Source organism: Vidua macroura, chromosome 1 (genome assembly GCF_024509145.1).
Source record: "Vidua macroura isolate BioBank_ID:100142 chromosome 1, ASM2450914v1, whole genome shotgun sequence".
NCBI lineage: Eukaryota > Metazoa > Chordata > Aves > Passeriformes > Viduidae > Vidua > Vidua macroura.
In genome coordinates, this window is record NC_071571.1 from 25,249,779 (window position 1) to 25,315,623 (window position 65,845).

General features: G+C 47.0%; 2 protein-coding genes across 2 annotated transcripts; one reads left to right on the top strand and one right to left on the bottom strand.

The window, feature by feature from the left end:
* The first annotated feature begins 45,491 nt into the window (after positions 1–45,491).
* Positions 45,492–50,205, top strand: DLX6 (distal-less homeobox 6). Its single transcript, XM_053999504.1, has 3 exons — positions 45,492–46,172; positions 47,098–47,291; positions 49,073–50,205. Exons 1-3 carry the CDS (start codon positions 45,812–45,814, stop codon positions 49,322–49,324), a joined length of 807 nt encoding a protein of 268 aa, XP_053855479.1. The 5' UTR covers positions 45,492–45,811; the 3' UTR covers positions 49,325–50,205.
* A 7,721-nt stretch (positions 50,206–57,926) lies between these two features.
* DLX5 (distal-less homeobox 5) lies at positions 57,927–60,354 on the bottom strand. Its single transcript, XM_053983182.1, is given in 4 exon segments — positions 57,927–58,102; positions 58,104–58,348; positions 58,568–58,752; positions 59,915–60,354. Coding segments are annotated over 4 exon segments (873 nt in total). The 5' UTR covers positions 60,270–60,354; the 3' UTR covers positions 57,927–58,014.
* Positions 60,355–65,845: the final 5,491 nt, after the last annotated feature.

Below are 65,845 nucleotides of genomic sequence, written 5' to 3' on the forward strand. Positions count from 1 at the left end.
TTTCAGCTGGCAGTGTAAGCAAAGAGGTGAGGCGAGGAGAAACAGGTGCTTATGTTTTAACAGAGAGAACTGTTACTCTGTTTTAACAGAGTAAACTGTGTTTACTTCATAATCTAATGTTTTTACTTTATGGTTTTGAATTTCACATAAAGCTATTGCAAAGCCACTTAGTAAACAAGGGAGGGAGCAGCAGCTCTGAGGGAGGTGGCAGATGCTATCGCAACTGCAGCTTCTGACAGAGGCTACTGTGCCCGGATCCACGTTCCTGCAGCTGCAGGGCCCTGTCAGCTTCAGATCCACAGCCTAAGGAAACCACTGTTATCCTGATGAACTAATAAAAAGAAAAGGTTAAAAAATAAAAGCAATGTTTACATTCCCCACTCAGCACTTCATTGCAGTAAAAGCTGTCTGGTAGGGCCAGGGGTGTCTGAGCTTTGGTGATCCCGTGCATCCCAGGTTTCTCTCCAGGCTATGCCGGGCACCCCAAGAACAGCTGGAAGGACCTGACACCTTTTCATTACAAATTCTGCACCCTAGTACTTGGCAGTCTACAGTAGCTGTTGACCCACCATGGCCTTGAGAGCTGTGACCCCTCAGAAACATGGGTTTTGCAGGGGGGACCCAGTTTTCCAACAAGTGAAACCCCCAAATAAACATTGTCACAGAAGAATTGCAGGAGGATAGAGACCCTCCCATGGGTATGGTCTCAGCACTTTCTGTGTGTTCCCTCCTGATCCCAAAATGAATATAAAACTTCTGCCATGATCACAAGGATTTCTACATCCTGGGCCAATTATTGCACCTTTTCAGTCAGGGTTTAAGACAACAGAGTGACTCTAAGGTGCACTGTGCCTGTGAGAGGGGGTGGCCCCAGTCCCCTCCATGGGAAGGGCATGGGAGGCAGGACCAGCAAAAGCAGCACAAAACTGAGTCCTTCTGACTTTCTTCCAAAAAAAATACTTGCAGAGAAACCTGGAATTATATATAAGTAAAGTTGCCTTTTGATATTACCACGTAATTTCCACTTCTGGCAAAGAGATTTTTGCCCAGGCTAATTTGGAGACATTTCCCTTCACCACATTGGCACCGCCGTGTCATTTTTGATAGAAGCCTCATTCACGGGGAGAGCCAAGGCAACCCGTTCCCCTCTCGCTTCTGCAAACAGGGCTGCTTGTTGAGTCTCTTGAAAGGCTGTGCAAGCAGATAAACATGCTACACATGAACTACGTTAGGTGGAGGTGAAATACAGATGATTATATTTAAGGGCTTACAATAGTCGTTAAGAGCTTCTAACCACAGGCCCTGGCAGAGCTGGTCCTCAGCTTGCAGTGCATGTCTTGGCTACATCCTCAACTGACTTTCTGTTTGCACCCCTTGAAACTGGGCCAATCTTGTCAGTCTGGTGGCAATGGGAACAAAAATGAAAAAAAAAAAAAGAAGAAAAAAAAGGAAAAAAATCCAACTCTGTTAATAGGATTATAAGATTTGGGGAATATAATGTTGCTGCAGATCGTTTATTTTGAAAGCTGATTTCATTTTAGTGAAAACAAGCTCAGCCCTGCACACTGGGGGTTTGCAGCCATGATGCCAAACACAATCATTGCTGGTTTGAAAGATGTGATTGCTTTTTAATGTGGAAATTTCACAAGGTTACAAAAGAGGAAAAAATTAAACTCCCTTCTTATAACAAAGTCACCCTGGGATATGAGCTACAATGCCCTGACAATGTCCAGATACTCTGACTGCATTGCACATCAGAAAGGTGGATGAGTGTCATTTACACCATTTCGCAATTGGGATTTTTTTCACAGAGCTGAAAAAGCTGAAAAGTTTTGAGCAAAAATAAGAACAGCACTTTGTAAAATGCATTTGGAATTGCACAAACACAACCCAAGGGTCAAGGAAGTAGAGGGGGATGAGAAATGTGTCCAAAGGGATAAATGAGGGGATAATATGATCTCCCCTTCATTCCTGACAGCTCTGGACCCATAGTGGCAGCCCACTGGATGTATTGAAACCTAAGCTCCTCCTCAGGCTAGCAGACAACTTTTTTATTTTGTTAGACATCAGAATTTAAAAAAAAAAAAAAAGATAGTCAGCATCCTGGCCTTTTCAATAGCAACCTCCCAAAGGGCTTAAATATATTCTAGAAATAATGGCTAAGCCCCATTTTCCTGGGTGTTAGATGATGTTCTGTCACCATCTCAGAAGAACCATTGTTGTGACAAAAGCCTCATGGCACAGCCTGGACAGGGCTGAACAGGGAAACAGGCACTAGCAGGAATGTCCCAGTCAGAGGAATTCATCAGGAGGGACCAAAAGGAAAGAATTTTTCCAATATGCTCTTAAAAGAGTGATGAAGAGGGTAACAAAGCTGCCACTTTCTGAGCGGGGGGGTGGGGGGGGCAGTAGAGACTCGTGAGCTCTCTCTTTCTTTGTAGTGAAGATGCTGCTTTTGATCTACAGTGCGGGAGTGCTCTCCCCAAAGGCAGGGGTGAGGGAGGGGCGTAGATCTGGAGGGAGACACAAAGGATGGAGCTGAAGCACTGCCTCCGAGCTGGGGATTGAAATGACACGTGCGCTGCGGAACCTTTTTCTTTTCAAAGCAATTTGCTATCATTATATTGCCCGTGCATTTCCAATACATGTCAGCCTGTTCTCTTTTAACTTGGCGGGAGGGGAAGGTGCTTTCATTGCAGGGCTCCTTGCAGAAGCTCACCAGACATTGCTATTATTGCATCTGCTGGGCACAGCACAGAATGATGCACATTCATTAAAGGAATGGGGTTAGAGTAGAGCAAATTTATCAGTCCCTGTTAGAGAATGCTTGGGTGGGTTTAGACGTTTTCATATGCAGAAATATTCCACATTATCAAAGCAGGACAGTTTTTCCCTGTAACTTCAGTTCAGCCTCTATCTGGCATTATCAAAATAATTTAGCTTTGTTTGCCTGGATCCTGTCAGTGGTGAAAATCCAGAAAACTGCTAGAAGAGGATTTATTAAGGATTTCATAAAGTTGTAAATGACAAGATTCCCATTAACTCTTTCAGTTAGGATTCCTATTTAACTATTTCAGTTGGGATTTCTGTTCTGTTCTGACTCACATGCTTCTCTGAATATTGGGGTACGGTGCATGGTTATATATCTTCATGTGTGAAAGGAGAGGTGGGGCAAGATTTTAAACAAAATTACTCTTCTTCAACCAGATGCTTTCTCATTCACACGCCAAGGGATGGAGCCAAAAATCATTCCATATGGCATTATGCCTGGGCTGATACACTCAAATGAGGCTTAACATCCATAGGCAACACACAAAATTAACTTAGTCTCTGTTTCTGCATTTTCAATGATTAGTACAAGGAAAACTATGCAGAGCAGAACAATGTCATTTTGGTTCCCTCATCTATTTCACCCTGGGTCAACCTCAAACTGCCTGAGTGTGAGGCAAGCCCTTCCACCAAACTTTTTTTCTTCTGTTCTTGCATTGGAGGTTGGTAGCTGGGAAGGGCTTTTTTGGTGGGAGAGCAGCCAAACCCAGCCATGTCTAGCTGTTTAGCTTTGGAGTCAGGGTTCCTATGGCTACAGAGAGGTTCTGCAAATTCCTGGTTTCTTCTGCAGAATTTGGAAGATGACATCATCAGTTCCTCCAAACACACAGAGGAGAGCAGAAGTTCTGACCACTTAGACCCACGTCCAGCAACCATCACTTATTGATAACATAAATACCTGAAATCATCCTACAACACATGGTAAAGGAGTTTCAGGAAGAAGCATCAGCAGTAGTTTGTCACTGATTTATGCCTGCCCTTTCCTCTCTTGGAGCCATTGATGGGGCATTTGAAAAGGAAGGTGATGCTGCTGGGTGGTGGTGATGCCTGCAATGCCTCTCTCCATAATGACAGTGCAAGAAAGTGCTTTCAGAGGACTTGTGCAACCAGGCCAAGAGATGGGCTTGGGAGACAAGATGCCTAAAATTTGCCCTGTGGTTCTCCATGGTCTCCTAAAGGAGTGCTGAACTCTGGGGAGGCTCTCTCCTGCTGCCGCTCTTTTTTTGTACAGAAGCCTGAGTAACAAAATCAAAAGCACAGCTTGAAGCAAACCAACTGCACACAGGTTTCCTCGTGGCATGACAGGCTATCGCAGCCTAATGGTAGGCTGCTAGACTAGAAGCAGTCTTTCATTGAGTTTGTCTTACTGAGAGGAAAAACTGCTTTGTGTAATAACTTTATGGTAAATGTTGGCAAAAGATTTGCACTGCATACTGAAAGAGAGACATTTCTGACCACAGCTCATGAACCACATTTATTTACTCTGGCATTTGTCCATTATTTGTTCATAGGCTTTCTGTCTCTGCTAAATGTGTTCCAATTTTGGGAGCTAAATCATTGCCAGTAGTTTCCAGGACATTCCGCTAGGCTAAGCAAAATTGCCCTAAGCAGTTGTCAGAAACCACTGGGGTAGTATTTTAAATACAGAGAATTTGAAGAAAAGATACCAAGTGTCCTATCTGTCTGGATCCCAGATCCTGTGTGTTGTAAAAAGTTAGGGAGCAGAAGCAGAGGGCTTAAAATACTGCCTGACATTCCTGAAACATTTTCCAGAAGCAGCAGGCTTAAAGCACTGTCTTTCCTGAGCCATTTTCCATCATTTAATGAACCAGTCTGATTTTAAAATGAGGATAGTAATTAAAAATATGCATATGTATTTGTCAGCAGCTCATCAGAGAGAAATCATGCTCAAAATTCCATCTGGAAAACCCTATTTATTTACTTCTTTATAAAAATGAACTACAAAGTACAGGAGGAAAGCCATTGCTGTAAAAATTTATAATTGCTCTCAGATGGCCTGACAAAAATGCATATTTATAGTTTAGACAGGACAATAACATGAAAATTGTTTTTCTAGACCAACCTGATGCATCTGCTCACTATCCCCTATCTGATAGAGCTCAGAATAACATGATGTATTACCTGCCCCAACAACAGTCCAATGAAGATTGCAAAATAATCCCTAAAACAATGAGGGCTGGTTTCAACTACAGGTTCCTATATTTTCTCTAATGTTATTTTTCTTGGCATTAATTATTGTAACTGCAGATAGCATCATTGTCCAAAAAGAAGCTCAGCGTTTCTTCAGACTTTGTTGAAGACTTTGTTGAAGACTTCAGACTTTGTTCCTGTTGTTGAATTCCCTATCCTCTGGCAAAGCCAGAGTCCATGTGAGCCCTCAGGAAGCAGGAAACTTGCCTGCTAGTGGTCTGGACTTAGCTGCCTTTTGTTTTTATCAAGTGTCCACTTTTTGCTGTGTGTTACAGGGAACACTCTTTATTTTCTCTACTTTTATCATGTCCCTTTCTTTTTCTCTCCATTTCAAAGATAAACAAATCCCAGCTTTCCAATTTCTCTACCAATGAGTCAGAGTAATTTCTGAGTTCATTTCCAAATGCAATCTCTTTCTGCAGACAGAACAGCCAGTCCCACCTATGCAGTGCTGGAGGAACTGGTGGTAATGATTTATGTAATAGCATTCTGCTGCTCTGTTCCTTATCCATACCATTAAATCCCATGAAGGGTTTTAACCCACAGCTTCATATTAAAAGAGTATCTCAATGAACTGCTAACTAGGATTCCTCTCTAAATTAATACTTGAGAAGTCTTTAAAAATGGTGGGTGTTTCTTTCCTTTTTGGCTATATAAATATTTTATCAACACTGAATTTTAGCTGCCCTTTTACTGCTGTTTATTCAATTTGTTAAATCACTGATACATTTGCAATGACATGAACCTCTTCAAAATGCTCTTTTCACACAGAAAAAAAAAAAAACTAAGCTATTTCCTAATATTTTTCATCACACTGCCCAGCTGTATAGTAAACACAGTAGTAATGACAATATAGTAATAACAGTACAGTAAGTAATGACATTGATCCTAATAAATGGAGCATCTCAATGGTAAACCTCTTACTTAGGCAAAAGCTGGCCATTTAATCTTTATGTGAGTAATTTTTATTCACTAGCTATAAAGAGTACTTTACTTCCTATGTTCCAGATGGTTTTGATTGATAGAAATATTCAGCTTAACTTGCATGATGCTGTGGTTTTGTTTTTTTTTTTTTTCCTTAAAATAATGTGTGTATTTTTTAGAGGTTAATGGAAGTCTAGAGAAATAGATTTCTGGTTCACCTCTGTCCACCCTTCTGTGGACAATAGCAAAGATTCACATTAGGGAGACAAAGCGAGATTTGGCAAAATCTGCACCAAACTCACATATTCTTGCTCACTTACTCTTTGTTACTATTTTATTTTTACTTGCCATTTGATGAATTTAATGGGTGCAGATAAGATTCCCACTGGCTCACAAATCCCAAATTATCCCTGTATTTTTAAATATTGCTAGTCTAAGCACAATCTTAATGCTTTAAATATTATGTCTTCTATCTCCTAGAATTTTTCCTATTCCCACCAGTAATAAGGAAATGCAAATCTACTTGGCAGTTGTAGATTTATACTCTATGGTAGTCATTTGCTTTTAATTTATTGCCTTGCTTCAGTGACACCTTTGTTTCACATTCTGTACCATTACTACTGCTACAAAAGAGGACATGAAGAATGGATAACATTCGAAAACCTTATATAATAAAAATCTTTCTTAGCTCCCATTTCAATTTCTGTGAGCCCAAGCAATGCTATGATTCCCTTGAAGCCTCCAAGTTTGTGATATATTCAAATAAAGCATTCTTATTCTGTTTGAGATATGCAGCTACTTGGGACTGTAAAAAGCTATCTTGACTTCTTAATTTTCCTCTTGCTTGTTCTTTGCCAAAAGGCAGCACCGTTATCACTCACTCATGCATTAAAGTACATTTTTTAACAAAAAAAAAAAAAAAAAAAAAAAAAAAAAAAAAAAAAAAAAAAAAAAAATAGAAGGACTACAGTGGGAAAGCAGTGTCATCTGGAAAAATCAAACAATGTGAATTAATACATTCTTTGTGGGCTGGAGGAAGCAATGGAGTCGAGGAAGGCCTTTGGATGTTATGTTTTACAATACCTCTGGAGGCCCAAGCCCCACTACAGGCTGTTTTCTTCCTGCCTCTGGACAAGCTGAAATTAACTGGTAATAACACACAATTAAAAGCGCATGTGTGTGTCTGTGAAGGGGTGTGTTACTATGCTCTAATTCCACTCCTTCTGTGCATTTTAACTTTCAAACTTAGACAGCGGTGAAGAGGAGACAGACAGGTATACATAGCAGCCACATCAAAATCTTGGTGGGGCAGGGGGAACATTTGACACCTCCTTGTTTCAATGCCCCCTGTCTGTTTTTAATTTCACTAAATCGCTCCCGTCTGGGGATTGTATATTTTCAGTGGCCTCTCCCAGCAATGCAGAGGTGGAGCGTAAGTGTGCCAAACCCCAGCTATGCTCAGGCACAGGGCTGCACATTTACAGGAGGCAAGAAGGGAGTCAGCTCATGGGACCAACCATTCACCCAACTTAGGTCTGAAAGTGATGCCAAGAAATTTCACTTGCCCTTTTGCCTTTATAGTCACCTTATGAGGGAAGAGGTGGATAATTCGAGTAACAAACTGGCTAATAGTCTTTTGACACTGCAGCTTTGAAAGTATCATGAAAGGTTTGTGTGTGTGAAAAGTCCCCTGTTACGAGGGGATACTGTACTGCAGTTGCTGCTCCAGATAACAAGAATTGTGTTGGCTTGGTTAGAGGGTATTCTTGGTTTTTAAGAGGCAAGCAGGATCTGGTTCTGAGCACTTCCAGGGAAAAGAATGGCTTGTAAAGACAATTTGAGGAGGATTTCACTGGACAGTGGAATCACAATGGAGCCTGGACTCCAGGTCCATTGCCATGGAGGCAAGTGGAGGTTTTGCTGCTAGTTTTGTTGAGAGAAAAGTTCTGGCCCAACACAGAAAGCTTGTGCAATCTTGGAAGGATTTGCCTCATAGCAGCAACAAAGCAACACCGAATAGGGGGGAAAAAAAAAGAAGAGCTCCTTAATCAGCCACTCTAAGGCTGGATATCACTGTCATGGGGTATATGGGATACTACCCTACATCCCTCTTCCTGTGAGCATCTCACCAGAGCAATCCCTTCACAGACACCGAATAATGCACATTGCAAATGCTTCTGCCTGAGCAGAAGCCCTTCATGTAAGAATATGTCAGAATGTAAAGCAAAGACATTGCCTCTAGTATTAGTTTGCACACCTCCCACGCCTTCTTCTGCTTGTCTACAGATAGGGGCACGGAACAAGGTTAGTGTGAAGCTCTGGTCAGACTCCAGGCCAGTGTAGCTGCTGGAGGGCTGCAGAACTCTGCCTCTAAGGAGCCAGGGGACTAAAATAACCCTCAAGCCAGCCAAGGGACGCCATGAATTACTTTAGCCCACTGTATATTGTCCTGAAAGGAGCAGGATTTGGCTTCAATACATGAGGAAACCGAGGTGGTAATAGAGTGCTTTGAGAAAGCCCATTGAGTCATTGGTGGCCCTGAGGATAAAATGAATGAGTTACTCAATAAGCTGGTAAGAGCATGAAAAGACAAGATACCTGAGCCACTTCCACTAGAGCTTCATTACATTAAAGCACACTTCTTTGAGATCGGAAGGATTTTTTTTCCTCCCCTTCACTCGCTGAATTCTCTGAGAATTGAGCATTACAGTGGCTTTGACTGTAACCATTATAATAATTTTCCAGTGCTAATGTTGTGGTTTTAATGAAAGGAAACAGCAAATGGTGTATCGACTCATATACACAAATCTGCACTTCATTTGCACAAAATAGCTTCTGGATGGCTTTCCTCCATGTTTTTGGTCAAAGCCACTCTTTTTGAGAAATGATCAATGTCTACACTGTTTGCTCTTCCACAGATAAAGCAGATGCTATTCATTACTGCCTTTGCCATGCATATATTGCTACTTTCCCCAAAGCAGCCGCAGTGGGTCATGTGTTTATTTTTCTTTAAATCCTTTTGTTCTTAAATCACTCCGCTTTTGCTTTCAGGATATGATGAATGATTAATGCTGCAGTAGCAGCATTATTGAATTAGGAAAGTCACTGGCAGCTTCCAAAATCATTGAGACAACCAACAAATAAATACAAGCCACTTCTTTAGAGTTAGATGAAGTGAAGCAGTGTGATGGTGTCAAGATAAGAAGAGGCGAGGCTGTCATGAGTACTTTTAAAGCTGCAGGATACACCTATTGTTGCTTCTATGTAAATCATAGCAACTCTGATAACAGTGCGGATGTTTTGAAGAATTTGCATTGGAGTAATATAACCGCAATAAAGAAAAATGCTAAGGAACACTCAGAACTGGTGTGGGTACTTGGAGGGAATTCTGTTGTACAAGTTACATGATCATGAAGAAAGGAACTATTCATGGGTTTATGGTTTGGGTTTAGTCAAAGAATAGAGATTTGGAGTCAGATGCTGAAAGTAGGTGTTCAGCACCTCACAGGAATTACAGCCAACAGCACCAGCAACTACTCACCAGGAAAGGAGAGAGATTATAGATTTCTGGACTAACCTTTTGTAATCACCACTGGAATAGGCAAGCAGAGTTAGCCTACTGTTTGTAGTGATCCAAGACCATGTAGTATGGTAATATTCTAGTTAAATGGGAGATTGTGTGAAACAGGAGGACAGAATTAAATTCATTTTCTTACATTTATAAACAGATGGTTCTCTACTGGCTTCCTAACAAGGCCCATCATTTGATGTGACCCTGTCTCTCATGTATTTCATTACAGCACCACGGTGGACAGAACAGCCAGTGTGGTCAGGCAAAGGTTCTAAAGGCCACTGAGCATTTAGAACTCCTTTACGTAGAAGTGAAGGACTGAAGAGACTATGGAATGGTGAGAAATAAGCCCTAGCATCTCCAACTGCCTCAGTTTGCAATCTGAAAGGAAGAACCTCTGTGGGTATGGCAATGCATGTTGTTTGACAGCAGTTATTATCATGGCTTTCCTCCCCTGGGGCAGTCCCTGAGCACACTGCAGGCCTGCCTAATTCTTCTCCCTGCACCTCTGTTTAGGATTTCTGTAGATATCAAGAGACTCATGCTAGTTACTTCTGTGTAGTCCAGAAAATAAAAGGCCCCTTTATTGAGTGGTATAGTGCCATATACTTTCCTGGACTTAAAATCTTTTTTTATTTTTCATTGAACTGTCCCTGATTAGAGCTAGGTAGGAAAAATGGTTTCCCTGCAGAGTGAAAGATCTCACAATTTCAAGTGGTCTCATTGCTGTTCTACTTCAGGATTCTACTGAGTCCTTTCAAATAGGGCCTGCTCTGAACAGTCAATAGCCAGAAATTAAGACTCTCACTGGAGCCATTGAAGAACTGGGTAAAAAATATTTCTATAAAGAAAAAACAGAAAAAAATCTGCAGTAGTCCAGGATGAGCTCAGTGTGCTGGAAGAGGGCGGGATGCTTTTGCTCATTTCCATTATAGTTTCACTATACACAAGCAATGACATGTCAGCCCGAGAAGAGACCTGGACTTCCATCTGCTCTTCTCAGCATGGTAATGTAATTCCTGGACTGCCAACTCAGGCTTTTTCACTCTTGCCTAATGAAAGCCTTGGCAGCTATGCAAATTGGAGCATCTCCAACAGGAGAAGCTCTTATTTTGAAGCAGACTGCAGCCCAGAACCCACCCAGACTGTGGGGTGCTGACTTCCATGTCCCTGGGTCATCTTAAAGAGATTATAGTCCTACATGTGGTCTGCTGTTTTGAATCTGAATATCCAATCCAGAGAGTTCTGGCTGCCCTAAGACTGCAAATGAAAGTCTTTTACTTGGACCAGAAACTCATTGAACTTATAACCACCTTCTCTTTGAAAGTTCTGAGTTTGACGAATCAGTGTTTTCTGATTTGAGGATTGTATTTCAAAGACCTTCCAGCCATCTGTGTTCCCTATCACCTTTATCTTCAGCAGGTTCCTCTACCTGTGAGTCTTCATTTTTCTAAGAAATTTTTGTTAAGCTTATTCAAGGAAAATTATTTCTAGACTATTTCATCAGCCTTTCCATAGGATAAGCTCTGACTTCGTTTTCACCATGCTTTCGGTCAACTGGTATTTATGCTCGCCCAGGTGCAACCCTAGAGAGTTCTCTTGCTTCATCCCTCAACACTGGTAGGAAACAAATTGCTAAAATCCTTGACAGGAGTTATACATATCTTACATCTCACCAGCTGAGCAGTTGTACCTGAGGTGTTAAGAGAGAAACTGGAGGTCCCTTCCCATCTGATTAACTCCATGCAGAGAGTAGGGACTATCATGGGTAGGTGAACAATGGCTCTGCCCCCTTGAAAACCACAAAACCCATAAAAGAATCAATCAAAATTTTACCCTACAACATACCCATCCACCTTTCCTTTATTTCCTCCCCTCACGTGGCAAAACTGCTGTTTGAAAGTCTCCACTCTTCTTGTGCTTGTGTTGAAAAGAGAGAGGTCAGGAGCCCTGCTAGAGCTAGCAGAGCTCAACCCCATTCCCCTCCTTCCTGCCCAGGCTCACTGTTGTTTTGATGCTCCAGCTAAAAAAAATCTCTGCAGATTTTTTTTGTCCTCAGAATGAAGCTTCCCACTGCTAGCCTTGGGAGACATAGAACATCCCGGCTGGGCAAGAGCTCTTTATGGATATTTCTAGTGCTCTGAGGGAGAAGGGGAAAAAAAACAAACTACAGCAAGTTTATGGTAATTGCTTTAATGAGGCAAAGCCCTTTAGAATGCAAACATGTTCAACAATACACAAAGAAACAATCAAAAAAAAAGTGGTTTATACAGGCTGTTTTATAAGACGGTAATAAAAGCAATTGTATGGCATACTCAGTTGCATAAACAGGCTCACCATGGAAGGTGTTTGTGTGAGAGCATGACTATGAATACTTAATTGCTTTCTTATTCTTATTTTCAGTACAAAATACTGCAATCAAAACTTAATCTGTGGCTTGATTTTTAAATAAAAATGTTATATTCCAGTTTCCATTGTTGTAAATATAATGAAGCATGGTCTTTCTGTTAAACAGCATTTTATTTCTTACTCTTTACCTTGTAAAGAGGTATAACAGTGATTAATGTCTACATCCCTGGCAATATCAAAATGTTTTTCAAATGCAGGATCATTATTCCTCTTCATATGAAAGGCAGAAGACCAAAATATTTGAAAGGTCATTAATGACCTAACTGGAAGTCATGGAAACCTTTGGTGAGATCCTTCTATGGCTGCTAATCCTGTTTGAACCAAGCCCCAAAAGCAATGCAAATTTCAGATCTATTTTCATTCACACATGTCTTCTGACAAACACAGTCAGTACAAAAGAAAGACTGTAAGGAAATATGAATTTGGGGACCTCAATAAGTTGCAAAATACAAAACTGAAAAATTGTCACCCAATTTCCTTTAACTCTCAGGAGAGTAAATTACTCAGACAAAAGGCTTGTATGAATTGGAATACAATCTGGTGTGTCCGGAATATTGTATTTTGCATCTGGTGATTTCTTTTGAATATGTACTATGACATTTGTGCCTTAGTGACATCTAGACCAGAGTAATTTTCAAATACTTAGGCATAAGAATTCATTTTTATTTCCTCTTGACTTTCTGCTTTAGGAAGAAACACAGACCTGTCAAAGACCTGTTGTGCATATAAACTGAGTGATAGGTCTAAAAAATTTAGGGAATAAGACTGTCTTATACAAGAAAATAAATATCTGGATGAAAAAATATATTCATTAATGGTTTGTATTTTAGAGGCTGAGCACTTTGCTGAGGAATAAAATAACAGAGTAATACCAGAAAGGCCAGAGTCACTCTCAATGAAAATGGATGTCTCTGGGAAAGAAGTGACAATTTCTGGTTTCAAACTAATGGCAAAGAATGAGTTTGAATTTGATATCTTAATTTACTTTTTTTTTTAAAGAATCTCCTCCTATCATATACAGAAAGAAGTAGCACTTTTTTCAGTTCACTAGGAGTATAAGAATTTCTATCCTTGAAATCGATGGACTCCCTCTTAAGGCTACAGGGAATGCCAAATTGGAAATTTCATTTTTATTTTTACCTTTGTCATCATAATGCTGTCAGGAATCAAGCAGGTACCATTAAGTGTTCCTGCTCACAATTTCATCATCATACTTTAATATGTTACATCATTGACGCCCAAAAACTGTTCACATGAAGAAAATAAAAAAAAAATTAAATTAAAAAAAAATACAAGGCAGAAATTCTCAATATGTCCTATCCTAGGGAAAGTAATATTAATACTTTCCATCTCACTACAGTAGAACTACTGCCTAGGAGAACAAAGGAATCTTAACTAAATTGGTGAATACTTTAAACCACCTACGAACTGCAAGAATGTAGACTTTAGACCCAAACCCTGATGAACTTGCATGCTGTATGGCAAAATCAGCCTTTCCAGGCACTTGGCACTTGGCAGGGTGTCCAAGGGGCCAAGAACTCCCAAACACCGACTGTTGACCTTTCAGCAATGCATCTTACCCTCTTGTTAGATGTCAAAATCAAATTGTTTGCTGGTATCTATCCATCTTCGACAATTAAAGGCAAGCAGCTTAATGATGGTACTCAAGACCAAACCTTTGCTCAGAAAGTAAAGGGTATCTAGGTTTGGATTACATATTACACAGAAAGATCTAGCACACTAATCTGAAATTTTTGGAAGGAATACAGATCATGCTTTCCTTTTAGCATCTAATTCTTCAGGCATCAGAATGTAAGTCTACAACCAGAAATCTAAACAAACCAAGAGAATCTATAATGCACTAGAGAAGTGGAATTGAAAAGACAAGTCATTCAGCCTACCTACTGATGAGGTAGATGGGTGTCTAGAATCATGCTAAATGTTGTCAGCCTTCAAGATCAAGGAGTCAAGCAAGGGCAGACAGAAAGTTAGTCACAAGGTAATTATCTGCTTACAAGGACATGTGAAGAACAGCCAGGTATTAGCCATGAGGAACTTTCTAAAAAGATGTGTGGCATTAACCAGCCCTCAAAACTAATCAGAGAGGCTCAGTGAGATGCCATCATATTATAATCTGACTGATCCTAAATGTATTGGCTCTAGGATCTGAAAGTAAACTTTATCAATGTATGTTTTTTGTCATAGGGGAGTTGTCAAAATTTTTCTCCTTAATCCCTTGACAGAGATGTCTCATTACAGAAATCAGGCTACAGTGAAGGTAGTCATAGATAAACTATATACTGCTCTTTAGACACTCCCCTGCTTTGGTTTCCCATTTTCTAATAGGAAGCTCTCTGCACTGGGACCTCAGGTTGTTCATCCTCCATCAGGATATCCATCTAAGCCACTTAATAATGGTCCATGATTACCTTGGAGAGGCCTCCATCTCTTCACCACCCTCAAGGCAATGCCTCCCAGTGGTACCTCCCCCACCACAGCAGCCTTCCCATGTGCTGTGGAGACTGAGGACAGAGAGAAATGCAAATGACTGCCACGTGTGGGCACACTGAGCAGGGTACTGACTGCAGGCAGCAGCCCACTGTGGTGCTGCATGTTCATTAAGGGCCTTGAAATAGCAAGAATCAAAATAGAGATGCCAACAGATACAGCTTGGCTTGTCTTGCATTGCTGGTTCCATATGTTAGATAGTAGATGAGATATCACTCTCTGGGTGTGAAACTGCAGTCAAACCAGGTGGCCTGGTTTGGTTCTATGTGAAGTAACACATTAGGGACCATATCTCAGTCACATGTAAGATCTCTCAACCTTACTGACAGAGTCTGCACATTGATCAAACCCATAACAAGGGCTTTATAAAGCATTGTGATTCAAGTCTTTGGGAGGTGTAAATGGGTGCAGTAGCTATGGTCAAATCCCATTTCCAACAGCTCTTCTTCTTTACCTCTGTTTTTATCACACTTGCATTGGTAAAGTTGCTTACTGAAGAGAAAAAAAAAAAAAAAAAACAAAAAAAAAAAACCAAAAAAAAAAAAAAAAACACCAACTAATTTCCTTAGAAGAAATGTTGCCCAAGAGCAGTTTACATCATATGTTATCTGGAAGCTGTTCTGTGAAACATCGTAATAATTGCTTTTCCTGGACTGAGACACTTATTAGTAGCAGCTAAAGTTAACAGATTGGAAGATTGCCTGAAGATGATGGATGGTTTTTCTCAGATAGTAGATTTCTGGTCATTTTCCATGGCAGCTGTAAATTAAAAAATAATATAAAGTTAAGCAGTGTTAGGATAGAAGTCACAAATACTACACAGCTACTGACTTGATCATTAATCATCCTAAATTAATGTTAAAGTGTTACTATGATGAGCCAAACTTTGCCCTGGGCTGTATGCAGAAGTTACTCATTGATTGCAAATGGGAAATGGCACATGTATGTGAACACTGAATTCAGCCAACTGCTTGTTTGGTTTGCTGGGGTTTTTTAATTACTGCATGAGGGAGATGGAGATGTTTCTGTTTTAGGAATCCCCTTTCATAACTGTGATCTGGAAGAAAACTATCAAGAGTCATCGTCTGATGTGCAGTCAATACTCCAGGTTATTGCAACAATATCTCTGTGTATTTTTAAAGCTGAAGGCCATTAATTCCCTCTAGAATTCAGGAGTCATTTGATCTGTCTGATGGTCACTTTTAAGGTTGCTACAGTCAAAAAATAATTTATTTTTAGGCAGAATGAAGATTTTTGTCCACAACTGAAATTCCTTCTAAGCTAAACAACAATTTTCTGTAGACTTTGTCCTAATTTACCCTGGCATTTTTGATGAAGTCAAGTGTCTTCTTCAGATGATTCGCTAGAGAGGAGGTGCCAGAGACACACATGTTGAAAAAAACTCAAACCACAACAATCAAATCTGATGCAAATGAAGAAGTCTTGTGCTCAGAGAGACCTTACTTCTGCAGAATCTGGAGATCAGAAAACCTGTAATGTCCATGGCAAGGTCATGGAGATACACAGACCGTTGCCTTGTGAGCATCTAACTCCTCTCAGCTCCTTTTGCACTGTTATACTAATTCCTTAGTCATGTTTATGTTACACATGCTGTTAGTATTAATGTATATTAGCTATAGGACATTTCTTAGTCTCGTATTTAATGCCTTTCAGATCTTAGGTACAAATGCTCCACAGTAGTTGCATTGAAAACAATTTAACTTGAATGCCAACCACAGAATACTGTTAGCAGCAGGTTTTCTTAGGGCGATTTACTTCTGTTTATCCACAGGGTTTGGTAATAAATACATATATTTTGGGGCCTTAGGTACATTAAACATACTCAATAGTCAGAGCTTGTAGAAGCTAATTTCTCTGTCATTGCATTATAGCTAAATTGGTTGCGCACGTCTCATTCAATTATGCAACTTGAAGAATACCAACAACACAGATTCCTGATTTCAATAGTGCATACGCTTGTTTTAGCGCTTACAATGGATCAGCTTTTAGCAGGAGACACTAAAATCATCATGCTTTGAATTTCAGAGTCACAATTTCAAATGTAATACTGTCTTTGTGTGTGTGTCATTAATGGCTTTTCTCTTTCTGCTTTCTAGATATATGCTATAATATTCAGCACAAATCAAAGTGAAGACTGGAAGGTAACTCACAATGGATATTTGCAGTTAAGCTTTTACAGCATCAAATTCTTTACTGATATCAGCTTAGTTAAGTAGTTATTCAGCCAGTAAAAAAAGGTCCTTAAGAGCCAAATAAATTATTTCCTGTTAAATCCTGATGTAGAGAAAGTGCCAGGTCAAGCCTATTAAGTCTTTTCAATGGACTCCTTTACTGGTAGTTATTCTACATGGAAGGCACTCTGCTAGTATAGTAGTACAGAAGGAACAAAGAGAAAGGGGAAAGGAGGAAGGAGAAAGGAGAAAGGAGAAAGGAGAAGGGAGAAAGGAGAAAGGAGAAAGGAGAAAGGAGAAAGGAGAAAGGAGAAAGGAGAAAGGAGAAAGGAGAAAGGAGGGGTTAAATTCATATCCACAGGAATTTACATACTATTATGATTCTAGTACTTTATAATAGCAATAAAACATATCAAATGGATTAAAAACTGACAGATCTCAAAAAAAAATAGGCATCAGCTGGAATCTGTAGTTGAATGGATGTTCCCAATGTTCCTTTGAGTTCTGTACAAGGCTTCATGTTCTTTAATAACTTCACCAATGGCCTTGTAAACATATCCTTAAATACAATCTCTGAATGACATGAGTTTGGCAGATGATGAAAACTGGGCAGTCAACAGAAACCAGGAATGGTAAAGGAAAGAACCACAAAGTTATTCAAACAAGAATTCCTTGCAGTAAACAAAAATCAAACTAAAAAATAAAGAATTCCACATTGATTTTATCAGGAGGAAGATGGGAAGAGGTTAGCTGTCCACAGGAGACATTCACAGCAGGGAAATACCAAGTTAAAAAAGGAGTCTTCCATCTAGCAGGAGCACCAAGGGCTGGAAACTTAAGCCAGACAGACTGAAAGTAAGGTGCTTTTCTAAGAATAAAGGTGATTGTGAGTTGGAGAAAAAATTACCAGATATGTTTTATGAGCTCTTAAGGCCAAGAGGAATATATGCTTTTGCCAAAACTAGATTTTTTTTTATTATTATTTAACAGAAGAAGAGATAGTGGAGATATAAGCAATTTGATCATATTTTATGAGTATAAATATATGCAAATTTAACCAGACCAGAGCCAAGGTTTTCTCATCTGTCTGTAGTATGTCTCATTAAGAAATCTACCTTTTAAGAACTCTCTTCTAAAGAGATGGATTATCATTGTTTAATCTTAAGAGATATTATGAAATAAAAAGTTTATCAAACATTTTAGTACAGTTTAGAAAGTTTAGTACAGTGTAAAATACAACCTGTCTTGCAACATTGCAAGTTGCTGGAAAGAGCAGCCTTTACTTTTTAGATACAAATGTGAGGTAAAATACAGCGAAGAAATTGAATTCATCTCAGTTCCGCAAATCTTAATAAATTAATCAGGAAAATACTGCTACCATAAATGCTTTGAAATGCATCTGTGCCCCAGTGCTATTTTAAAAATAATTAGGATCATAATATATCTTCAGATACTTTCTGCTTCTATCAAATAACAATTAATAGCTGTTAGTATGCTTCCTTCTTCCATTTTGTAACATGTTACATCTTCCAGAAACTTGCTAGGCCATTGACATTAATGAAAACAGAGAGTAAATCCATTCAAAACAATGTGAGTAAAAGCAGAATCTGTCTGTTTGCTTTTGCATGGTTAGAACAAAAAGCTCCATTGCTGCTTTTACAGCTAAAGAGCATTTTATAATGAGCTCTGAAATTTTTGGGAAATTTGGATTACAATGTTGGTTTAACATCAGAGAGTCCATTGTTTAGATGTAGGATCACTGTGATGTCCGGTCTCTGAAAAATTTAGTTTTCCTTTTGATATTAAAAAGACCACTGAAATAATCCACAAAGAGCTTGGGCCTCAGGAAAGAAGTCTGAAAAACAAACACTGTTAAAGATCGGTAAGACCCGATTATGTGGCTGACAATTACATGTGATAACAATTAAAATTATCTGATTCCAACCACATGGCATCTTAATACAGCAGATCTCCAAGTAAATAACATGTCACATAATAGGTTTTGATTGATGTTGTCAGCAGCCTTTTGAATGTTACAGATACCTTTCCATCAATGCCTTAGAAACCAGTGGAGACTGCTGACCTCAACCTAACCCAAAATTATTTGCATGTACCTAAATACCCTAGTTCTAACTGCTTGGTAACCTAAAATTCTTCTTTTACTAGATAGATACTTGTACATGGTGTCCATCTCCTCCCTTCCAGCTTTAAATAACTTTGCTAATATATGCATTTGTGGTTTTAATGAAAACTCTAGATGCTTTCTGAGAGGCCTTTCAGTTACCTGCCAGTACAGATCTGGGAACATATGTCTGATTGCAAGCCAGCTGAAGCACTCCAAACAATTTCTGAAGTCCATGGCTTGGTTGGCATAGGGGACCTAACCAGGAAGAACAGGGAGCTGCCAAGGAGCTGCAACTGAGCAGCATGAGGTTACTTTGCTGCCAACTTTAATTTGCATTAAAAAAAATAGGGATGAGTTAATGATTGCTAAACCAACAAATCATCCTCCTATTGGAGGAGCCCCAGAGGACATCCTGTCTCCAGCGGTGATGTACCCAGTAAGAAAACACATTGTCACATTGCCTAGAATGGGCATACAAAAGGCAGAGGGGATCGGAGCAGGAATTTGGAGTATTTTCATGGTGCCAAGTCTCCACATAAATTCTTGGCTTAGCCTCATGCTCCTTATTTTCCTCTAGACCAGCCCAAGAGCTACTCTTCAGATCTGTGATGCAAGTTTTATTGTTTCCTTCTGTATACTGTTAAGTGGGAAGTGAAACAAAATGTCTTAAAAATGAATTGAGGAATAATACCATACATTTGTTAGAAGGACAGTTTTTGCTACCATTGTTGTTTTTAAAAAACAACTTTTTCTACTTTGGCATCTAAATCAGGATTTCAACATCACAGCTGGAAAAGCAGCTGTCTTTTCTAAGCAGGGCTGCCACAAACACAGCTCTCCCACTGTAGGATATAGAGTCAGCAGCTCGTTGAGAATGAAGCTTTAGTTGAGATATTGCAACTGTTTAGAAGGTGTTGCTGAAGGTGAGCAAAACCCTTTTGAGTTATTCACATCAGTTTCACTGGTCTGACAGAGCATGTTATCCAGCCACAATGCAAGGTCCTGCCTGTGATATAAATATATTGGGGTTTTAACCAATATGTTGCAATTTTCCCCATTCTTTATACCAGATCACACTAATGAGAAAGAAAAATATGAAGGAACAAAACTCATGAGCAGACAACGTAACTCAGCAGTCTTGACACCTCAGTCATAAATGTGTTTCTGTCCTGAGTAACAGTTCTACAGGTCAGGCACAGCTTTCCCTAAATGGCCTTCCCAGTAAAAAACAGTCATTTGACTGCACAATGGATGTCATGTTAATGTAAAGGAAATATATCTGGTTCCCAACAATAAAAAGAGCAGAATTGTCTACATGGTCCATGTTAAATTAGAATCACATATTTCTTCCCCGCAAGGAAAATTATATTTGCTGTAGCTATACACCAAAACTGTTAGCACCATGGGAGAGCAGGTTCCCAGAACAACTAAGGACCTGCTCATTGAAGTACACCAAACATATTTGTGAAAACTCTCCATATTCACACACCTCTAAACCTTCAACACTTATCAGACAATCACATTCCTTGTCCTGAACTCCAGAGGATGCTCCAAAAAATCAAGTCAAGTGATACTTAGATTTTACAGAGAAAAGATCTCAATGTTGCGCAAGAATGCATCAGACAAAATGACCAAATCATTAAAGAACCATTGATAGAGTGATGAATAGAGTATATAAACAAGCCAAACTATACAAAACCAGATGTAGCCGTGCATCTGTAAAGATGTAGCCATAGTCATTTTCTCTGAAGAACAGTATGACAGAGGTAGTTCATCTGGTATGTGTTTTCCACCCCTGATGTTCAAGACTATACACTCAGAAGCTACTTTACAAGTATAACATTTGTGCAGCTGAAGCATGAGCAGAGGTGATTAGCATGGGAGCAGGGCCTCTCATTTTCTTCATGCAGAGCATAATACAAAGAGACTTTGATCTTTAGAGGTATCTCTACCACAGTGCAAACTAATAATGATGTTAACACAACAGTAATAATAGGTACAGGTAGCAATGCTGAACCTTAAACATGTATCCATTATAAACACATAAATATTCAGTTGTCTACTGTAAAAGCACAGGTCATATACTCTTTAGCTTCATTTCCCTCCTACACATCCAAAAGTAGGCAGAAAAAATGTTGAAATTTATTTATTTATTGGTAAACAGTATTTTTCAAATTGGCATGGCAGAAATTTGGAGAATCAGGCTGCTAATAGGAATCTGAGAATGCATATAACATTAGAACCAAACAGAATATTTGAGCTGTAGAAGAATCTCCAGAAATAACCAAAACGGCAGACACTTTATTTTAAAGATGTACAGGACAGGTTGTGAAAAATCTCATTTCCCTGCAATGTTTCGAAAAAATTAGCATCTACCTACAAATCAGCTGAGGGGCTCAGATTGTTATTCTATTGATTCTATATATGACTTTCTGGTTTTGTATGAGATTTTTTATTTGTTTGGGTTTTTTCGTGTTTGAGGGGTTTGATTTGTCTGGTTGTTTTTTGTTTTCTTGTAAATTTTTTGGAATAAAGGAGAAATGACCAACCTATAGCGTCCAGGCCAGCTTCCAAAGGCCAAAATAGCTTATCTAACCAACAGCTATATTTTGCTCTCTTGTCCTCTACTGAGGCCTTCAATCAGAGGCAAAAGATTAATTGGAAGCTGTTAAACTGACAAAAAAAAAGTGGTCAGAAACTTGCATTTCTTTTGCCCAAGGCTCTCTGGCCTCTACACCATTACAAACCAGGAATTACATTCCATCCTAACTGGGGCACATCCCCACCACATGATGAACAGGTGTAAAAGCCCTGTGACAAAAGTGTGAGTGAACTTCAGCCTTGTTACAGGCACTACTTGAACTCCTCATCCGTTACCAAAATAAGTATTTTCTGAAGAAAGGACTTCTACTTTAACTTTCTAATGGATATGCCTCTCATTGAGTTAGAGGTTAGAGCACATATTTCTTCCTTAAAAATGACACAATCTTCCAAACCAAAAGGCTAAGATTGACACAAGGAATGCGGACTACATATTTATGGAGTAAACACAACTATTATTTGTTGCCAGATCTAATGTACCAGAACAAGGCTTTGGATATACATATCAACAGTCTAGCATTTTCTTGAAGTTGTGTGTAGTGCTTTTCTGTCACAACGTTTCATCCATGACATCCATATTTCAGGTGCATGCAGAGAAAGAGCATCCCTGCCTTGGGAAATAACATGCCAAGAACAGAAGGGCTACAGGCACCATAGCAGGAGAATAGGTAGATTGAATGTGGAGAAGGTAGTGGCCTGGTGAAAGAATTCAGGGACACTGAATAATACCAGTGGGGTTGCATAGAAAAAGCCAAGGATCTCTATTATTTTCTGCTAAAAGACAATCAGTTGAACTCCAAAGTGACTGAAAATTATGAGCTAGTGCTTTAGAGAGGGGTTGAAAACAGGGAGGTGGGGCTGTTTGCATAGTTTTGTTTGGCATAGTTTCATTGTTCACAAAAATAAGGGGAAAAAACAGTATTCCAAAACTCTTTCTGGGCAGTTAATAATTATTTTTCTCCCTTGGATTACAACACACATAAATATCAACAACCCTTTTGGCTATGTTGGCCTGAAGCCCTGCTCAGGCTTTCCACGTGGAGTTCCTAAGGAGCTGTCCCACTTGATGCATGTTGAAAGCCTCTCCCCTTAGAAATGCATTGGGCTGGTGCCTTGAAGGGACATTTGAAACCTGCCTATGCTGCTTTGCTCTTTTTTTCCTGTTCTTGTTGTCAGGCTCATCATGCTGAGTCATATCTACATCTAGATCATAATGATTATCCTGAAATGTCAGCAGCTGCTCTTTTCACCCCCATATGGTGCCAGGTTTAGGATGAGGTTTCCCTAATGCATAAACAATGACTATAATTGTGGTTTTTGACAACCAAGGTATCGCAGAGATGTTATTCTGTTGTAAAAAACCTGCATTTCCACAGTGGTAATGAAGGGGTGGGTCATAATGACCCATATGTTTCTTTGTATTTCTCTCCAAAGAAAGCCTATGACATAAGTGAATCCCTGTCAGCATGGCTTTTGGCCATCAGATGTTGTTTGACAAGGGAAACATCTAAAAGCTTTAACAGCTAATAGCTTCCTAAATGTAAGAGCATTATTTTCCTAATTCCAGAGATGGTTGTTTGATAGACAAAAAACTGTCTTTATCCTCTATTCTCTTAATTCAGATGTAATTTCCTTGCAGTCTGCAGATAGTCTTATCCCTTAGTGTTGCTTAAAGTTACAGGCTCTCTTTAAAAGCCAGCTAAAAAAAAGCTGAGGTATCAGAGAAATAAAAAAGAGAACAAACAAACAAACAAACAAACAAAAACCCTAGCAGGACTTGACAAAAGAAATGAAGAAAACAAAGCTCTATCTCTTCTCTCATTTATGGATGTACATCAAAAGTATTTCCACTATCTATTATCTGTGGAGACGGAAGATAGTAGAATTATTAGTGAAAGGGGAATTTAGTCCCAGCACATCCATTCTGTATTTTAGTGCCAAATAAAGCAATACAGAGATAAATGCAAGATAAGCAAGTAGAAAATCCTGTAAGGGCAAAGACAGGGTGAACATGATGTACTATTGTTCAAGACTGGGAGAAGAGGCATTGAAGCTGATGGAAGTAACCACCACCCTTCATCTGAGATAACAGAGCCAAGTAGTTCTTTGATGAGGTAATACAGGTTTCTGAGACAAGGCAAAAGTACACCCTAAATCTTGAATAATGTAGGCAGATGGTACTGATGGTTATTGCTTTGGGTAAGGGTATATTTGTGTGTATGTATGTACAAGAAAACAAGGTAGCTGAAACGGAAGGAGAAATAAGTTCTAAACACAGCAGCTAAAAGGAAAGTATCTGGGCATAAAGCCTAAAGGGAGAACTTATTTGGAATACTGAACACGAAAAAAAAAAAGTGATGCTGTAAGCAAAGATATTGTCTTTGGTGGTTTTGATTGCATCTGCAGGCTGAGAAAGAGAAGTTAGCATGTTCTTTGTAAATAGGTAGAACTGAAGCCAAGAAAGGGCCTGACTCCATCAATGGTTTCACTTCCTAACCAGAAGAAGCTCTGATGTGTGACCATTTGTGTCAAAGGAAGAAATATTATAGATAATGAAGGAGACTAAAGGAAAGACTACAGACAAACCTATCGTGTCCTGAGAAAGCTAAGGATGTTATAATGAATTAAATCTTCTTGTAATGAAACAAAAGTCATATGTACAGAAATTATTGCAAATACAAAATGCTTTAACAGCTAGAAACACTGGGACTCCATTTTTAACTAAAAGATGCTCTCACAAAGCTTAAATGAGCCCTCAAAAACTAGACTGAGAAGATGCTATTGCTCTGCAGGCAGAGAGGTTCAGGTTCAGTGAGACAAAAGTGGGAAGCAAGATCCAGGGCAGTGTTCCTCTGTGAGAACAAAGTCCCTTCAGGCTCCTATATAGGTGCTTCAGCCTCATACTCAAAGCTGGCTTATACAGCTAAACCCTAATTAGGTGCTTAAGGTCCCATCCACTCCTTCCCCTGAAATAATCAATGAGACCAGATGTCATGTACCAAATGGTACATAAAATGGCAGAGAGGGATGTACCATTTTGCTGTTTTCAACTCTGCCTGTACCAGCCTTCCTGCTGAAGCCGAGGAGATGAAAATCAGTTGGAGAGATGAGCACAGAAATTACCTCTACAGAAACCTGAAGTGTACCTGCTCTGTTCTTCCATGCCACCAAGCAGTACACATCACCCTCCTAAAGAGCAGATATTTTGGATCTCTAGCACTAAAACCATACTGCACTTCCACAGCTGTAACTGAGAAACAAAATTGGTCTGATTGGAAGCTATTCTAGTCCTTCACAAACTAGGCACAGAACAAAATTTTTAGGATGGCAAACAACCAGTTACAGTTGAAATTTTTACACATCTTTACTTTCCCTCCACTTGGATGATACCTATCTGCTTAGTTTTAGCTAAGAATTTGGCATCTAGGATATAAAGCAGTTGCCTATGCCTTCTTTTTAGTTACGGAGGTAGATGTTCACTTCCAGAAACCTATCACCATACCCTAACAGAGAATTTGGACATCTCTGAAAAATAGTACAGGTTGTCTTTTTCCATCGACTGAAGTGGGAACCTAGACAGCTAGTCAGTCTGGACACACTACTTTGGTACAGTAGCAGACAAGGCCTACACAAGTTTTTGTGTACTGGGCCATGATATACTTCAAAATCTATTCTCAAGGGCATCTGTGGTTACTTGTGTAACCTTTCTTGAGTGTGTCAAAAAAGACACTGTCAAATGCAGTAAGCTCATGAGAATAGGAGATCCAACAAGAGCTCTCAGAGAAGAGAGCCATTAAGACAGGCTGCTTGGGTGGGTAGGAGGAACAAACTTCACATGTCTTCTTTGCATGAAGGAGCACTTGTCATTCAGTATTCCTGTCTCATAAAAAGTTGTGTGCAGTGGGAAGAAACAAGAGCACTTGTGTTGTCTCAAAAAGGTGTGGCTTGTTCAGGTTAGACTTCAGAGCCACAGTTGTCTGAATGAGGACTAGTAAGAGATGAGAGCGTTTTGATCTGTCTGCCACTCCGTAAGGGATAATAGGCAGTTGTTTTATTATTCCTTCAGTGTAATGTACAAGGATGATTTGTAATGAGGCAGAATCTTGGATAAATAGCTCTTGCTATAATACTTTGCCTTCAGATATCTCAAGAGCTAATCTGCGGTGGGTATGCTTGCTGTAAATCAGAGGCTATGTCTTTGCATTTGGAAGTCACTATTATTATGTTAAAGGGTGTATCCTTTCATAGTTCAAGTATGGCATTTGGAAAGAAGTAATTTCACCTCAGAGTGGAAGCTTCCCTGGGGCACAGATCTTCAACAGTGAAATTTTGTGTGTGTACTTTGACAAACGCATGCCTAGTGGGCATGTGCCAAATTATGCCTTTGAAGCCATGGAAGCCTTGCTGTGGGAACCTAGAACTTTGAAGAATTTCTCAAGGGAGAGGAAGCAAAGCCAGCTGGACTCATTTTCTATAGACAGAAATTTAATTGCTAGCTAGCAGCTACTACATTAGAAGAGAAATTGTCTCAGAGACCTGGAACATGTTGGTGTGAACCCTTGTTAGAGGAGTTGGGAGACAGCTTGACTGTGACCCATCCAGATCCCTCTCCTTGCACATTCTTTTAAACTTTAGCATTTACTGTCATAGTAAAATGTGATCATAATTATAAGAACCAACACATCATCGTCATTACTCAGCACCTAAGAACAAATTGTAAGTACTCTGCTTTTGACTGCAAACCAGCTGAAAAAAAGAACAATTTCTTTGAAACTAATACATATCAATTCAGCAGACTTACAGACATGAAATTAACTTGATACAATAAAATTTATGTACAGTCTTTTCTTCAATAAGTGGTTTATTTTCACAGCCCAGTGACTTCATCTTTCTTATTCTCTGAGACATAACCTTGCAGCTCCTGAGGAGAAGGTTCCTCTCTGTGGTAGCAGATACCTGTCCTTCCTCTGTGAGCTCTTTTTTGACTTCATCCTTCTTCAGCACTCTCAAGTAGGTCCTATGTCATCCTTAACTCACACAAATGCACATCATTTTGCCTGACCAACAAAAGACAAAACTGCTGTAAAATACTGCCCCAAGATGGGAAGTGTGTGTGTGTGTGTAGTGTAAAATGGTAATTCACATGTTACTGTACTATTAAGACAATGTTTCTCTACCAAAATAATTATAAATAAAGCACTTCAGATAATAATTGAAAACCTTACTGAGGGAAATTGCCTAGCAAAAGGAGGCTCGGGATATACTTTTACTGCTACTCTGAGGTTAGTGCTAATTGGCAGACAACAAAGCCTATAAATTCAGAGGTTGATTGTTGCCTTCTGCTATTCTCCACTGACAGGTGAGAACACCTCTCCCTCTGTTAGTCTTGTGATTTATTTGTACTTGTATGCAGACCGCTGATAAGAACAGTCCATCACTATGTTAGACTCTGTACCAACACAGAGTGCGAACATTTCCCACTATGCAATTTACAATCTGGACAGAGAAAGAAGAGGGAGGTAAAACCTCCTCCCTTTTTACATGATGAACAAATACTGTGATTCATAGAGACATTTAGGTGTTTTGCTGATTGGGATCTGATTGGTCAGACTCACAACTTTGAAATACCTTCAAGCACCAGTTGATCTGCTTGCTCCATGCACATCCTCTTACTCCACAGTAATGGCAAAGTAACCAGACCTGTTTCACTACAGGTTAAATCAGCACTGCCACTCTATGCCCAACATTGCTACCAAAAGACCTATATTCCTCCAGTGACATGCACTGGGGAAGTGGTGAAAATTAAAAACAATCCAGAAAAAAAAAGTAAAGCAAAACAAAACAAAAACCTCACAAATTTTAAACCAGATTAGTTGCCTTCTCAGGGATACAATCTCATGGCAGCAGAGCTGGTTGCACTGATTTAATTATTTGTTCATATAACTACACTTTGGGTCACATCAGCCCGTTTGCTCTGGGTGAAAGTGCACACAAGGACAGTCACTGCTGTTCAACTGAGACACAATAGCTTGTTAAATAGTTATAAACTGATCATAAGTCTGAGTCCCAAATGTCTTACCCGAGGTCACCCAGCAGTTTGAGACACACCCAGCAACAGAACATCTCCAGAGTCCAGCCTAGTGTCAAATACAATGGCACTTTTCCTCTCTAATTGCAACCAATTGTCACTGTCTTCTGGTGGGTGTAACCAGGAGAAAATGGACATGGGAATGAACTAGCACTGTCCAGTGAGCCCTTCCAGTTTCAGCTGAAGCATGTTAGCAAGACTTCATCAGGAGAACTCCATAGTTTCACCAGGTCCTGTTTCTCCATAGGCAACAAGTGATTAGATATTGTTGAGTAACTCAGAGAAAAATTCTTGTGATATGTGTAGGTGTTGTGCTGGACAATATGTTTCAGAGAGAGTGGGCATCATCTGCAGAAACAAAAAGCATTTTTGACTGTAAAAAATCTTGTTCAATTCAATGTCTTCCTTTCCTATGCACCAGAGCAGTAGAGTGCTATGGTTAGTGCTACTCAGTGCATAATACATGAGCACTGTATTGATCTGAAGAGCAACTAGCACAGGAAATGTAAATGAAACAGTGGGGCAGAGGGACCCAGTGTACATGCTTTCCACAAGGCATGTCAACCCTAATTAATAGACAAAGAGCTCAGTTCTTCACCTCTGTTTAACTCCTCTCCTCTTGCTTCTCTTCCCTTTAAGAGAAGGGACAAATCCTTCTCCAGTTTTCTCCTTTTCCCCCTCCAGTTCACAGCAGCATATACAGGACCTGACAGAAGCCCACACAAACAAATGGCAACACTCCCATTGACTTCAATGGGCTCTGTAACAAGCAGAGACATAAGAAAACAGGTGATTATTTTTTTCCTTTCTGAATGACAAGACCCTCCTCTTCCCCCCAGAAAAACCATCCATGTAGTAATCATAAGTGCTCTATATTATGCAGTGCAATGGGCATAATTAATCCAACACTCTAAACCACTAGTAGCAGTTAGTCTCTCTAATGCTTGGAAAATTGTTTTAAATAGACTTCATAGCTACAGAATATGATTTTTTTAGATTGTAAGTACCTAGAGTCCAATATCAGCAGTTGTTAGCAGCATGTTTGTGCCGACTTTAAAAAGGATAGTCAATTCATACATATAGAAGAATGGAGCCCAAATCAGCATTTGTTGAACAGTCAAAATCATTTTGATATCCATGAGCTGTTCTCTCAAAGCTGTAAATGTAGGATGAACCCTGCTGTTGCTCTTTGGCCAATTATCTAGACATGATCTTGATTAATTACTCACCTGGCTCACTGGATTCAAGCACACAAATCTCCACCTATTTTCCCTACACTACAGCCAAACACACAAAAAAATCCTCCCCCTCTTCCTCTTGATTCACTGAACTGAGGACTTTACAGGTAAGACCAAAAATCCCAGGTATATTTTAAAAGTTCTATTTTTTTGCTGCCTGCAAGTTCATCTGCTTAACAAAGAGCTATGATACTGGGCAGCGGGGAGGGGAGGGAATACATTGCTAATTTAGTATCCTAGCTTGCTCTGGATATCTGCAATATCTTTATTCTGAAAAGCTGTGCATTTTTTTGGCAACACTTGGACAAAAATGTTCCAACTGTACTGAAGTTTAGGTCATATGCAAATGTTCATATTCAAAATGGTGTGCACAACACCGTCTTTCTAATCCTACCACTAAAATATGATTTGTGGCAGTTCTTCAGAACGTCTGCCTGATTAAACATCCTTGGAAAAAAATGCATGGGATTGTAATAAAGAAGCATAAAAACGTTTCTTTTAATCAGTAATTAAGTAGCAATTAAGCATAATTATTACAATTTGTATCTAATTTATAATATCGGTAGAATGAACAGATGTAATTCATCCTCCAGTAGTCAACAGTGCTTGGCTTGAGCAAAGCCAGCTCGCACTTCCCTTCACATTTGCAACACAAAAAGGACACTATGGATGGTGAGCAAATGTGTCCTCCCCAAAGGGAGGGAATATTCAGCTATTCAGCAGCGGGGTAGGAACTGCTCAGTCATCTGAAAGCCTGTGAAAATACCCATACAGACAACATAAGGTTTTCCTACTGTCTTCAGCAGATGATAAAAATCTTCAGGTTTTAAACCTCATAAGGTGCCCTCACTTTTGTGTAGCTGGTACAGTAACTGTTCAGTGCCACAACCAACCATTGCAAAGCATAACCATAGGTGTGCTTCTTTTTTATATGAAATAATATTAAAATTGGTGACCTTTTTTTCATGTAGTGGCTGGGGGAAGTTCTTCACTAGCAGCCTATGAAAAATTACACCGTTTACTGAGTAACTCAGAGGAAAAAAAAAAATTTCATTACAAATTCTAGGTTAATTTTCCTTAACTCCACAGTTTTTAAATGCTTAAAAAACATGTATGTGATCTTGGACTGTCTGGAAGCAGCCAATATGACTACTTTCTGCCATGGATGCTTTCAAATAAAACTACTATGAATTTTTCTTTGTTCATTCAAGACATACATGACTTGATGGTAATATATCAGTCTTCACATATAGCTGACTACCACCAAGCTGTGTTTGGAAAGATACATGATGGGGGGGGGCCATTAAAGCACCTTAGAGAGTTCTCTGGAATCACTCAGTATAGAACACAGATGAATTAACAGCCCAGAAGCTTTACCATTTGTGTAACAGTAGCAAATTCATAAAACAGCCCTCTGCCAAGGTAACCTTCTGAATCTGCTTCAACAGAAATTTTTAAAAAATTAAAAACTATATATTTGATGGATCTGGAATGTTCTTCAAGCTCAGAAGTCTGAATGTATATGCCCTGTCCTTACCCTGATGCCATATCTGGCTAAGAGTTGATCCCCTAAGCACTTCTGCTGCTTGGAGAAGAGGATTACCAAGGAAGGTGCAGAGAAGCCAAGAAAGAGCTGAAATAAACTAGTATACTGGTATTGAATCTGACCAGACTGAATGTAGAACAAATGTAGCATCTGAAAATGCAAAATGACTTGCTGAGAAATTAAAATCTAGTTTGCTCAAGCCATTGTTACTTTGGAGAACCAAATCAGGTCTGTGGTTTTCTCAGTGACAGAAGTCTCACAAAGTTTGTGGATCTGTAAACTGAAGATTTCATGCATTCCTAAGCCCTTAATTAACAATGTAAGTCTGTTTAAAAGATTCTTATATAGCAAAAACTTTATGGTTTTAAAGTGAAGTTAATGGTTTACTGATGGAATGTACCATTAACGCCTAGCCATTTGAAAGTGGTAATAAGGAGACAGATGCATATTCAAATGTTTATCTCTTTAATGTTCCAAAACTTAATCTCTTAAATGAGTGTAATCAGAAAGGTGGCATTCTAATTCTCTTTTGGGGAAGAGAAGGCGCCAGAGATCAAGTGATAATAGGCCTGTGAGTTAAAGTCATTCTCATGAAACTGTGGCTGTGTTTGAACCCAAGTTGGAGAGGTTTTTTTTTTTAGGTACTGTGTCTGCTAGAATTCAAAGAGAAGACAAAGTTCTGCTTTTCAGGGCATAAAACCAAACTATGGACAGCCTTCATTTAAAAAAAAAAAAAAAAAAAAAAAAAAAAGCCAAACAAAAAAGCCAACTTTATAAAAATGTCGGGCTTGCTGGTTTTGCTTTGGTTTACACTAAGATCTTTCTCACACACCTATAGATCTAAGTCAAAAGAACAATAAGGCTGTGAAGTTAGTCACTAAAAAGGTAGAAAGTGCCAGACATGAGGTTACATATGCAACCCAAATTCAGTTCCTTAGGTGAACTCATGATTAGACATGCTTTAATCACATGGCCACGCACATTTTTTTCCACAAGACAAAGACAATGTAAGCCTGACGATTTAGAGGAGCAAAGCTCAGTATGATGCACTGTGTTTGAGGGTTGTGACAAAAGAGCATTACCAAGTCTGCACGGCAAGGAATGGGCTGAGAGACCCAGCCCTGCCCAGGGCACAGAAGGTGGGAGGCTGTGAAAAGCCCTGCTGCCATATCAGCATGTCCCTCCTCCGTGCCAGTAAGCCCCTGCAGACGCATGTGAGGAGACATGGAGATAGCAGGCTGGGCCTGCAGCAACATGGCCTGCTGCACAACACCAAGGAAATTACTGTGAAAAGGGGCAGGCTGCAGCCAAGGTTCACTAGTCTATGACCCATTTTGTTTTCTGTGACAATCTGGTTCACATTACAAGTACATTACTGGCAAAGTTGTGGTGGTTTTTATTGGGGTTTTGGTGGTTTGATTTGTTTTTTTGGTGGTTTTGGGGGGGTTTTGTTTGTGTTGATGTTTTTTGTTGTTGGTTTGGGGATTTTTTTTTTTTTTGGTGGTTCTAGCATTTGCCGCCAGTTCCATGGCTTTTGTCATCTCTTGTCTACATATTTCTTTGTTCAGCCTTGTGCCTTTGAAACTTTACACCCAGCTCTAGTTATCTTTGCTTTTTTAGTACTCAAAAGTGGTCACTAAGCAAGCATGGACTCATGTAGGCCTGAACTTTTCCTAAATAAAAGACCTACAAATAATTGTTACAACTAATCACCTGCTGCCCGAAAATGCACTGTCACCCTCTGAACCACAGTGGGTATTACAGATATTTGGGTTGACACCCACAATCACTTCAACGTGCAGGCACTGACTTCCTTGAGCCCAGGTCCCCACATTAAGGATGGCAGGAGGAAGCCCAGACATAGGCTCTCATCTCCCAGATAATAGCAGGAGACAAGGCCAGGCCGGCTTTAATCTCGCCCCTCGAATTAAAATTTATCCCTTTCTACTGACAGTGAGGCACCTGGCAGGGGGAGCCCGGCCCCCGCCGATGATCTCCCCTGCAAAGCGCTCGTTTCGCTGGGGGGCAGCCCGGGATCTGCTGGGATGGCCCGCCAGGCATCAGGCCGGGAGTCGAGCTATTGCCCGCCGCCGGTACCCGCATGGCAGAACTCGGGGGCCGCGGTAACCGAGCGGGCTGCTGACACCGGAGCAGCTGCAGCCACAGGCGCCGGGCCGGGCCGGGCCGGGCCGGGGCCGCGGGTGGAGCCACGGCACGTTCCCGGCGTGGCGGGTTCCGCCGCCTGCCCGGCGCCAGCCCCGCGGGGCCTGGGAAGTCCCCCCAGGTGCGCCGCTCCCGGGGGCCCCGTGCCGCTCCCGCCCGGTCCCAGCAACTTGGCCGCCCCCGGCTCCCGGCGAGGGATGCGGGGAAGGGAGGCCGTGGGTCGCCCGAGGGCCGCCCGCTCCGCTCGCTGCTCCCTCCCTGAGGTGCCGCGCTCGGGGGCCCCGCGGTGCCCTCGCCCCCCGGAACGGGCTTCGGCAGGAGCGGAGCGGGTGACGCAGCCCCAGGGTCCCACCGCCCCCGGTGCTCCCGTGGAGGGGTGGCAGAGCCCTCGCATCGCCCCCGCGGCACGGGGAGCACGGCGCTGCCCGGGCGGCTGGCGGGGCCGCTGGCCCTGGCAGGGGGAAGAGCTGGGCACGGCTGGTCCCGCGTATCCCCATGTTTAGCCTAATCTAATAGCAGCAGTGATTTGAGTTTATTATTATTTGCGCACTGAACTTTTCAGCTGAAGGGAGATTTTAAAATCTATACTAAAGTCACATGCCTGACTGCTTGGACACTTATGGAAAAGCTGTTGGCCAAGGCCAATAAATCAATCCTCCTTTTTCAGTCCTGTTTGTTTCTTTTCTAATTCTAGAATTTTCTTCCTTGCAGAAGGGAACCCACATCTAACAAGATGCCACTTTGAAATACATCATGTTTTAAGCCAACATGCTAATTATAGATTAATAGGAGGTGAAACTGTTGAAGTGACATAGTGAAAAAAATGCAAGGTGATCAAATATAGTATGTCATCAAACATATTATGCTTGCTTAAAATCCTATGTTTAAGAGAAGGCTGCATAATCTTCTCAACCCCATGACTCACTGGCACTGGCTTTTACTCAGAAGTGAAGTTAGAATTCATTTGAAGTTGTTTTGTGGTAACCGGGCTCTCAGACCTCTGAGAGTTTTTACAGCCCCAGTCAAGGTATGTCCAATATTTCTAGCCTGACACATCAGCAGCCTACAGACGGAACAAGTAAATGAAATGGAAGTGTTTAACAGGCTTCACACGTTTCATTTATTTGGATATGAACTGAGGAGCTGAGCTGAGCCTTGAATCACCAGCGAAGGAAGAGCATAATTACTTGCCATTATATTCATTCCAATTTATAAATAATGTTTCTGGCTTTATTTTATTCAATGCTTAATTTAAAAATAATGATTAAATATTAGCCCTTGGGCTGCATGCTGGATTATAGCCAGATGCGTTATTACTTCTCCTTGGGACTCCGGAAATATCTAAATGGACTAGGAGGGAAAATGAAGATTTCCCACACAATTAGCTATGATGGAAGGACAGTGCTATAACTTAAGCATAGATTTTAATTGTTTTTAAACGACAAAGTATTTCACCAGAATCAACAAATAAATGTTGGGAGAAATCACATTGACTGTAAGGTGGTGGTGCATGTCTTTGGTATCCACACAGAGGAATACACAGCACTGCATTTCTGGGTCTGGCTGTATATACATACGTGTAAGGAAATCGTGGGTGCCTGCATATCGGCACACACACACACAGACGTAAATTTCTCTAATATGTTTATATGTTCAGCGGCTAGAACAGCAGCAAAATAAGTGTTCCCTGATTTGGAGCACTTTCCCAGGTGCTGCAAACACTGATGAACTAAAATCCTTATGTAGAAAATGAATAGGTCCCTCACACATACACACCTAAAAAAAAAAAAAAAAAAAAAAAAAAAAAAAAAAAAAAAAAAAAAAGAGAGAGAGAGAGAAAGAAAATAGAGGAAAGGGAACTCGATTTATTCTCATTTGTTTATCTCTAGATTTTTCCCCCTTTCTGCAAATTCATTTGAATAGCTTTCAAGCTGCAAAATGGAAATGTGGCTCCTGCCCTCTATTTCAGCAGCAGCGTCCTGGCAACAGAGCAATTTTCTATCATCAAGGATAAATGGCATCGAACAGAACATTCTGATAAAAAAGAAAAAAAGCTTTAGCCCAAGAAGCCCATGATTGCTGCCCTTCCTGTCTATCATCCCTTTACAAAATCCTCTCCTCCAAACCTGAGCTGCATGCTGTCAGAGCTAATAATGTCTTCTAAAGAAAAGGGGAAGAAACAGCATTCATGCACAATGTTCCCATTTATTACATAGAGTGCTTATTTAAAAATTGCAAATATCTTTGTTTGGTTCACTGCAAATTAAAACCAAGATGTAGGAAGTTACACGATGCAACAATTATTCATGTCACAGCAGAGCATCAAACCCTCATATCTGGCTTTTCTATTGGTTAATATGTGTGTGTGCATGTGTGTGTGTGTGTGTGTGTGTGTGCGCGCGTGTGCATGCGTTCCGTGCATGTGTGCAATGCAGGGAATATCCCTTGTTGTGAAAATACAAACCACTTCAGGTAAGTCTGTGTTTTGTTGTTTTAGAACAAGTGGGGGGGAAGTCATTACCGATCCGAAGTAGGCAAAGGCTGCGTGTGTGCTTGTCTTTGCTTTTCCACGGGGCTTCGGCCCCAGGACCCGTGCGAAGCCCGTCAGGAAGGCGGCTGTGGGAGCGGGGTGCTTGGCTGGGCAGCGCCGCTCCCTCGGCGCACCCGTGCGGGAGCTCAGCCCCCGGCCCTCGCCCCCCCGCAGCTCCCCACAAACGCTGGCGCGTTCCCGCTGGGTGCCAACGGCGAGAGCCGCCGCTGCCTGGCTGCGAAAGGACCCTCGATAACAAACACAGCTGCAGGAATACCCGTGCGAGCGGATTCGGAGATTATTTTAGCCAGGAGCGTGGGGGCCGTTTACCGTGTACGGAGCTGTGGTCGGAACTCCCCGGCGGCCCTGCCCAGCGAGCAGAGCAGGAGCGGTGTGGACCGTAACAGACGGGCACACCGTAAGGTGCCACAGGCCGGGGAGAGGAAGGGGTCGGCGGAACAGAACCGGCACGGCCCGAGCGCCGGAGGCAGCACCGGAGAGGAGGGCAGAGGCGAGGCCGCGCCGGCTGGCCGGTGGGGACAGCCCCATCGGGAGGACTTAAAACAACCCGTCGGGCGGGATGGCTTCAAAGGCTACTTCGCTGTCTCGGTGCTTGCCTCGGCGTGGGGACGCGAGGCCTCGGCGGGCAGGCTGCGGGGGCCCGGCGGAACGGGGGGCTCGGGGCCGTGCTCGGGCTCGGGGCCGTGCTCGTGCGCGGCCGTCGGGGCCGTCGGGGCCGGCGCCGCGCGCATGCGCCGCGCCGCGTCACGTGCGGCGGGAGCGGCGGTGCGGGGAGGCCCCGCCGAGCGCCCGCGGGAGCCCGGCCTGGAGCCCCGGCTCTCGGCCCGGCCACGCTGCCCCGAGCAGAGGGAGGGGACCGGGCCCCGAGTCTCCTGGAGGCAGCAGGGGCCGGGTTTCTCTCTGGGGAGGCCGCCGGCCGAAGCCCCAGGCATCGCCTTCGAAGGGCGCCTCTGGGCTCCCCGGAGGCCGCCGGTGCGCCCGACGTGCGCGCAGGGACAAGGGCGCGCCGCTCCCCCGCCGCACCCGCTGCTCTTCGCCCCTCGGGGAAGTTTGTTCGGTCCGGCCGCCCGCGGCTCTGTGGTCTCCGGGCGCGGCCAAGCAACCCAAAACCGCAAACGAACCAACAAACAACCCCCAACCCACCCACTTGAAAAGCTGGGGTCGGGTCTCATGCCGGGGCCTGGATTCACTCCTTTCCTCACTTTTACGCAACTAGGCTGCAACGCCAGTGCCTCTTACTTTGCCCGATGGACAGAGCAGCTAGTCAGAGCCTTTGAAGTTTAGATTGCTGTGCCGAAAACTTGTGTAAAACTTACTTTATTCACGGGCCACAGGTCAGCTGACAAAAAAATAAAATCCGAAGACAGGAACAATGAATAATTGTCCCCACATTTAACCGTATAGATATGCACCGAAAATTAACGTTAAAATATCTTAAACGGGTCGAAGTCCATGAGAGACTTCCTGCCCTGCTCTAGCTGAGGGCTGCAGGCAGGCCATTTGATTTATTTTCATTTTTCAAAGGAATGGAGAAAGTCGTCCGATTAGCAGTAGTATTATTATAATCTCCATTCTTAAACCTTGAAAGACCCTCATAAACAATCGGCTCCTTTTCCCAGTCCGGTTCCCATCGCCGCTTGGTAATGACTGGAAGATTAATGACGCTTTTTTAGCAACACCTGTCTTTTTAAGCTGTCGACACAACCAATTAATACTTTTAATTACCACTACAAGGAAACTAACCAGAACTTTTCTGATTTAATTTCGCCGCTGAATTTTATCCCTTCTGAAACGAAGCAGCCCCGACTGGAGGCAGGGCAGCCGCGGGAGGCGACTCGTTTTGCTGCGGGTTTATTTTGCTTCGGGCTGGACAGAGAGATGATTTATTTAGGGGGAAAATTTGTTGTGGGTTTATTTCGCTTCGCTTTTCTCCGCTTCATTGGAAGCATTTTGCCATCCCTTTCGAGAAGAAAACAAAAGTGCTTGCTGACACGACCCCGGGGCACACAAGTGCCTCGGCTCCCCGAGAACCAACCTTTCGCATCAGCGGCCCCGGGAATGGCAAGGGAAAGGCAGGAGGCACCAAGTACCCGCTTAGGCAAAAGTTACCACAGAGAAACAGTGCAAGGTGGAGGGGGGTCGATTCGGCTCTCGCCGAATTCAGGGCAGTTTTACCAGTGATTTCAACGAAAGATCTAGTGTCCCATCTACGGAGCCGGGAAGGACAGGGACAGTCGGCACCTGAGCCCTGCAGACTGTAGGATGTCTAGCTGAACCCCGCTCTCACCTCAGGCCTGGGCTATTCCCTTCCTTCACCCCCATTTCTTCAAGGATCCCTTATCTTCATCTGAGTAACTCAACGTCGAGCAGGAGATGGGGTAAAAACTTGAAGAGAAAGTGTGTTTGTCGTTCAAACGGTACGAGCGCGATAAAAAGTTCACAGATGCCTGTGAACAGTGCCGACAGGGCGCCATCCCTTCTCTCCCCAGAGATCCCCCTTTAGCCGTAGGGTGTGTGAGTCTGCATGACCGCTCCCGACCAGCCCAAAATGCTAAGAAATGGGGCTGCCACAAGATCCCCGGCCTTATTCTGGGGAGATGGCAAAGCGTGTGATCAAACCTTGTCCCCACACACGTATTTCCCGAGGCGACATGAAGTGGGCAGCAGCGTGTAGAAACGAAGTGGGAGCACCCAACTCGGGATGCTTCACCCCGGCTCATGCTCGGTGGACTTTTCCCTCTTCTCCCAGCCCCCAGCTAGTGCATGTGAATTGCTGGGAGTTCCTCCGACCGAATGTGGAGAGCTGAAAAGCAGAAAGCGGTGGTGTTTGGGTTAAACAGACACCTCTCCGCCTGGTAAAGCGCGCCCGTGCTGTTCCGTGCCTGCCCTCCTTTGTGTTATCTCTCATGCTGCCCAGGCCTTGCAGAGTTATGCCGTAGGGGCGATGTCCCACGTTAGAACAATATGAATTCGTGGACGGATCCTGAATATGAATGAGGTATGTGGTCGTCTGACTGCTTTGAAGCCGTACTTCTCCCAATATGGCTTTAATTAAATGTCTTCCGGCTGTAAAAGATTACATGTTGTGCAAAATATATCCTAGCATGAAATTTACTTCCACGATACGAAATTAGGTTACTTATAAATGTCTTCATTTAAAAAAGAAAATCGCTTCTCCTCGTTCTGTTTTCTGTTTTGTTGAACAGAGATCTCCAACGAGGAAAGAGGGTTGGGATAATATATTTATAGAGGCACGTGTAACAAAACCTGCCAGAAGCGGAGTGGGTGAGGGCTGCTTGCTCAAATGCAGACAATTCACAAAACAGGCAAGTTAATCCAGATCTGATTTGTTTCAGATCCAGCTGTCAGAAACCCGCAATACCTCCCGCGCCTCACGCCGCAGATACCTAACGTGCTCTTACCGCCCACGTCCCCCAGCGTCCCTTCCTCCTGCGTTTATTCCTTGAGAGAGATGGCTGGGGGGAGAGGGGTCAGGGCAGACAGGTGGAGAAAGGTGGCGATCTCAACTCGCGAAATAGAATAATAATTCTTGCGGTATGGAGGATAACGCCGTGGTCACACTAGGACCAGTTAGTCCGGCAAAGCAGTTTCACTCTGCCAGTGAAACCGCGCTCAGTGTCAAAGAGCTTTACCGCTCCGGACGGTGGATGCGGGCGGAATCCAGGTTGCTGGAGGCGATGCTCTCTTTGTATGTATCTCTTTACGCTTTCAGATAAGGGACCTTACCTAGCTAAATTTCTACAGAGAGATCAGATAATGCATCCCTCCGGATTATCCTTCTAAATTAACTTTTAGATTTGTTTTTATAGTCCGCTGAGACCCTGACAAAAGAGGCTGTAGCTAGATACAGATACGAGATAAACGTATAAAGCAAGCTCTTTACACGGGAATAAGTGAAGAACTCTCCTTGAAATCTACTCTAGATAACGAGTCTGCCCGAAGAAACAAGTAAAGCCGAGATATTTACTTCTTTTCCTAATAAATAAACCTCAATAACTGCATTGACTTTGCGCAGTGTTTACTACATTTCCATTCATTGCTTGGGTAAATGCATCCCTAAAGGCAGAGTAAATAATTGCAGTGATCTCAACAAGGGAAATGTGTAGACATTTGAAGTGTACTAAAAATAAACGAAGGCAAAGAGACTGAAGAGAGAGGACACTGCGTTCGTTTGCCGTAATTAAAGCCTCTGCTTTCTCTCGCCGGAATCCGAGACTTCCAGAGCGCAGCTGGGGTGACACGCTCCCCACTGGTGTCACCGGCTCAGCACACGAGTGGCCGTGGGGAGCCGAGACTGAATACGGCGTGTCTGGGCTGGGGGGTGAGACTGGCCGCTACCGCAGGAGAAATTGCAGCCTCTCTGATGACTTAGAAGAGCCTCAAGTTTCCATTCTCCTCTGAGCCCTTCCAAGACGGGCACTTAAGAGCGGTGGTGGGTTGGGTTTTTTGTTTTGTTTTGTTTTTATTTTTTAATTGCATTTCATCTTGTTCTGCCACATAAAGGTTTTTTATTTAATTGTTGTTGGTTTTTTTTTTTTTTTCATTTGAAAAGAAAACAAAACAACATAAGTCCCCGTTAAAACAAACATCTGCTTCAGCAGCACCCGGGCAGGCGGGGACGCCTGCCAAGTGAAAGCCTCACAGGCGGCGGTCTGCAAACCTGCGGCTGCGTTCAGGGAGGTCCCCTGACCCTCGGAGGGGAAGATCCCCCCACGCCGCTGCCACGTAAGGGTCCCAGCGGAGGGGCAAAGGAGGCACAGCCACCCTCTCAGTCTCTTTACGGGGATCACGTATGCCGACACCAGGCTTGCCGTATGGGCAGAGCGAGAGAGACCTGTCCGTGGGATTTCACTGAAGGTGTGGGTGCACACCTGACCAGGTGCGGGGAGAGGCGCCAGGGCCTCCGCGGGGGTTCCGTCCTCCAGCTGAGCAGCCACTCTCTTGAAACCTAATTGCATTTTAAAGTAGGTGTACACCCCCCCACATACACATACCCCCATCAGGGACAACAACCAACGACAACAACACAAAAAAACATTAACCAAACAAAAAGCCCCAATCTGCGACTCTCTACAAAGCCACACATTGAATGAATCTATCTGTAAGGTTTTAATCACAGCCAAGGCTTCGCTACAAATCTGTACAAGAGACAGTGGCTGGTTCCCTCTGGATCTTTCCCCTTCTGACTCCCATTATTTTGACCCAGGCTACAATATAGAAAGCGGCGTGTGTGATCCATCTGCAAGGCTGGGCTGGGGTTTACCCCCGCTCCGCTTCCCGGCCACTTCCTTCACACTCGCGGTATGGAAAGCCATTGACGCCTGCCTGTCTGTTATAATGTTAGTGGGTTGAAATCCAGAGAAGCCTCCGCTCCGCTCTTGCTCTCGCGCTGGCAGCGCTCAAATTCCGCAGTCTCTCCTTAAAATGACTCTCTTCCAGCTTGAGGAGGTGACCTCCTTTTGCGGGTGCCTTTCCTCACCGTTCAGCCGCTATTAGGACGATGGCAATATGATATACTAGCAGAAGGAGAGGAGGACGTGTGTTTTGGGGTAAACAGGCTTGAGAGACTGGGAGAAAAAAATATCATCGGCAGATGCAAGGAGAGATATTTTGCTGAGCTTCTGGGAGCTGTAAATAAAATGGGCAAAGCTGCGCTGGCAGAGCAGGACAGCGGCTGCCGAGCCGTACCGGGCAGCTGGTTCGCACACCAGCGTCGTGCGGCCGCGGACACCCGCGGAGCGCCGGCCTCACGGGGCGGAGGCGCGCGTTTGGCGGCCGCCACAGCCGCGCTCCAGCGGGGAAAGTCCCGTGCATCCGCGGAGGGAGCCTCTCCGCAAAAACGCATCTGGAGCGGATCGCTGCCAGCGGGAATATTTTCTGGCTTTCCGCTTCTCTCGAGATTTTCCACATACTATTCTGCCGGAGACCTCCACTCTCCCCCGAGCACCTTTCGAATGCTTTGTGGATTCCGTACTGTTGCTAAAAAAACAGGAGATCCCTCACTAATCTAATCTTTGCCTTTTCCCCTCCCTCCCGTCCCCCCCGCCCCACCCAGCATTTCTCTGCGACTTAAAAAAAAATCCTATTGCAAGATCTACTTCACGCCGGTACATGGACTTCTCGCGCAAAAAAAAAAACACGAACCAACGTAATTCCTGAAATAAGTTTATCTGGGACCTTCCCAGCTACTCTGACCGGTGTGAGACAGAAAGCACTCTCCCGGACTCTGGTGTCAATTGGGAAGAGGGGATATATAATCCCAGAGCGCAGCCCTCAGCCACTGCACACTCCTTTTGGAGGAACCTCGCCTGGGGAACGCCGTCAGCTATCGCACCCCTCCCCACGAAGCAAAAAATAAGATAAACCACCCGAAAGAGGGACTCCGCTTGCAGAGCCCACCCTTGCAAACACCTCAGCATGACTTCCCGGCAAGGATGGGATGAGAAACGGAACGGGAATGTTTGTTTTCCCCTGTTGTTATTGTTGAACGCATGAATGAATGAATGGATGAATGAATGAATGGAACAGAAGGTGCTCGGAGGCATATAGGAAGCTTCTGACCGCTTACATTAACTTCCTATTACACCCTAAAAATAGAACCCCGTTTCCTGTTGTTTGTCAGCTCCTTCTAACTGTTGTGTCTGTTATGTGACATCTTTCGACTCACAAATGTGACCTTAAACCACGCAAACACGCTTTGGCCCTTTGAAAGTGTTACCCACAAACATCATTAAAGCGACGCGGTTTAAGGTGACACCGAAGACCGGTCGCACGAAGTCACCCAGTCCTGGGGCACAGGGAACCCGGTGCGTGGTGTCACGCTCTCCGCCCGTCAGCGGAGCAGGGGAGGACGGCGGGGGAGAGGGAAAGAGAGCGTAGTGTTGCCCCCGCGGCTCTCAGCCAGTCCGGGCGTGAAGAGATGCTGGCCCTAATCCTGCTCGGGGTGCAGAGGCCTCCTTGCCCTCCAGACGAGCGAGGGTGACTTGCGGAGCACATTCTCTGGGAATATTACACTGCGGGGTGAGGAGAAGAGAAGGCCGGCCAGGGATGCGCGGGTAGGGCCCGGTGGTACCCGCGGTCCAGAGAGAATAGAGTGCAGAACAGTGGACAGGGCGTATCCCCATCGCCCCCGACCAGGGCTGCAACCCAGACCTCCGGGAGCTCGAGCTTGGCCGCGGAAAGAGCGGGGAAGGCAGGAAGGGGGGTCGCATGCGGTTAATTCCTTCTGCCTTTTCCCAGGGACGGACGTGTGTTCACAGGAGGCCGTGCAGGGGCTCCCGCCTCAGGACAGTCCCCAGCCTCCCCCTAACTGGCACTTTGCCCCATCCAGCCATGCTCCTGGCCCGTCCAGCCCCGTGCAGCTCCCGGTAAGCTCAGTTGAGGCAAGGCAGCTCCCCTCGTGGGCTCCCGCCCCTCACTCGTGACTTCTGCCTGCTCACTTTCGGAGGCACTTCAGGGCAAGGGGACTAGGAAGGGTGGGGACGGGCACGAGTCACCCACCCTGGGAAATGGGCACTCCACTGTTCTGATGCGTCCAGAGCTATTGATTCAGGTCTAATTTCTCCAGAAAGAGGCCGATGACGAAGCTCGGCTGCACTCAAATGGGAGCCAGGGAGGACCGGTGCCCGGCAACGTAGTCTCCCCATCGGGCAGGGACCTCCCAGGTGCCCTGGCATCCACCTCCAGAGCGCGAGCCCGGGATCTGCCTGAACATCGGAAAACAAATATCCCTGCAATTGCCGCTTCTACCAGGGCACGGCTCGGGCCCCTATTGCTCCCCACTCCACCCCCCACGCCCGTCGCGACCCCCGGTGGGTTTAATTAATTTGAGGAAAATTATCGGTGTGAGGTTGGACGGAGTCAACTGTCTTGACGACAGACGAGGATGTCTGAGCACCGCGGGGGAAGAGCAGCGCCGGGTTTCCAGCTCTTCCCCTCCGGCCGGCGCCCACTGACGGCTCGGCGGGGGCTCCGCATCCCCGCGGCGCCGCCGCTCCCCCCGGCCCACATCCGGAGCCGCTGCTTGTCCCGCTCGCCTCACCGCATCTCGTCCGTCAGCTAGGCTGAACGAGAGTTGCACATGCAACTCCGTTTGCTGTCTATCGCAGGAAGCAGTTCCTGCAGATTCTCCCTGTCTTTTCTTCTCCTTTTTGTCTGACTCAGACGCCTTATTCTCTCCGCCAAGGCGGCATATAGGTATTATTTCAAAGCGGTCTCCTCTTCTGCACAACTTTCCCCCATTCCGGGGTTAGCATCCATTATGCGGCAGGAATTATTTCGAAACAAGAAAACAACATGTTGCAAACACTCCCCAGCCTATTTTCTGACATCTTTTGTTATGCATGCTCTTGCTGCTGGAGAAAATGCTAGCATGTGCACCTGCGAAAAAAACGCCTTCATGATGTTAACAGCAAGCTGGAGGGTATAAAGCAATAAAACTGCCAAATGTACCTGTTCCTGTTGAGTACATTACCTACACCTATGAATAAAGAGTCTCAGTAGGAATTCCTTCCTTTCTCTTCCCCTTTTCTCTATATTTTTATTCATTGTAGATTTGTAAACGCCTGGATCGGGTTACCCTTTCGCGTGTTAAAGTGGAACCCTTGTTAAAAGCCGGAGAACAAGGCAAGACACTTACAACTGCATTCAGAGTTACTGAACCGACTCCAAGGGCTCAAGAAGTGAAACAACGATGAGAGGGTGGCTAAGGGGGCTCAGAACATCCCAGCCACACAGGAAAAAAAGACATCCCTCCCCCATGCCCCCCTGAAACAAACCATATGAACTACAAGCGCCGAGAGACTACGGGTTATGCCCTTCCACCGATACAGCATCGCTTGGCATCCTCCTTCCCCCTCTTTCCTCCCCCCCCCCCCCCACCCAACGGTATGCGAAGAGGGGGCTCGCATCCTTCGGCTTCCCAGAGTTAATGATCGGACTGTGGGAAAGCACAACTCCAAGATAAAGGAAGAAATGAAAAAGAGAAAAAAAGTCCAAAAAGAAAAATTAAACCCCTCTAAGTATTTCCACAAGCGACGCGTTAATATATATATATATATATAAACATCTGCAGAATCTGAAAACCAATCCTCAGGGAATGTCGCAGTGAGAGGCAGTGTCAAGACCTGGGATCGGTCTGGGGACGTCTCTGGGCTGCGCGAGGTTTTGGAAGCAGCGGCTGCTGGTGCCGGTGTTGGTTTTCAAAGCCCGAAGCCTCCAACCCCTTTCCCCATCTAGAGCAACTTTCGGATTTCTTTAGGCTTAGCGAGTTCCGCAGGGTCCTTCCTACCTCAGTCCTCTCCGGTGGGGTCTGTCTCTGGAGTTCATGCTTAGCTGGACGCGAGGAGATTTAAGCGAGGGAAAGGGGGGAAAAAAAGAGAGAGAGGGGGTGAGAGAGAGGGGGGAGAGAGAGGAGAGAGGAGAGAGAGAGATCCTCCGCGATGCTGGATCAAACTTAGTGTCTTTCCCTAGTCCATCTTTGAAAGAGAAGTGGTAATACCACCTGGATGTTCGGATATAAATCCCCTTGCAAATAATAAATGGATTAATAATAACAAGGTATGAAGTTCTTTTTATAGAAAAAAGGAGAGAATTGAAACTAAATGCGGCAGTTAGACAACCATTTTGATAAGAGGATAATTGAGGCGACACTGGTGTATAATTAGAGGATAATTTATGCTATATCCACTTTTATTCCACCTCCCAAAATAAACCCAGTCCATAATCATTACAGGCAAATTGTTCTGAATTTTATAGCAGCAATTTGAACAAAGTACTGCAGTTAATCATGGGAGATTTTTGTGTATTCCTGATTAGAAGTCTAATTGCCTCCTTCCAGAAAGTAAAAATAACTGTAAAACGACTCTATTTTTATCATTAACAATGTTGACAATAAAATAAAATCAACTGGAATTGTAATCTAAAGACAAATTTAGGGCGCAGGCACTTTTTTTTTTTTCCTTGGGTCGTTTATATCCTAATCAAGCTTTTTGCCAAAACCGCCAACCGCACGTAGCCATTTGCATATATTTGAAAGCCATTACGGGAGCTGCTGCTGCTGCTGCGTTCAGCGGGGAAAAATGCGCTGCGCGTCGCTTCGCCGCAGCGAAAATACCGCGCAAGGAGGCGGGGGGGAGGGGGATGGAGGGGGTCGTGTGGTGGGGGAATGCGTGATTTGGGGGAAAGGGGTGAGGGGGGATGGGCACAGGCGCTCCCCTTTTCCCCACCCGCGCGCGGGTGTGGAGGGGGGGGCAAGGGGGGCGGGCGCGGGCACCGCGCGCGCTGCCGGCTATGACGTCAGGGGGCCGAGTGACCAATGAGGAAGGCGCTGCCCTCCGGAGACGAACCATTCGACTCGTGCGCGTCCCTGCCCTTCAAGTCGGAGCGCCGGAGCCCCAACTTTCCCGGCTCCCACCTTAAACTGCCCCCACCCTCCACGTCGCCCCCCCAGGAAAGAAAAAAAAAAAAAAAAAAGAAAAAAAAACAACACCCACCCCACGCGCCGGGGGGATGAAGGAAAAGAGCGGCGCAAAAAAGCGGCGGGAGTAGCCCGCCCTCCCCCTTCACACACCCCGCACACCGCCCTCCCCTTCCTCCCCTCCCTCAGTGAACGAGGCCCCTCGCACAACGGCTCCTTGGAGAGGAGGGGGGGAAGGAAAAAAAAAAGGCGGAAAAGAAAAAAAAAAAAAAAAAAAAAGAAAAGAAATTAAATTAAATCACCGCCGCCTCTCCAGCGGTGCCGCGGCGGGTAAGGGGAGCGGCGGTGGCTGGGCAGAGAGGAGGCAGAGCGCGGGGGGCGAGCCGGGGAGCACCGCGCTCTCCCTCCCAAACTTTGATGATGACCATGACTACGATGGCTGACGGGCTGGACGCGCAAGACTCCTCCAAATCCGCCTTCATGGAGTTCGGGCAACAGCAGCCGCCGCCGCCGCAGCCGCCGCCGCCGCCCCACTCCCAGCAGAGCTCGCCGGCAATGGCCGGAGCCCACTACCCGCTGCACTGCCTGCACTCCGCCGCCGGCTCGCACCCGCACCACCAGCATCACCACCACAGCTCGCCCTACTCCGGCAGCGCCGGCTCCTACAACCACCGCTCGCTGGCCGCCTACCCCTACGTGAGCCACTCGCAGCACAGCCCTTACCTCCAATCCTACCACAACAGCAGCTCGGCCAGCCAGACGCGGGCGGACGATGCAGGTGAGCCGGCACCGCTTCCCGAACCCGCTGCCAGCTTCTCCCCCCGCTCCCTCCATCCCCGGGCCTCTTCCAGGCCCCCCCTGGGGCACCTGCATAACGACCCCCGCCGTGCCCCCCGCTCCCGCCGAGGCAGGCGCCAGCCCTGGGTGCGCGGGACGGCGGGGAGGAAAGGTGGGGGGTTGCCTGTTTCCGCGGCCCCTCTGCGGGCCTACTGCTGCGGTACCGGCAGCGGGACCGCCGCGCTCCCTCCGCGCCAGAGGCGGCTGCTGGCGGAACCGCGGCGCTGCGCACCGACGCCTTCCCCGCTCGCCCCGCGGCCGGCGGCAAGGGGCTGCACTCGGTGCTCCTTTGTTACGGCGGGACCGGCTTTAGGCAAAATTCCTGCTAACACCTGAGGAGTGAAAGTTTCCAGGCGAGCGGGTCGCATTCCGCTCGGGGGCCGTCTGATTTATGTATTTCTTTTTTTTTTTTGCAGGAAGACGTACATACCCATCCAGAGGGGCACGGGAGGGGTGCGGAGGGGGGGGAAAGCATTGTTAAAAGTCTCGGACTGGTGATTCACTGACCACCAAACTGGCGACGCGAAGTCAATTAGCCGAGTAAAACCTGGATGGCCCTGGAACGAGGCATACCTTCGCAAAGCCAGCGCTGCACTTTAAATTTTAAAAAATGTTTTCATATTTTTTTCTTCCCGGGAAGAAGGAGAGCGTGCCCACTATGCCCGGACAGCTGTTTTTTCTCCCGGTAGCTCCCAAGCGGCAGCCCGTGCCGCGCGTGCCTGTAACGAGACGCAGCCCGTGCCTGCGCCGTGGGGTTAAACAGGCGTCGGGACAGGCTTTGGCGTTTTTAGGAGCCGTGGCAGCCAAAATACCCACGTTTAATAGCTAAGGAGGGTGATGTTTCAGCTGTGTTGTTTTGCTTGCAGATCAGCAAAAAACCACAGTGATTGAAAACGGTGAAATCAGATTTAATGGAAAAGGGAAAAAGATTCGGAAGCCTCGAACCATTTACTCTAGTCTACAACTCCAGGCTTTAAATCATCGCTTTCAGCAGACACAGTACCTGGCACTTCCAGAGAGAGCTGAACTGGCAGCTTCATTAGGACTTACCCAGACACAGGTAATTACTGGGAATTCCAAATCACTGAAATCCTGCTCGAGCAACAAAGGCCAGGCAAAGTATGATGCTCCCTAAATATTTTGGCCTCTGTCGGGAACGGTAGGAAAGGTAACGCACACGGTTCCCATCTGTCTACGCTAGGACTTACCTAACGCGCGGCAGAGATCGGGCTGCCGCAGAAAGAGCTGAAAGCGCCCTTCCCTAAGCCGTCTGCGAGCAAGCGCTCCCTTTTGATGCCACACATAACGTTTTAAATTTGCCTATATTTTCGGATAATTCCAGCACCGAGATGCAATTGCCCAGCTGTGAAAAGGAGAACAAAACAAAGGCAAGGAATCGCTGGGCCTGAGGTAGTGCTAAAAGCAAAGCTGCCTCGTTGCAACGCACATAGGTAGAGGGGAAACAGGAACGCGTTAGGAAATACCTGTTAAATCAATAGTTAATTCACCCTGGATGACTAACGCAAATGCAGTGGTTAGCCTTGGGCAAAATGTACGGAAGGTGATAATAGATCTGAAGATCAAAGACAGCCGTGTACAAAATTATGGCAGGTTAAGCCATCGTTAAGTGTGGTTGGAGTAGCTGTGCCATTCTGCTAATTTAAGCTTGAAAGACATATGAGGCATTACAGGCTTACCAGGCTGGGGTTTGTGGAGAAGTGCATGGATAGATGGGATCAATCCGGGCAAAATGTTATTGAATCTATGAGCCTAGCAAATAACTTCAGGATTTTATCAATGTCATTGGTAACAGTCTCTTCCAGACAGCAATTTTTAAATACTCAGCAAACATTAATGATGGGAATGGGCCTGATGGTTTTTCAAATGGGATTTTAGTATCCTCAGCATGCACACTCTGTCTCACTGTTGTCTCGCTTTCTTGCTCGCATGCATAGATTTTTTTTTAGGGGCCCGATCCTGATCTTGCAGCTAGAGAAGAGCCCCTGCTTATCCATTAACATTACGATTGCAAAGTTTGAGAGGTCAAACACGCATGGGGGAATTTGTTTTCTATTTTTGATTAATTTAAAAAGATACATTCTGTATACATGTCTTACCTATATATAATTGCTATAATAATTCTGATCTGCCAGTGGGCCTGATCCTTGCACACCTTATTGAGTGCAGGCTCCCTCTTCGAGAGTTCTGCTGGGTTAGTAGCAGGATGAGACCCAAAGCAATGCTGATATACTAATACTCACAGAGAAAATAAAAATATTATTTCTTTAATAATCCATTTTAATATAAAGCTGCAATCCTGTTTCCATTATGCCTCCTCCCCTGCCACATCAACATGGACTGCTTGACCTGATCGTGAGGATTTCAGAAGCACAATTTCTTTGTAAGATGCCATTTGTCTATTGGTTCTTGTGGCCTGGCACAAAATCATATGATTGCCCATGTTCGACAACAGTTTGCCCGAACGATCAAATGACCTCCAAAATTCTGAATGAGGCGCTAAAACGGGAGACCTCAGAGCATGTGGTCTGCTCAGGGAAACAACAATCTGGCCTGCTCAGGGAAGACAGCGTCCCACGTTAAAACCTGCATCCCCCTCGCTTTCCAGCTCTGCTCTGCCTCCCCTGCTCTCTCCAGCTGCAACCAAAGCCCAAGAGCAGCCGTAGCTACCCCTCCTTCCCCTCTCCCCATCTCCAGCTCCACACCCGACTGGCGTGTGCCCTCAAGACTTTCTCCAGATTAGACCCCCGGCCCCCGGGGTCTTTCCCTGCTGTGCCCTGAGCGCTGACGGCAGCCTAATATCTAATGCGTTTCGGTTTTCAGGTGAAGATCTGGTTTCAGAACAAGCGCTCCAAATTCAAGAAGCTGCTGAAGCAGGGCAGTAACCCCCACGAGAGCGACCCTCTGCCCGGCTCTGCTGCCCTCTCCCCTCGCTCTCCAGCTCTGCCTCCAGTCTGGGACGTTTCAGCCTCTGCCAAGGGAGTCAATATGCCTCCAAACAGCTACATGCCTGGCTATTCTCACTGGTATTCTTCTCCACATCAAGACACAATGCAGAGACCACAAATGATGTGAATTGTCCAAGAGAAATAATCTCCCAAGAACGCCTCGTCTCGACATGGCAAGAAGTTCCCCTGCTTTGCCAAGCCGTGCCAGCTAACAGGCTCTGTGTGAACTTGTAGATGCGGCAAAGAGACAGAGTGGCTTTATTTTTTTTTTTTTTTTAAGTAACCTCAGCGATTGATCTTGAACAGAAAGACACAATTTTCATTCTGGCGCACAGAAGACACTTCTCTTTAGGATATTTTCCTTTGGACTCCAAGGCACCAGCCTCTTTCTCTGTGGAGTATACGTCAAAACAAACTTTTTACAGACTTTGCCCACAAGAACCTGAATCTACCATGGCAGCCGTTTTTACTTGTTTAATGAGCTAAAGACATTACATGATGAAAGAGAGACTAGTCAAAGCTCCTTCATTTTTATTCACCAAATCCAAACTGGGGAAAGGATTAAAAGACAGAAGAAGTGATTTTTAAAAAATTAAGACTGGGGGGAAAAAGGAGAACTGGTTGAAAAAATGCAAATATACTGTAAGATTGGAACATTACCACGAAGCAAAATCTGCATGCTTTCTCAAAATGTAATGGGCTGCGGCTCAGAAGAAACCATCGTCTCTCACTCGAAGAGCCCCCTCATCCGCACAGACCCGGACCCGCACACAGCCGGACAGTGTCCCGGAGACGAGCAGTAAAGACAGAGCGAGGGATTCGCGGCCAGACCCGCCGCCGCGGGCTGAGGAAGGAAGGTTCAGCGCTGCCCGGCAGCAGCCTCAACCACTGAGCGAGAGGGACCTTTCCCCGAGCAACCTTTCTGTATATATTGTTGAATTTTAGTTGTACATATACTTTGTATGTTTTTGTCTTCTTTCATATATAGAGTAAAAGCCACAAAACGCCCGCCTGGCTCCTATTTCTCTTCACGTTAGCGGATCCCCACCTGCCCCGACTTGCCCCCCAGATCAGTCCGGGCAGAGGGATCCTTGTGCCCAGCTTGCCTGAGTGCACAGACACCCCTACCAAAGCATATATCTGCAAGCAAGGAAAGAAAAGATGAAGTGGGGTGGGGTAGCTGGTGGTTTAGTTGGTTTTAAGGCTACGACTTAAAGGCAGGAGGTACCGAGTCCACAAAGATACGCCTAGACGAAGTTGCTAATCACCCGGCCATTTCTGCTGCGATTTTACTGCTCCGCTGCTTAGCTGAGCTTTCTTGCCGAGGCAAAGCTCAGAGCCCTGTCTTTCTTCCCAAAGGTTGGAGACTCCAAATTATTAAGAAAGGAGGCGCCCTCCTTTGTTTCAAAGAACAGACAATGCAAGCTGAGGAATGTTTTGCAAAGCCCTGAGAGGTGCCCAGGCACACAACACGCTGTCCAGCCAGCTTCAGCCGCACCGGCTTGTGGAAAGCACAGCAACAACTGACAATGAAAAGCCTTTTCCTCATCCAAGCTGGGTGCCCCATACTGCGAGAATTAATGGCTAGAGACCTGGGCATCCTTCAAATTATGAACCTTGAAACCACTGAGCCATTTATCAGAAGTCAATAGAGATCCTCAGAGTGCTCCATATAATGACAGCTACATACAGTCGTGCAAAAGGACAGTCACTATAATTAGACACAAAGCAAAGACTACTTACCAATATACCAGTTTTTTGGGGGGTGTTTTTTGGTTTGGTTTTTTTTTTTTTTTGAGCAACTTCCACGCTCAGTCAGTCTTCAGAGTGCTTTAAAACCGATCAGTCTTGTCATTTTCTACCATTCGTATTGTTACATTAGGAAAAATGTTTTCTTTTCTTTTTTTCCCCTTCCCACTGTGAAACTTTGGGTTCAGAGCTCCCCAGGATCAATTCTGAACAAAGCCTCCAGCTGCAGTGCCATCCAATTTGAAGCAGACATTGGGGACAATTTAAGGTTTTTATCCACAAGAAGGTTTTTTTCCATTCTCTTAAATGCAGCCATAATTAGAGTAATTTTTCATGTAGCCCGCTGATTACAGCGTTTTTACCGTCAAAGATAATTACCTGTAATTTTCTTCCACTTTTAATACTAAAAAGCCATCTTTATTTAGATTCAGGAACAGGAAAGGCGAAACAAAAGAGGAAAATTATTCTGTTATTCATACACAAATTGCAGAGACGTAGGGCCTAAAATTGAAAATTAACCAAAATTATAATGCTGAAAAGAATGGAAGAGGCTTCAGAAGTACAGCTGGTAGTGGGGCTCACTGAATTATTCAAATGACACTGGAGAGAAAGCTACCATACATTTAAACCAACAGCATTGTGTGCATCTTTCAGAAAACCCCGCTTTACATCTCCCCCCCACCCCACGCCCCCACGCCGGCCCCTGTGCGGGCTCCCCCTCGCCTCGCAGAAGGGCGGCGGATGCCGGGTGAGCGAGTCCCGCAGCCCGGGGAGCCCGGCCCGGCGGGTCCCGGCCCCCACGGCCCCCGCAGGCGCTTTAACCCTTTCGCTGCATGTGCCCAGCGGGGTCGGCGGCGGGCGGTCCGCCCCCGCGGTGGTGGGCCCGGGCGGCGGGGCAGCGGGGGGCTCGCTGCCTCTCGTGGGCTTGCGGGGGGCTCGTCCTCCCCTGCACGCCGCGCGTGGGTGCCGGCGCGGAAAGCCTCTGGCTGCGTCGTGCCCTCCTCCCCTGCGAGTGATTCCTCAAATAGGCTCAGAAAAAGCCCAGACAACAAGCAAGCAAGCGAGCAAATAAACGATAACAATAATAATAAAAGCCCCATTAGCTTAGTGGCGTGGGAGAAGGTGGGAAAGGTAGGCCTTCCCGGGAGCGGGGTGGGAGTGAATGGCAGCAGCGGCTCCCACTCGCGCGGCAACCGCCCCGGGAGACTCTCGTGAAACAGCGTCATCTATGGATGGAGCAGCGGCAGCTCCCCACGCCAGCACCAAACCTGCCGCCGCCGGGCTGCCAGCGCCGGCTCCGCCACCGCCCGCCCGCCGCCGGGCTCCACCGCCCTGGGGCCGCGGAGAGCTGCGCAAAGGCGCGCTGCCGCCGCCCCGCTGCGGGCACGGGCGGACGGGGCTGGCCCGGGCTTCGCACGGTTTCTCCGCCGACCGCCGAGTCCCGCGCCGCCCCTCCGGCAGCCCGCCACGTCGGGGCTCCCGCCGCATCCCCGCCGCCCCCGGCAGCATCGGGGGAAAGGGGGCGCTTATCTGTCGGGGTCCGGCTAGGGAGGTAAACCACCTGCGCGAGAATGACCGCGAATGTGGGGGAGCAAATACGGAGCGTGCCTCGACGGGCAAGGCGCGGAGCAGCCACAAACCAACCCCAAAGCCAAGCGAGCCCCAAAACTTACCCCTCTGAAAATCTGCTAAGCAAGGATCGGGGTCTAGAAATCTGTACTGAACAGAAGCAGTGGAGAATATTTTTCTGAGTCTCAGGGCAGAAGCTCTTTCTCTATATTCTTGGTTGAGTGAGCACATCCAGGTGTGAAATTGTTTGCACACCCCAGCACCTCTTATATTGCCAGCAAAATTAGCTGTTATTACTGTCACTGTTTAGTGATGGTTAGCTTGATAAAAAAAACCTGCTGTAATCAAGACCTGGCGCATCTTTGCAAATTACAGATAATTGTAAACGTCCAGATTATGATAATAGCATCCTAATCCAGCCTGCAATATAATTATTACAGAGTGTTACATCTGAAACTGTCCAGTAGGGCTAATTCAGCCATTATTTAGACCCTATTTTTGCACTGCAAATGGGTTGCTGAGTTGAAAATGTACGATTGTAATTTCACGGGGCACTCAATGAGTAATGGTATAGGGAGGGAAAAATACAAAAGTGAAATGTGAACAGTAGCGATCAAATCAAACTCTGAAGGACAAAAGACTGTTTGATTCATAGGGAATGAGAAGAGCGGGAATTAAGAAAATAGCAAATCAGTGGTCTGCAGCGTTACGTGTTCAAATCTCAACGACTGCGAGCCTGATGTGCAGTCAGGGACTGCTGGTTCGGCTCCCGCCTTGCATCAGTCCGCCTGTCGGCTCGGCTCTTCCCGGCAGCCTCTCCCCGGCACCCGAAGCATCCTCGAGCTCCCCACCCATCCCCAAAAGAGGGCTCGCCATTGTCTTGTGCCTCCTCTCAGGTGACAGAACGTCACTTTCGGGCAAGAAGCCTCGGGAGCTTCGGAACCGGGCGGAGGAGAGCTCGGGGTGCGGGATGCCAGCGCCGGGCACTCTCCGCGTCGGGCTGTGGAGCCGCCGGCCTTTGCGCTCCCGCGCACCCGCTCAAGGTGCATCCTCAGGGGTCCTTAGGGAAATTATCACAGAACCGACTCAATTGTAATTAATTAATCAAAAGAACCTGGCTTACAGGACTACCTGCAGCTAGCGAGGTTAACTCACTAGGCTAGTTGGCTTTCGACTCCTGATTAACTTTTATTAACCCTGGACACGAAATACACAAACCCGCTTCATTTTTTAATGACCTAAATCATCAAAGCGCGGTTACCGCCGGACCAGTTGGTCTCCGGTTGGTCTCTGCAGGGTCCAGATGAGAAGAGGGAGTCCGGGACCGGCCCCATGGGCAGGAGAGCTGCTGGTCCGGCCCTTGCTGGCCTCTCCCGACCTCAGCTGCCCCTGACAGCCCGCAGTCTTACTCTGCGCCCTTTTCTCCATGAGGATTAGTAAAAGCCAGGAGAATAAAAGAAAGCTCAGTGGATAGTGCAAGGCGAAAACCCTGTAAAACGCATTATACGGTGTGTATGGATGAGACTGTAAATATCTCCTGGAATGGAGGGCCAGCTCCGCAACCAGGCAGATGATGCCGCTGCAGAGCACGAAGCCGGGTCAGCATCCGGCCCGGAGAGGCTGGCTGAGGCATCCTGCAAAACCCAGGCTGAGGTTTAGACAGCCTCTCCGGGAGTGCCGAGGGGCAGGCGGCAGCAGGAGGGGAGAGAAGCCACCCCCAAGCTCTTTTTCGCCAAATGCCCAATCCGTCGCAGGTTCTGGCCGAGGCCGGCACTCTGGGCCTTCACCTGAAGGTGATTAAGGAGGTGAAGGAGCCGTGAGTTTTACCCGCGGCTTGGAAGGTCGTGTCAGTGGAAGGTGCTCTCACAGACAGTCGGGGCGTGGGTGCGTGGCGGAATTTATCGGGTCTGTATTGCAGGCAGATAAACTATTGTTTATCATCCTCCCTGAATCGCGTATAAATAGACACACCACCGAACAAAGAGAACTATTTAACTGATGCAACACAGATTCTCCCTAAAAAGAGAGAAAGAGAGGCTTAATGTAAACTTCGCGTTTCCTATTTTCACGTCTCTTATCTGACCTATAAAACAGGTTATTGAGTTACTGCAAGCAATCGCTTAAATGGCTGAAAGCAAGAAGAGGGGGTTCCTACACCCCCCCCCCCGCCCCGATTTTCCTGAAGCAATAGATCTCCTTTCCTTAATCCACAACCGAAACACCTAAAATCTGTCAGTCGCAAAATTGCGTGGCAGAAATCTTTAATTGATGCCACATGTGGGATGCACTCTGGGGACAGCGCTGCCGGCGGTGGAGCGGGCAGAGCGCGGAGGCCCGCGCAGGCAGCGCGGCCGCGGGGGAGAGAATGCACGGGGGAGACCGAGGGGACTAAGAGGGCGACAGGAACGCCTGACAAACAGGCTGCCCTGCCGCGGTGACAGGTTGGAGGGGGTGTCTTTTCTTTCCCCGGGAAGGAGCGGGAGGGAAACCGAGGCTCTCGGCGACGAGACAGCACTTCCCGGCTGAAGGCTCTGCCCGCGGGCGGCGCGGGCAGATGCCCGGGCAGGAGCGGGGGGCTCGGGGGAAGCGGGAAAGTGCTCCTCCCGCGACCGTAGGTGGGGAGGCAGGCGCTGTGCGTGTCTGGGTGTGGGTGATGTAGGTGTGCGTCCCAGCCGGGGGCTAGCGCAGCCAGAGGTGGATATGCTGTGGGTGTGAGAGCCCCATGGGGGGCAAGCAGTGTGAGGAGCTCTAGATCTGGGGAAGCGGGGGCTGCAGGCTGTTCTGTGCGTGTGTGTCTGTGTGACTGCGCGCCTGTGTGTGTATGTGTGTGCGCGTCAGGCCCTGTGGCTCAGCCCTGGAGCCGCTCGGCACCCACAGGAATGTGGCTCCTCTCGGCTCCCCGAACTGCCCCGGCTCCACATGGAAGTGGCCGCCAGGAAAACAGAAGGGAGGGGAAGAGGGGGAGGGGCGGGGAAAGCCCCGAGCCAGAAATCCGCCGAGCCCAAACCCAGCATCAGACAAAGGACAGTTCATGCCATCCCTTTGCCGGGGAAGCAAGGGGGGAGGCCTGGCCAAGCTAGGCTCCCTCCGGCCGCCGCGGAGCCCAGGGGGTGTACCCAGGCGGGAAGAGGCGCCGGGGTGTGCCTGCCTGTGTGTGCGGGGACAGAGGCGACAGGAGCATTCCCCTCGGCCCGGGGCTCTCCCGGACAGGCGGGCGGCCGTAGACTCTGAGTGCTCATCGAGGTCGGGGACACGCGACGGGGAGCCCCGGTGAGGGCATTTCTTATCCTCTCTAGGGGAGAGATGCCAGGCTTCCCCCGACCTGCCCAACACCAACCCGCTCTGGGAGGAGGAGAAATTAGGCAGGGAGGGGGACCGGCATGGAAAGCAAGCCGAGCTGACTCGGCGGGCTTGGAGAGGCGAGCGATGCCTAGCCCAGCAGCAGTGGTGTGAATTCCCATTTCTGCCCGGTATGCTGCTTGCCGGCATTCCGCCTTCCCAGAGCTGTTTCTGCGCTGTCCGTCCGGGCCGTCCCGGCCCCGGCAGGTTACCGTAACCCAACAGCCCCGCGGCAGCTCCTCAAAGAAAGGGGTGGGTGGACCCACCTGGGAAATTTACTTCCACCTCTTGTGTCCAAACCTTTCTGCAAAGGGAAGTGACCTCCGGGAGGGGAGAATTTCTTACTGCAGGTTGAATGCTTGTCTAGAGGGAAATGAGGAAAAGAGCAGAAGAAAATGAAAGGGTCAAGTTTTTTAAAAATTTTTTGCATAGGATGGAAGTGAGCAGAAGAGATGAAGCCGAGCTTCTCGTCAGCCCCAGAGTCGCGGGAAGTCCCTGAAACCTTGCGAGTTGAATGAGGAGACGGTCACCCGAACGGCGGAAGAGATGGGGAACGGCGGGGCACCGCGGCAGGGCGGCCGCTCTCCGGCAGCAGGCAGGGGTGGGCAGCCGGTGGCGGCCCCCGCCGCCCTGCCTCCGGCACCCCGCACCCTCCCCGGCGTGCAGGGAGCACAACTGAACAAACTGGTCTATTGTACTGCAAGACATTTACCAACCCCCAAACCTGCTACAAAACAGCACACGCGGGCTTCTTTCTTAGGGGAGACAACTGCGCAAACCACACACACTCACGCACACGCACAAAACATGGCAGGCAGGAGAGGAAGGAGAAAAAATGAGGGGGAGGGCAGCGGGGAGGAAGACTGGAGATAGGTAAGTGCGCCCCAGGGCGGGAGCGTGCCTTTTCAGGCCTCGCCTTCCCCCCTTCCAGCATTCTCCCCGCCAGCCTCAGCTGCCAGAGGGGCATCTTTCATCTCGGGGATCCTTCTAGCGACGCCTTTGGCACGTTCACTGCTGTCGCTGTACCCCACACGGCCGTGAATTACCACTGCCCCCTAGGATGGGGGTCCCCGTGGGAACGTGCGCCGCCGCGGGGGCCCCGCTCTCTACTGGAAGAGAGCCCACGCTTCGTACGAGTGGTCCGCGCCAGTGGGCAGCACTCCGGCCACCTCGCCCAAGCCGTGCCTCCAGCAATGGGCAGCGTTAGCGACTGCTCTGACGCAAGGATTTTTCCCTATATCATGTAGAAACAAAAAAAAAAACCAATAAAAGTACCTCTGAAACGTTCCTCCTTCAGTCGAAGCTGCCGCAAGCTTTTAGCAGGAGCGAGGGGAGCGGGGCCCTCATTTTATTCTTTTCTCATATTTAGTGGCTCCCTTTGACGGAAACGTAATTTGTATAATTAGCCGAGCGCACACGGGCGACTGATGGGCTGTGGAGTGTGCAGCTCTCGACGCTAATTGCTCTCAGGAAAGGATTCAGGGCTGCTTAAGGCGAGAGATTCGCTTTCTCAGGATGGGCAGCTTTCCCTTCAGCTTAAAGCAGTGTGCAATAAGATGTACGCGGTCTTGCCAGAGCCCCTTTCCCAGCGGGGAGAGAGCACCGCCGCCCCTCGGCTCGCCCGTGGGTACCTGGAAGGGCCAGATCCTGCCAGCACGCCTGGCCTGTGGTGGCACTGCACGGCACTGGAACAGAATGTGAACTCCCAGCTGCCATCCTCTTTCCTCACTTTCTTTCTGAAAGCAAATTAGTATTATATTTTTTTCCTCTTATTAATAGAAGAAGGGGTAATTTGGAAACATTTCTCTTGGTCGAAATAATTTTATTTTATTCAGAATATACAGTTTAATTCCTCTATCTACAATTATTTACAGGGTTAAAATAACATTGAAAAAAGTCTCTGGAAAAGTTGAGGTCATAGATTTCAAGGCACCAATGATAGTGTCCACAGCTGAGCCAAAAAACGTCCGTATTGTATAAAAAAGGGTTTCCTTTGAAATGCAATAAGTTACATGCACAAGCTTTACACATTTTAATCTTTTTTGTTTCTTTTCCCTTTTAAAAATTCCCCATATGCATTCCTTTCGTTATTATTCCTTAACAGTAAAACACAGGAGTCCAAGGAACAACAGAAAAAAAAAAAAAAATAAGGGTCAGGCTCTAATAAATCGTCCCAGAGGCCAGCGCTAACGGGTGCTGTAGGGAGCCGTGGGGTTGGAGATGGGAGTTGATGGAGTTGGCAGCGGGGGTACCAGGAAGTGGAGCTCTCCAGGTAGCTGGATGCAGGGGACGGGTTGGAGTTTGGAGGGTGAGCGTGTGCGTGGGCATGGTGGCTGAGGGAGCGGGACGAGCCCTGAGGTTCCCAAACCGCAGGTGACTGTGGAGAGTTGCAGGCCATGGGGTCGCTGGAGCTGGGGCTGTGCTCCGGAGGCATCTCCCCGTTTTTCATGATCTTCTTGATCTTGGATCTTTTATTCTGAAACCAGATTTTCACCTGGGAGCAGGGCGGGAGGAGAGGAGAAGGGAGGAAAGGGGGAGTGGGGAGGGAAAGCGACACCATTAATGCCCGCCTGGTAAGCCGGTGCTTCGCGGCTGCGGCGCCCCGCCGCCCTCCCGCCCTTCCGCGGGGACCGATCCAGCCCTTCCCGCCGAGCCGGGGTGAGCCCGGCTTCTGGACCCACCGGGCCGAGCCGAACAGAGCCGCTCGCCGTACCTGTGTTTGCGTGAGTCCCAGGGAGGCTGCCAGCTCGGCCCGCTCGGGCAGGGCGAGGTACTGGGTCTTCTGAAACCTCCTCTGCAACGCTGCCAGCTGAAAGCTGGAATAAATAGTCCGGGGTTTGCGCACTTTCTTTGGTTTTCCGTTCACCATCCGCACCTCGGGTTCCGCCACCTCCTTCTCTGCACGGGCGCAAGAGCGGGAGAGAGACGCAGACGTTAAGTTCGGGACAGGCTCCGCTCCGCGCCGCGCAGCCTGCGCCACCGGGGCGGCATCCCGCCCGCGGGCCGGGCCGGGCAGCGGCGCCGGCCCGACGGGCCCCTGCAGCTCCCCCTGCGGCTCCCCCCGGGGCTCCCGCAGCCGGGCGGCGGCCCCGCGCAGCCTCCGCCGGCTCCCCGCGGTGAGACGGGGGGGGAACCTGCTCCCTCCGCACCGGCCTCGGCCACCCCCGGCCCTCCTCCTCCGCCTCCCACGCCCGCCCCGGTCATCCTGCCGGGCGCGCAGCGCTGCGCGGGCGGGAGCGCAGGGCATGCGCGGCCGCCGCGGGCGTTGGGAGGATAGTTGGGGCCCTGCTGGGAAGAGCTCTGTCCGGAGCGGAGTCGGACCCAAGGCATCGACCACTTCCTCCGCACACCCGCGCCATCCCTCTGCCGCCGCCGGCGTGTCCCCAAGCGCCGCCGCGACCGCACTCGTCCCAGCCAAGCCCCAGCCGCTTGGCTTTACCACGCGGTTGTTTATTTTTTTTTCCTCCCTGACCTTTTTTTTTTTTTTTTTTTTTTTCTCCTTTGCATTCTTTCTTTTATTTTTTTTTTTTCCTACAGCAAGTTACAAAGAAGTAAAGCACTAAAACTGCGACGCTTTCTGGTGGAAAACCCTCCCGGCTTCGCAGCCCCGCTACTGCTGGTCTCCCCCTCCCAGTCTCCTCCCCCGCCCCTCTAGCACAGGGGGAAGGAAACTTTCTTCAACACCGCGAACCTGAGTTTGAGACACGCAACAAGGCTCGGCTATTTTCTCTCTCTTCCTGCGGGGGGAAGGAGGAGGGAGGTAGCCGTGGGGGCCCGGGGGCAGCTGACAGAAGCGCTAAAGCACTAGTCATACAATTTGTAGTTTAGATCATGAGGGCTGGTCAAAAGAAGTAGACCAGTAAACCAGTTCTCCACTTTTTTTCCTCTCCCAATTTTCTTTTTCCCCGCCCCTATTTATTTATTTATTTTTAGTTTCCCTTCTGGTTCAGGGAAAGCCGCATCCCCGTGCTCCGTGGGTCAGGGATCTGTCGGGGCGCGCTCCCCCAGCCTCCCCAAAGCCGCGGGAGCTTCCCGCACACCCCGGGCCCCCGGCCCTCACCTGGCTGGCTGGCGGAGCTCTGGACGCGGTTGTAAGCCCCGCTGTACTGATGGTAGGGGCTGGCGTAGCTGTAGTCTGCATAGGCTTTGGCAGGATAGTTCCCGGCAGATCCATTCATGCCGTGGTACTGGTACTGGTAGGGGTTGAGCGCTTTGCCGTAGGAAGCCGAGGTAGGCGAGCAGTAGCCGTGCGGGGCTCCCCCCGCCGGGCTGTAGTAGTCGGAATCCGTAGCGGAGGACTCCGGTAAAGTGGGAGATTCCTGGGACGGGTGGTGCATGGCTGCAGCCGTCTGGAAAGGAGCTTGGAAGTCGCCGGATCTGATGTTGGGGACCCTTCTGTCAAATACTCCTGTCATAGCTCGGAGCCGGCGGCGGGCTGGAGCTGGCGGCGGGGCTGCTCGGGTCTAAGCAGACATGTCTGGGGGAGGAGGCTGCGGCGCGGTGTCTGTCTCCGGCAGACTGCTGGCTGGGGCGCAGCATAGGCTTGGTTAAATCCTTAATTGCGCTCTTACGCACAGCAGGGTGGATCGGGTTCCATTGGCCAGAGCAATCGGGAGCAGCGACACCCTAACTCGTCCAACTAGTTTAGCACAACAAAGCTTTGGCTTAAAAAAAAAAAAAAAAAAGGAAAAAAAAAAGGAAAAAAAGGAGGAAAAAAGTCCAATTCAACCTCTTTTTAAAGTGAATACCAACAGCAATCTCCGAGTCGGAGCGCCGCGATTGGGAGGTTTCCGGCTCCCCCCCATCCCTGTAGCCGGCGAGGGGGCTCGGCCAGCTCGTGTGCCCTGCAGCCCGGTGCCCCCGCACCTCCACCCGCAGCGCCCTGGGGGAGGGCTGCAGCCACGCCGCTCGGATTTGCCGTCCGGTCCCCCTTGGCTACGTTGATGGCTTGGGAACACCGCACCGGGCGCTCCTGGTTCCCAACTCGATTTCTGATCTGGTGACAATAACCATTAGCGTCTGACCGTGCTGTTTCCCTCCTTTCCCGGGGAAACGTCCGGGACCTCCGCGCTAAATACAGCAAACCCTATTACCCCCCAAGTACTTCGAATTTTAGTTACATCATTTCCTGCATTTCCAAGACCCTAGCACGGCCCGGAGCCAGCGGGAGACTCCCGGCATAATGCCCTGCCGTGGGGGTGTGGGAGAGCTGCTAGTGGCACCATACGGCCTAGGGGCACTCACCCCGCGAATTTCGGGAAAGGCAACCTGCCCGTGGCACGATGCCCGTGGCTGGAGAGCCCCCGACTCTCTTGCCAGCTCTGGCGCCCCTCAAGGTTCGGCTGTGACCGCTCGGCCCCACGAACGTGCCCTCCTCAAGCCCCCTGGGCGATGCTCACTCTCTGGTCCGCCTCCGGCCCAGGGTCAGAAGCCCCTCACGAAGGGAGCTCAAATCACCCTCACGCGTGGGCAGGACCACTGTGAGGCCGTCGTGGGGCTTCTCCACTTGGAGGCTGTCGCAAGAGCCCGCTTTCCGGGCGACAGCCCCATAGGAGCGACTGGCGCTGTGCGGGGGTATCCTGCCCACAGCACTCCGGCCAGCAGCACCCTCCTTCACCTGCACCCGTTCTCTCGCACCCATCTTCGCACCAGGTCCCAGGCAACGCGCTTCATATCTGGGCCGGGGAGAGCCACGGGTTGGTGATGCCCATCCCTGCTGATTTTACAGCAGTGTTGCAAAAAAAAAAAAAAAAAAAAGGGATCAAATTTTACTAGACACTAAGGAAAACAAATAAAAGACTGTTTTCAGTGACCTGGAGTTGTAGATTTTTCTGAAGTTGTTTACTCTCCAGATTTAGCCTGTTTGCTCACCGAAGATCTCCCAGCCAGCTGAGTTACACTTGTAACACAACCGTGCATGTTGTACTTGAACTTATTGTTTGCTTTGGAAATGTCCACAGCTCATATAAAATCACATTAAACAAATCCCTAAGCATTTCATTACATGATTCACTTACTTAAATCCATTGGAAATATCTCTCCCCCCTCTATTTTTTCCTTTTTTTTTTTTTTTTTTTTTTTTGGTAAAGAGAGGAATCAGAGAGGGATATATGTTTATGACTGGGGAAGGAGAGAGTAAGTTTATTAAAGCTCAAAGTTTGCATCCAGTTGGAAGGGTCGGTGGAGGTTTTAAGCAGACGAAGAGGGGGAGAGGGGGAGGAAAGCCCATTTGTGTCATAAATTCCAGGGCACTGCACTTCAACACGTTCGGGCAGGAAGGTGCCGTTTTAGGGGAGAGAACGGGAGAGGAGCTGGGCGCCGGTCTCGCACCCAGCCTCGGCAGCTCTGGAGCCGCGGCAGGTTCCAGCCAAGCTGTCCCGGCAGGCTGCTTGTACAGCTCACCGGGGAAATCTGGATCTCTGCAGCAGGGAAAGTTTCCTCTTGTTTTATTCAGTAGCAGGGCAGGGGACAAAAAAAAAAAACAAACTTCGATATTAAGAGGAAAAAAAAAAGGCAGAAGCCCAATAGATCCAATCGCAAACCCCCCAAACTAATTTTTTTTTTTTTTTTCCTGAAGGCATCCGCCGCCGTTGCAGTCCGTGCGAGGATTACCGGGCTGAGGACACACAAATCCGCCTGTTTGCGGGTTTCCTGCCCCGCGTTCTTCCCAGCCCGAAACCGATTTTCTTGCCTTTCTGCTGTTTTCCCCCAGCGGTTTTTATTTAACACATCCGGTGGGAGCGGGCGGTTCGGAGGGAGCCGGAGTCTGTTTTCCATTTCACAATATGGTCATTGTTTACCGGCACATGCCCGCCGCGTCGCCAGAGCGGCTGCCCGGGGCCCCCGCGGCCCGTTCGGGCCCGAGCCCCGCTGACCCTCGGGGGAGGTGGGCGCTGTGTCCGTGTGTCCCGGCAGCTGCCGCCGCTGCCGGCGCGGGGGCGCCGCGGCCGCGGCGGAGGCGAGCGCTGGCCGTGCCCGTGGCAAGAGCGCCCCGGCGTGGCCGCGGGGCCGCAGCGCCGCCGCGCTACCTGCGCGCCTCCGCCCCTCCCGCCCCGCCGCCGCCGCCGCCCCCGCCGGGGCCAGACTGAGCGGCGGCGGCGGGCGCGGAGCCGGGCGGCCCCGCCAGCGCTGTCCCCTCAGGGCACGGGGACCGGGGCGCGGGAGCCGCCGGGCCGGCGGCCGCGGCAGGACAACGCGGCGATTGTTCCCGCCTGCGCCTGGGAGATGCCGCGGGGGCGGCGCTGGGGCCCCGACCGAGCCCCACGGCGGGCCGGGCGCTGTGTCCCGGCCGGTGCCCGCCGGCAGCCCCGCCCTGCCCCGGTCCTGGTCGGGAGTATCCCCACCGGCTGAGCCCTCCGCCCGGGTTCACAGAGGGCTCTCCGTCCCCTCTCGCTCTGCAGCGCTTTGTTTCCAGCCAACGAGAGAAATATTTCGGATGAGCCTCTCAGACTTTTGGATAAAATCTTGCAATTGTTCACAGAAAATCTTTCACTTTCTGGATAAAATATTCTCTCTTGGGCAGCGAGTTTTTGCTGGGAAACTTTATTTGCATGGAAATTGCTGGCAAAGAATGAAAGGAAATTTTTTCCCTTCCTAAAAAAAAGCCCCAAACAGCCCTCCGCAGTGGAAACACAGATTAACTCTTGTTTTACAGCATCAGAAAATGGTGATTGCCATTCAACAACTTCAATAACTGAGGACTTTCCTCATCTTAGGCTTAGGACTTGTTTACCTAGGGGAGTGTTTTCAGAATGAAGAGGCCAAGGGACTGAAAGTCCTTGTATTCTCACCTAAGGAAAAAAAAAAAAATCTGCTGCAAAGTAGAAAGTCTCGTAATTTTCAGTATGGCCAAAAGCTATTGGGAATCCAGTGGAGAAGGCTTGTGAGCTGCCCAGAAGAATGTTCACAAGACAGTGAGAAAGGGAGAAATGCAGGAAGATTTTGGCAAGCAGCAATTGCAAGCAGGGAAGGAGAAATAAACCTGACAGGAAACTCAAGGAAGGCATCTAAGACTTTTGCTCACATTTCAGTAGCTTTCTGAAGAGCCTTTGGCTTTGGGTACAGCTGGTTCGAAGAGAGGGAAATGGGCATGTCTTCATGTAGGCATGACATGCTGTGCTTTGGGGAGCTGAAGTCACTCCTAAAGGAAAGGATGTTTGTGTTCCTGTGAAGGTCACCATTTGTCTTGATGGAACGATGCACATGCGAACTTGGGATCAAAGCTTGTGTGGTCCCTCAAACGCTGGTGCAGGCATTGTTTCAGTCCTCCATACAAAAAGGTCATCCATCCAAAAGGGTCAATTCCCAACCCTGGGACAGCCTTTTCTCTTCCAGTTTCTTACACGTGCCCAAGAATCACTGGGCCTCCAGTTAATGAAGTGAACCTGTCACTTTGGCATTTCCATGGCTGATGGATTCACTGCCAGGCTTGGCCACAGACTAGGCTCTCCTGGCCTCGCTTGTCCAGCCTGTAAATTGCACAGCACATAAAAACCATGACATACAATGTTAGGAATTAGAATTTGCTTTTTAGGGCAACCTGTGACTGTCTCTTTCAGTTGCCAAGGAGCTGACAGGAGAAGAGTACACTTGCACCTATTTCCCCAAATTGCACCAGCGTGAGTGAAGAGAGGAGCTCAGGGTTCTTGTTAAGGTCAGCTGTAGCAGGCTGAGCCAAAGGCGGGGGAGAAGATGATGTTAAGAGATTCCTGCCTGCATCCCCCCTTCCCTTCCTTCTCAGGGCATGCCTTCCAGGGTTGCTGAGGGGTTGCTTAGCTGTTTCTTGATGCATCACAACCTTCCCAAGGCAGGGCATTGCCTTGCAGTCCCAGTTGAGTCATGGCCTGCTCCTCCAGAAAGGGAAATATTCAGTGAACTCGACCATTCCTTTACCTTTTGGAGCTCTGTCCACATAAGCTCATGGGGCAGATGGGGAACTGACATTATTCTTCCATTCATGGGCTCCACATGGATGTGACCCATCTCAACAAATACGGAGATATGCCCTGGGCTGTGCAGGATGTTTCAGGAAAAGTCTGTCCTAGTCTTTTTTTTCCCATTTCCAGCCCATATACTTCCATTGCAATGTAACACTGGCCTCTTTCTAAGGTCATGAAGGCTAGCAGAGAACCATCATCAGAAAACCCAGCTCCTCCCAATGGAGTTTTTCTTCTACCTGCCTGCTCCTCAGGTAGCTGGATGTTGTTATTCCAATAACTGTAGGTGCTTCAACTGATGTGAGGCCCAGCGGTTTCCAAGAAAGCCAAGACTCAAACCAGATGGGGCCCTCTCCAGATCTGCAGTTTGGGTCAGCAGTGAGGGCTGCAAAAGCGTGGTTCCCTGCACAGTTGCCCGAAGTTTCCATAACGGATGTTTGAGCATGGATCCAGAGCCACATGGGCCAAGCTGCTGCTGGAGCTGCTGCTCTGATGCAGGACATGAGCCAGCACCACTGGACAGCTGAATGTAAAATCTCTCTTTGCCAGAAACGCTACAGGGAAAATATTTGCTCTAGCTGCTCTTGCTGCCCAGAGGCGGTGCCACAGGGAGGGCACTGCAGACATCTGGCATGGCAGACGGTGATGGCAGTGACATACTGGGAAGGGCCTCCAACCAAGAGCAGAGGAGGAAAAGACCTCAGCTGTGGCAGCAGGAGGGGCAGGCATGAACAACTTCAGGAAATTCAGCATCCTGGATGAGTGGGCAGCTGGGCTGGATGACTGTAATGATCTTTTCAGGCCTTAAAATTTATTACTGTAGCTTTTAGCTCTGGGTAGCCAAAGGCAGTTGCTCCTCGAGGAAGAGGGTTGATTCATCTCCAGCACAGGCATTCACTCTGCTTATTCTCTCTTGCCTGTCACATCTCCTTCAGCTGTAACTCACTTGTCAGCCTCTCAGATAGGAGCAGGGTTGCTGCCTCTCTGCAGGACTTCAGATGTGAGATAAATCCCTTTGCATCCCAATGCCACAGGAATGCTTTCCTAGACCTCTG

Excerpts from the sequence above, each read along its gene's own strand:
- DLX6 (XM_053999504.1), top strand. The coding sequence starts at position 45,812 with ATGATGACCATGACTACGATGGCTGACGGGCTGGACGCGCAAGACTCC. Across the intron at positions 46,173-47,097 it reads GACGCGGGCGGACGATGCAG|ATCAGCAAAAAACCACAGTG; the intron begins GTGAGCCGGCAC and ends TTTTGCTTGCAG. Across the intron at positions 47,292-49,072 it reads TAGGACTTACCCAGACACAG|GTGAAGATCTGGTTTCAGAA; the intron begins GTAATTACTGGG and ends TTCGGTTTTCAG.